This window comes from Xiphias gladius, chromosome 14 (assembly GCF_016859285.1).
Source record: "Xiphias gladius isolate SHS-SW01 ecotype Sanya breed wild chromosome 14, ASM1685928v1, whole genome shotgun sequence".
Lineage (NCBI taxonomy): Eukaryota > Metazoa > Chordata > Actinopteri > Istiophoriformes > Xiphiidae > Xiphias > Xiphias gladius.
In genome coordinates this window covers 3,773,717-3,845,805 of record NC_053413.1, presented here as the reverse complement: position 1 = coordinate 3,845,805, position 72,089 = coordinate 3,773,717, and the positions used below count along the sequence as shown (strand labels likewise).

The window sequence follows — 72,089 nt, the reverse complement described above, 5'->3', positions numbered from 1 at the left end:
CACACACACACACACACACACACACACACACACACACCCATCCCCCCTCATCTTAACCCCAGAGTTCTACTCAACAGTGGTGTGGGGGTGTGATTTTGCATGATATAGGCCAGGCAAGAGGGTAGGGAAGGGGGGCGGGACAACTGTGTAAACACCCCCCCCACAAACACACACAGAGTTACTTCTATCTTTGTGAGGACACTCATTGACATAATGCAATCCCCAGCCCCTTACTGTAACCTTAACCATCACAACTAAATTCCCAAACTGTAATCTGATCCTAACCTGAACACTAAAACCAAGTCTTAACCCTCAAACAGCCCTTTGAAGTTGTGAGGACCGGCCAAAATGTCCTCACTTTCCCCTCACTCCGTAAGGTATATAACTCAAACTGGTCCGCCCGCACGCACGCACGCACGCAGAGTGGTGCCCTTGGCTAGCATGCTGTGCTGTGTAGGATGGGATTATTTATGTGACTGGATAAGTGAGAAAGGGGTCCCTGAGGACAACGGCATGCATTCATTACACACAACACCAGGGGTGTGTCTCTGGGAGAGGTGGAGCAGTGTGCTCCCTGTGCTAGCTGTGGGTCATGATACTAATGTGAAGCTGGCAAGGTTAGGCTCCAGCATGGTGAGCTGCTATGCTACAGGTAAACGGTGAAGTCAACAGGAGGTTTGCTTGAAGTGCGATAGTTCATTCAGAAGGAACATTTAGACTTCATACATACAATGTAGAACATGACACTACAATAGGTAAGATAGTGAAAAAAAAAAATGAAAAAAAAAACAAGCCTGATTTAACTTTTACCAAGTCAAATAAGACCAATGAGAATTTGGTCAGACAAGAGCATATCGACCAACCAGTTGACCAGTTAACTAGTTGAGCGGGAGACTGCAGCCCTATATAATACACAGCCACTATCTAACTTTGTATCCATAACCCTTTTCAATAACGTGCTGAAGACAAAAAACACAATTAAAGCCTCCAGAGGGCTTGGTGATTATAAACACTTCCTGACATTAATCATGGCATATTCAAAGATTTATTATAGACTTCAGTAGATTAATTTTATGGTTGCTAAAGATGTCAGCAGGCAGTACTGATTCCTGTGAAAAAGCAGATAATGTGTGTGAAATTCTGATTTGGCCCTTCTTACAAGATTTATATGTGAGGAAAAAACTGTTAGCATTAGTATTGGCCGGCAAGGAGCAGATTATATTTAAGATTAAGTTTTTCAAACAACTTGTCACTTTCAAGATGTAACCTGAATCAAAGTATAAAGGTTGAAATTATTGTTTGAAAGAGTAAATCTATGTATGAGTGTGTGTGTGTGTGCGCGCAATTACCTCCTCTACATTAGAGGCAGTTTTGGCTGAGGTCTCCATGAATATGAGGCCATGTTCTCTGGCAAATGCCTCACCTTCTTCTTTCTTCACCTCTCTCCTTGACTCCAGGTCACTAAAAAAAAAAAACAAATACAAATACTAAAATATAAATGACCAATTTTCCCTTATGTATTAAACCAGGATACAAGCTTCATGTCATGATGACATATCACTGATAGCACCAGGTAAAGATGACTCGGGCTTTGTTGTTTGACTAAAAACGTATTTTTATTGGAGTCTGCCCTCTGCTGCTAGCTGGCTAACCGCTCCCTGTAAAATTAACGTTGATGCTAATTTATTTATTTAACAAATTCTACATTACAACTATGAAAAAGTTAACTCTAAACACTGCTACATGTATGAATCATTGTAGTACTTTTGATATAAATAGTTTTCAAATAACATAGAATTAATTACAAGGTGTTCGAATCAACAACAGCACTTTATTTCACGTAACTTGTATCATTTTTCTTTCATAACACTGTTATGTAACCTCTGGTACAGCGTGAACTATCAGTTTTGTTGTTGCAGAAGTGAACTTCCTCGTTTAAATGTGACAAGAGAATATATTTACCAAGGCAGGATTACAGTGGCTTCATAAGGTATTCAGACCACTCTACTTTTTGCACACTTTGTGTTATAGACTTAATTTTAAATGGATAAAATTGCCATTTTTGCCCATGAATCTACACTCAATAATGCATAATGACAAAGTGAAGATGTTTTTTTTTTTTATTAAATTTATTAAAAATCAAAAAACTGAAATCTCCACATCTTGGAGATGTGTTTGGAATTATACTGGATTCCACTTGAGGCAAATTGAAACCAATGAAAAATGATTCATTCATTTAAGTTAATTTAAGTTTTTGCTGATATTGACAATTGGTCAGTATGAGATGATAAAAAGTGTCTAACAACTGCAGCTAGCAGTAGTGACAGTGTTTGCTACAGGTCTGAAACTTCACCAAAAGGATTGAACAGCCTTTTGCATCCACAATCACCTGTCATAACAATCCCACTTTTAGTTTGTAGGTGTATGTCTCTCAACATCTAACAATCACATACAAAAACTAACATTACTGCCTCTGGCAGGCAAGAGCAAATATTTGTAAGTATCATAAGTAAATTATAAGTAAATTGAAGACTTTTTTTATACCCTCAAAGGCCTCTTTAGAGGAAACTAAATTAACTTTTTAAAAGACTTTTCATGACCTGGAGATAGCCTGAGAAGACACCAAGCTTTACTATTTATCTATTATAAATAGTAGTTTGATTTCATGAAAATCTTATAGTAGTAGTGACAGTGTTTGCTATAAGTCTGAATGTCCAAAAAGAAAGATTGAATTGAATTCAATTGAGTGGACATAGTTTAGAACGGCACACACCTTTGTATACAATGTCCCAATATTCACACTGCATGTCGCGACAAAAATCAAGCCAAGACGTCCATGCAACTCTCTGTAGACCTGGGTGATCAAATTGTGGTGAAGCATAGATCAGGATAAGGGTATAAAACCATTTCTAAGGCTTTGAATGTTTCCAGGAGCACAGTGGCCTCAATGATTGTAAAATGGAAGAAGTTTGGAACCAGAAGACTCCTCTTAAACTGTGTAAATGGGCAAGAAGGGTCTTGGTCAGGGAGATGACCAAGAATCCAATGATCAGTCTAAGTCAGCTTGAGAAGTCCTCTGCTGAGATGGGAGAACCTGCTGGAGGGAGGACGACCATCTCAGCAACACTCCATCAATGGTGGTAGAATGACTTGACAGAAGCCACTTTGAGTAAAACCTTTCAGCATGACAAGGACCTGAAACATCCAGCCAAGACAACACTGGAGTGGCTCAATGAAGAGTCTCTGACTGTCCTTGAGAGGACCATTCAAATCCAGATATAGATACTTCCAATCCAATCTGATGGAGCTTGAGAGGATCTGCAAGGAAGAATGCGATAAACTGCCCAAATCCAAACGTAGAAAGTTTGTAGAGACTTACCCAAGAAGACTCAAAGCTGTAGTTGCTGCCAAAGGGGCTTCTACAAAGTACTGAAGTTATGGTCTGAATACTTTTATATTTTGGATTTTTAATAAAATTGCAACATTTCTAAAGACATATTTTACCTTTGTCATTATGGGTTATTAAGTTTAAAGCGATGGGCAAAAATAGCAATTTTATCAATTTAAAATTAAATCAACAAAATAAAGTGTGCAAAAAGTGAATGGGTCTGAATACTTTCAGACACCACTGTAGCTTCAAGGTGTCAGCAGCAACAGCACTCTTTTGACATAACTTTCCCTTACATAATATTATGTTGTGTAACCTCAGCTATAGAGTGAGCAAAACGTGCTGTGAATAACAAGTGCAGGTTTGTTGCAGAGCTGAGTTCCTTATTTAAATTTGACAAAAAGATTGTATTACAATTAAATGACTGTGGAACTGTTTTATTTACTTTGAGCACCAGCTACAGTGTGAAGATTAGGTCCAGGCATAACAGCATCTCAGCTTTTTTGGACAAAGTGTTGAACAAAGCATTTCCATGGAAATGCTCTTAAACACCACTGACAGCTGCCGCACAATTACGATGTTTTAATCCTATGTAGAGCAGGGTGCAGCCATCAGTGTGTAATGTATCTTGCAGCAAAAAGGATCTTACCTCTTGTTGCCAATGAGCATGATGACCATATTTGAGTTGGAATGTTGGCGAGCATCCTCTAACCAAGTTGTCAAGTGGTTGAAGGTGTCCCTTCTGTTAAAACAAGCACAGATTTCTGGTTTCAGTCTGAGAGCCATGAAAACATCACAGATAAAGCATATGTCTTCTCACATTACATATGCACGCAAGCAAACACACACGTAGAGATTTTACTTTCCCTTGCAAAATGGAGAATGGATTTGCTTGTTACTTCCTCTTGCAAAATTTACAACAATTTAGTCAGACATATTTGAACAACTAGAAGTTTAATTTTTTTATTTATTTATTTCCATTTTGATTAAAGATTCAACAGTAAAGGTATGACAGGAAATAAGAGAAGGAGAGATGGTGAACAACAAATGCAACAAACATCCCATGCCAGATTCAGTCTCGTGACATTGCTGTTTATGGTTGGGGCTATAAATCTGTAGGCCATCAGGAAACCAGAAACAATTGAATTTTCATTCTTTATATAATCCAATATACTGCAAAATACAATCAGCACAATGACAACTAAAGCAGAACAATTGTGACTTGTGCAGGGATATAAAAATACACCCGGGGGGTTCAAAATAACATGTCAATTATATATAAAAAGAAGTACACTTGGGTGCAGTGCAGCTGGTATGAACACACTCTAGGCTATAAGCTACTGATATCATGAATCTTTGTACCGGTTAGCACAATGTTATTGCAGGTCAGTGAACGTTACAGTTGATGAGAATTTGCACTGGCTTCTTCTCTTTCTAGTCTTACTCCTCTCAAGCTAGAGCCGTAATGTCTGAAGTCCCTCTGGTGGCCCCTAGAGGTTGTAATTTCCCCCTGTGCCCCAGAATACTAAAAATTAATCCCATGCTAGCTGGTCAACTGGCTTTATTTGCAGATTAGGTAAGAGCTAAGAACCCAAGGATTCTTCTTCTGAAGAACATGAATATGTACAGAAAATGTATCAACATCAGGTCATTAGGTTTTTAGCGAAGAGGCTGGTTGAGAGAAAATTTTGACCTAATGGTAGTGCTGGACAAGAAGGTCACAGGGTCATGAAAATCATTAGAATGAACCTCTGGGGACCATTAAGATCAATAACACATTTCTTGTTGATCTGGGCTGTAGTCATCAATATATTTTGCTTTGGACCAGGGTGTTGAATGGATGGAAAAACCGACGTGCTGCAAGGGGAATTAAAGAGAGAAAGTGTCTGAAGCTACATGCTTAGCAAGGGTTCAACGCTTACACGACTCTGCAGATTTTTTTAAATCGGGGTGATTTTTATTAGATATATCCTAGTGAAATGGCTGTAGCGATGGCAATGTCGGTCTGCTGGTTGGTTGGACCACCGCTTTGGTCCAGACCTTTTCCCAGATATTCATGCAGCCCAGATCATGAAGCCTGATAACTAAATAATCATCTGAATTCCTCTACTTCCTCTAGTGCCAACATTAGGTTCATGTCCCTCAGAATGAATGGTAATAACTTTGGTAAGCCGCTCACATTTCATCTAGCTTCACCGTCAAGTCATCTTTGGTTTATGACCAAATACCTGCCACGCTAATGCTATTCCATCACCCTTATTTGTCCTTTGTGTTTATTGTTAATTAGTAAATTTGAACATGCCAACACACTAAACTAAGATAGCAAACATGGTAAACATTGTACCTGTTCAACATCAGCATTTAGCATTGTTATCATCAGCATGCTATTAGCATGCTGTTAGCATTAGCTCAAAGCAACACTGGGCCCAAGTATAGCCTCACTAGCATGGCTGTGAACTCTTAGTCTTGTTCCCATTTGTGCCCCAAAGGAGTTTCATACGTAAGTTTCTGGAACTGCATCTGTGACCTCCTTTAAAGTATAATTTTCATTGGTGCAGCTATATGTGGATTACTAAAATCTCAAAAACACCATGCAATATCTGCAATATTTGTAACCCTATCACAATATGCTTGCAAACTACAAGCAGGAACTTTCCATAGATGCTAGTAACAAAAAATAAAAAGGCTAAACTGGGGGTATTCGTAAGTTTTAAAGATCTTGTCAGTACACAGTTGTATCATAGCATCTCACTTCTCAATGTTCCTAAGCATAGCTTGGCTACAGAGTTTGTAGGGGCCTGTCTTATTGGCTGTTACCTTGTGATGTCATAGACTAGCAGTGCTCCTGCAGCTCCTCTGTAGTAAGACCTGGTTATGGACCGGAATGACTCCTGACCAGCCTGCAGAAACACATACATATATTAATAAATAGAAATTGAAATTTGAATTATTGAAATGACCACAGGCAACTGCTGATACTGTGGTTTTCAACCCTGATCGTGTTGAAGTTTGCTTAACAGGCCTGATCTTTCAGTCCTACAGCACATTCTCCCACCAGGTTATCTATGAGTCCTAAAAATGAAGTCTACTCAGATAAATGTTCTGTACCAGTCCTGATTATCTTGCAGAGTCCAGCTCCAGGTTTTCAGTCAGCTGGAGAGAGGAGAGGACAGGACAGAGCAGAGCCTGTAATTGGATACAATGGAGTTCTCTCTTTCTTTCTCCATCTATCTGTCAAAATTCCCCTCTTTCTCTCTGCTCATGTGTCTACCCTCCAACACTACATTAGCTGTAGTGTTATATGGATAAAACCTGTAGCATCATACATGACAGTCTATCCAGCTCATCAGGTCACCTTGTACGTACATTCCCCCTTCCTCTATTACCCCTTCATTGTTTAGTCCATCATCTCTTCCTTGCATCACTCATCTTTTCATTCTTTCTCTATAAATCCCTGGGCCTCCCCTCTTTCTATCACTCCTTTCACTATCTAGAATTCTTACCACCCCCCTGCCATGTCTATTCATCCTCTGTCTCTAACCGATGTACTGTAACAATGTTGTCTGTGTTTCGTCCAGGCCAGAGTAGAAAACAAAACAGCACTCTATCCTAGCAGCTGCCACCCTGCACTGTTCTGACCTCATCTGAAAAACCAGACAGTCAGTCAGTCAGTCAGTCAGTCAGGCAGAAACAGTCAATCATGAATCACTGAGCAAGTCAGTGGACCAGGCTGCCAGTTTGTCACCCAGGAACCCAGTCAGCTGGTAAGAGAAGCAGTCGGTCACTTAGTCAGACAAATAATCAGTGACTGAGTCAGCCAGCAAGTTAGTTATTCAGCTAATAACCCATTTAAATGGTCAGTTAGTCAGCCAAAGAACCAGTCAGCCAGCAAGCCAGTGAACCAATCACCACAATAAATGGCCACAAATGGAACAGTCAGTCATTCAGGCGGCAGTCAACAAGACAGTAATGCTATTAGTGAATAAATGATAAATATGGGTTGAAAGATGGGGATTGCTGTGTCTGTCTGCCATCTGGCCTACATGTCTGTAAGTAGAAACACACACACATTTATTCATATGGCATTTTCAACCTACACAATTATCTGGTTTCGCTAACCACTTGGTGCTGGTGGTGTATTATAAGTCCAGTAAGCAAATAACAGTCACTGAGCCTTGCTGGTTGTCATTTTAACCATCTAACCATCCAAAGTTTAATACCAGCAGGGTGAAGACGATAATCTAGCTGGTAGGATAAAAAACCTGCAGTTGTTTGAGTTTTGAGAAGCATGACTGACATCACTGTTTAGGACCTTCATCTCTCACACAGCATTTTTTGTGGAGCTGTGGCTCCACCTGGTGGTCAACTATTTAACTAACTGCATGCACAGAACAAAAAGATACACTTTCTCCAAGACCAATCCCATGGACAAAACATTACATCCTATTTCACTTTCTTCACCACTTTTACATGACCTACATGGAAAATGTCATGAGGTCAAAGGAGAACATAAATGAGAATTCATATGAAGTTAGAAAAAGAACATTTTTTTCATCACTGTCTAGACAGGCCTTATGAACTTATGGAGTACCATGACGGAGACCACTTCGCTCTGAATCTCTCCATGATCTGACTGATGTAAGAGCCAGTTCAAAAAAGGTTGGTTCTTCATTACATACACTTACACTTTCATTACATTACACTGACACACTTGCCAACAACAGTATTTCTTATTTGCTGAATTGACTGCTGCCGAAAAACATCCACTGTGAGCTCTGCAATGGATACTCCCACATTCTCTTTACCATATCCAATGTATATGTCTTCTGCGTGATATACGCCACATGGAAATATCAATAAGAAGGATGTCTGGGACGGTTGGAGTGAGGGGGAGGGTTAGTTGGTTGGGGAAAGTCACCGGAGCAGGGGGGGTTATAATAATTTGGGGCACACTGTCAGGTGTGGAGACACAATATAATGTATTGTGCAAATGTTTTAGACACTTAAGATTTTTTAAATTCGTATCCATCGTACAGTACCATCAGAGAGGCTTCTCATTGGTCTCAGATTCATTCTGTAGCATGACCGCATGACAACTACCCCAAACATAGATCCAGAGTCATGAAGAACCATCTTGAGTGACAAGAAAAGCAGGGAGTCCTGACAACCTAAATCCAAAGAGGTAATGTGGCAAGTTCTCAAAGCTGAGAGGAACAACCTACCTGCCAAGTGCCTTGAAAAAACTGTGTACCTAAGAGTTCTTTTAAAGGCATAGTATTATAACACCAAATATTGGTTTGATTAAGTTATTTTTCTGTTTACTCCACCTTTTATAAAGTTAATGGATGGATAAATAAAATCTACTGATGGCATTATTTTTGAAAGCATCCTCACTCTACTTTTAGTACCTAAAACTTTTCCACAGTATGGTATATGTTGATATACAGTATGTATGTGGTTATACTATAATGTCTTGCAGCACCTATACAGTGGGTATGTTTGAATGGTGTAGTGATAGCAATAAAAAAGATAATCATCACATAAAAATGTATACCTACAGCAAAAGACAGATTTTAAGCTATATTAACAGCAACAGAAAAAAAATGTATTGTGTTATCAGCAGTTTAAGGTCCACTTAAGGCCCTTTAGATCCTTTTTCAGGTTTTTTTTTTTTTTTTTTACAGAGACAGGAATATGCTGAGACAATGAGGTATAGATAATAGAAAAAACAAACCAAAGGCCCTCAAAGACGCAGGGTGAAAGATAGGCCAAACCAGATGGCTCACACAGAAACAACAGGAATCAACATGAACAATAAGAAGAACATGCGGATATGTGGGTGCGTGTGGGAAAAGGTGACCACATTCAGGGGACTAAGAATCTACCAGGGAAGAGCGAGATGTGGAAGAAAAGGGCGACCTTACTCTGTAACACCAGATAAGAAAAGAGAGATTAAAAGCCATGTAGTATTTAAAAAAACAAAAAAAAAAAAAAACCCCAAAAAAAACTGTAGACATCAGACCAGTGTTGTACATACTGGTCACCTTGCCTGAACACTTTCCTTTTAGTCTTATCTGAATTAATATAGGCTAGTTATTTTTCAGTGTAACTTAAAACTATGTTAATTTAGTCGTTGCTAAATTAACTCCTCAACAACTCGCCTCAGTCTGACTCTTCCCAGATGGTGGGAGGAGTCAGATTGCCATCAGGGAGAAACCCCCCCTGAGAAGCTACATGGATCATGCTTCTAAACTCCTGCTGACAGCACTATGCACATCTAGGCTGCTGAAAAAGATGGATAAGTTGATGTCCTGGGCAAGAATGAAGATCAAATCCCTTGGTCAGGAATGGGGTCAGGAAAACAATGGCACCATCTTTGTCATGTGTGGTGAGAAAATCCTGCGGCTTCCTGAATAACCCATTAAAAGGCTTGGAAGACAATACATAGCAGAGCTCTCTGACAAGGACACCGGGAAAAGCATGCTGAATCAGCTCTCTGGCGATCTGGCAAGGATCAATCAAAGCTAGCTCCCAGGAAAGTACAAGGTGTGCATTACCACATCACACTATACCAAAAGATAATGTGGACGCTAAAAGTGTGTGAAATCCCCTTATCCGCAGTAAGCAAGATGGATGGGAAGGCCAATTCTTTCATCCAAAAGTCTGGGCCCTGCCGCGATGCCTCTTTGAAAATGTTCTCTTTGGAAAGAATATCCTACAATGGTCACTGCAATCCATCTGCATGGGCTAAAAGCAGGAGAAGGACCAGGCTACTGTTAGAGCTAAGGGAGTCCACTCTCTAGGCAGTGAAGAGTACAGATGTCCAGGTCTGCGCTGGCCGCAAGGAGAAACCCATGCTGAAGTCAACATGGTAATCAGCAGGCTGCAGCACAAGGAGATCAGACAGGACTTCAGACAGGAAGGACAGGTATCTGATGGGGTGAAACTCCACGGGTCAGGTCCAAGGCCAGTAAGAAAGAGAGGTAGAGCTTGTGATATCTGAGGTGAAAAGGATGGAGAATGAACGCTATAAGATCAATGCTGTAGCACAAGGACGACAGGGGAGCTGGGCAACGTGGGAAGACGTTGTTGGTAGAAACATGAGCATGGCAACCTGTGGAAGATCCCACATGCAAATCTCAGTTTCCTTATCAGGGCAACATTTAACACACTCCCCTGCCCACTGAACCTGCAGTAGTGGTTTGGTCAGGAAGCAAGCTGGCCCCTCTGTAGCAGTCCAAATGCAAGCCTTCAGCAAATCTTGTCAGGCTGCAAGACAGCACTCTCCCAAGGACGCTACAGGTGGCAGCACGACCAGTTCCTCAGCAGACAGGACATGAGCAGAGCTCATCCTCCACCAGCGAGTCATCACACTCAGTTTGTCAAAAAAGGTGGAGGCAAAACAGGTGCCACACCAAGGATACAACTCCAGGACTGGAGAATGAGAGTTGACCTAAGCAGGAAGCTCGATTTCCCCAGTGAAATCACCAACACAATCTCTGCCCTGACATAATGATGTGGTCCAGCGGCACCAAGACCGTGATCCTTATTGAGCTGTCCCATGGGAGGAAGAAGTAGAAGTCGACTTTGAGAGGAAGAGGCTGACGTACTCAGATCCCGCCGCTGAGTGCAAACAGGCTGGCTGGGGAACCATCACTTACCCTGTAGAAGTAGAATGCTGTGGCTTTGTTGGTACAACAGCTTTTTGCCTCCTGAGGGATATAGGAGTAACTGCATCAAACCAACAGAGGGCCCCAAAAGACGGGGCCCTCTACAGCTGAAGAGGCTGAGAAGAGCAGCTTTTTGCTCTGGTTGAGGAGAAAGGAGAAGTGTTGGAAGTAAAAACTAACCCGAGATCTAGTTGCAAGTGGTGGCAGGGAGATGTCCCTGCTACTGCTGCGCCACCAGGAGACGTACTGCGACAGGCATTACTGCCATAGCAGGTCAACACCTTCCTATAAAATCAATGTTATATAGTATAATATATACAATAGATATATTACCGTATCCCAGATCTGCAGTTTGATCTGTTTGCCATCTATAGTGATCATCCTCGCTCCAAACTCCACACCTAGACACAAAGACAAACAAAAACAAAAGAATGGGAGTTAGAGAATTGTATTCCAACTGCTGGAATAATATAGCATCATCTATTAATTCATCTAATAAAGTTCTGTAAAGTATGTCCCAACTGAGACTAATTATTGTGTGTCATCAGCTGGTAGGAAGTGGAAACTGACTCCTGTTTGGCCAAATGCACTTGGAGGAACTGCTGTGTGTGTTTTGAAATATATTAATAATTTCTAATGGCTCATCACACACAAAAAGTATTGAGTGGAGTGCCTGAAATCTATTTTTTTATGTGTCTGTAGATAAACTCCTTACCTTGTACCTTATCTGAAAAATGAAACAGGTCTGTTCATAATCCCCAAAACTTCATGACCCTTTACGGTTTTAAGATTTTACTCACCAATGCAACAATATTGAATGTATGCATGAAAAAGTCTGTAGGTTGATAAAGATATCAGTTTTGATTTAAGTTCCAAACAGTAAATTGGTAACTAAATTTACTTCCCAATATTTCCAAACTCTTATAAAAATATAAACTTACTACATATCCTGCATGAACTGGTAGCTATCTCACTAAAATCATTCACTTGGGCCTATAGTAGGAGGGTAGAAAACTGGTGCAACTGGCCGGTAACTGGTAAATGATCCCATTATATTAGGGAATCCCAAAATATGCCTGCGTGAAGCCGTTTCTTTATAGAATATAAGTTGAACAACTAATCGAATCATTGTACCAATATCCACATGCAATGTAAAAGCTGTAGGAGAGTTTTTTCCTTTACTTTTGTGTGTCTAAGTGGCAACAAGACTGTGGTGAACAGAACTGCTGATCTGAAATTATATTATCTTTAGCTGTATCAAATATCAATAGCTTATGGCTTGGATGTGGACAACTCACTACCGTACATTACTACAGTAGTACTACATAAATCCGAAAGGAAAATTACAGGGCTGCAGCGGCCACTTCACATTAATCACAAAACAATGAGTTAGGTAAAATGCTAAATTATCTAAAACTGCTTATAAAGTATAAAAATAAATAGAATTAAAAAAAAAACAAACTTTTAACTGCAGATAAACACTGATGTTTACTGCTTTACAAATAGAAGTTTCTGTGTCTAAAATTATAATGGTCTTTCATTTATTTAAAATTAATACATTTCTAGTCATGGTGTGTCATATATATTGAATGTGTGCTCTTACCAATGGTAAGGTCGTGAACTGGCTGAAACCTCTTGTCTGTGAACTGTAGTAGTAGACATGACTTTCCCACGCCTGAAAAACAAACACACCATATTTAAAGAGTATCTAATGCAGGGCATTATAGAGTCACAAACAAGCATGAACACACTTCAGAATCATTTATAAAGATGTCACATGTGCTGAGGGAAAAAAAAAAAAAAAAACAAAACGAAAAAACACCACACATACCGACATCATTATAAGATTAATTAAATGTCCAAGCTCTGGACTCCCACACAGCACAAAGAGACACTTTGCTGTTTGTAAGTGACAACACTCTGCAGGAAGTTACAAATGCACTACAATAATTACTGCTTTTACATATAATTAACTAAACTTCAATATGGGACTATTGGAGTCATCATCCAGTTCAAACAACCCCAGCTGGGAGATTCCACACTACTTCTCCAGCCTAGTGTGGGTCAGCTCAGTTAACTTGAGCTAACTGTTAGCAAGCTAACTGACCAGGTCGCTTCTTTGCATGTTTGTTGCCACTGTTGTCTTTCCTTTTCTAACTGTTGAATCTGCTCAATATTATCACTACTCAAACTATGATTTCAGTTCTGAATGTTGCGGAGCGCCACAGATCCACAAATACTCAGACGGACTAAGATTACAGTCATGTCATGTGGTGTCAAGATTCCTCTCTTTAACTTTCAATGTTTGGCTTTTATTAGTTTCAGTTATTCAGTTAAAAAATGCAGTGGATCATTGGATTACAAAGTCAGATGATGATGCCTGCAAATTTAATTATAAAGTCAAAACAAATTTTAATAGCATTATGAAATTATGTGGAAATACTACGTTAGTAGAGTCAACAGATTCTTGCAAGTGAATAGAGCAAAGATAGTGAGTCGTTATTTCCTTGCTAAAAAACACACTTAAAACAAACACTCAGAGACATTAGAAACACACTAAACAGGTTTGATGCAGCAGCAGCTCCAGTGCAACTTGTTTCAACCTTAGAGTTCATCCTTAAGCAGTGTATGTGTAATTCTATACTATTAAAACATTTTCATTTTCAGGATGCATAATGTGATTACCAAAAGTCAAACATCAATGTACTTTTATATAATATACTTTTAGACATTAATCATATTGTATCTCTTACATAAAGAATAGGTTCAAATTTTCTATCTATCTTAATAGCATACTTGAATGCCCATATTTATAATGAAATTTGAGTTATTGGTCGGTGTATATATTTTTCCTGTTTGTACTTGCAGATAAAAGTTCTGTCCTGTAAAAAAATGATTTCTAAATCTCACTCAGAAGCAATTTGGCTTCAGCAGTTTAAGTTAGTCTAAACAGGTCAGTATTACTGCGTTTAGTCATTTGTTAAGCAAACATCCAAACATTTTCTGGTTTGTGCTTCTCAAAAGTGATTATCTGCCTTGTTCCTCTGTTGTAAATGGAGTACAGTTATTCGTTACATACATATATATTAAATATATTATTAGCAAATATTGAGTTCTGACTGCTGAACAAAGCAATGCATCTGAAAATACCACCTTGAGCTGTGGGAATTAGTTATGGGCATTTTTCACTATTTTCTCACATTTTATAGACTGAACAACTGATTGATGAATTGGAAAAACAAATGACAGCTTAAATCAATGATTGGTTGCAGCTGTAGTAGGGGGTTGCAAGAAAAGATTATTTTTTATTTATTTTTAACAAATATGACTAACATTTGAAAATGATCAGCAGCTGAAGCTGGTGGAACTTGAATTCATTTTGCACAGAACAAAGGCTTAGGATCATTTTCCTACAAGAAGCATGATTACAGCAAGCAATAACTCTGTTAATGTACATATGGCATTGTGTGTGTTGTCGGATGATAGACTATGGAAGATAGAAATCTGAACCTATTCTTTAATAAACAATAGTTATAGAAGTAAGGATGGTTCAATTTACAAAAGGTGATTTACATCGCCAAAAAGAGGACTTTAACTGAAAAAAAAATCTACAGGCAATGAATTCAGCCTGTCATTGATTCCTGATGTATCAATGTTTCTAAAAATTGTACTGACTGCCCCACATTCACCTGTAAGGCTAATGTGCTGTACTGAGATGCATGTTTTTTGTTTGTAAAAACTGAAGTGAATCATCTTCACCTCAATCTAATATAAAAGAGGTTCAATTTAAAGCTTTCAAAAAAGGTCAAGAGTAGTAGAATAGACACAGAAAATTGTTATTTAATACTTATTTTGCAGATTTGGATTTAGGGAAGGGTGAACATTCAGAGATTTGAGGTTATTTAAGGACAGGTATTTAAGTATGTGTGTGTGTGTGTGTGTGTGTGTGTGTGTGTGTGTGTGTGTGTGTGTGTGTGTGTGAGAGAGAGAGAAGAGTCGTCCTGGTGTCAGTGGGCAGGCCTGAAGAGAAGAGAAGAGAGGAGAAGATGATGCTAATAAGATGGCCAGAAAGAAAGACTGACAGAGATTCAACAAGGTGACAGAGAGGGACATAGTCTTCCTCCTCCACAGTTTCCAAGGGTTACCACTGCCAGGCAATGGCGTTGCTAGGCAGGAATTGCATGTTGATTATCATAAGAGTTGGATGGAAGGATGGAGGGATCATGAGGAGGGTAGTTATATGGAGGTGTTGCAATCATGTCATAGTCACCTCCATCACACTTGTGCGTGCGGTCAACAGGCATCTGCTTACAATACAATTTTCTACTACCAATGCTAAACGGAAAACGCGGTGGAAATATTAAGGACTTTTGATTCCATTTGCTATATTTTTCCAATTAGCTAAATTAGTCACAATAAAATAAACACAGCATTCCAGCATGGCATAATGTCGTATTTCTAGCCATGAGGTAACAGTGTGATGCCTGTGGTAAAGAGCATGAGCAAACCATCTAGAACAGCCCACAATCAAAGCCTGCTGTGCTTCAAATGGTGAGAGTGGCTATAATCGTAGTCATAATTAAAGGCGAGCTATGTGTAATATGTAAACATGTTACGCAAGGTCTTTCCTAGAGTTTCAACTTGAGTTAGTACCATCTCACCATACCAGAAGCTCTTGTCATCCAGAGGTAATTCTAATTGTGGAGAGACCCACTGGGCTATCAGAAAACAAAAAGCCAACCAGGTGACTGGGTGGCTGGTAGGAGAACAGGTGACTAGATGATTTTAAAGGTGGATTAATTTAGCTGCTCTGGCAAAGCAAATATCAGATATATGTTAAGATGCAATTGCTACTTAACTTAGTATCTATAGAACAATGCTGCTGTGCTTACAAATTTCAGGGGAGAACATGTAGCCTGATGAAAAGTTTACAGCTGCAACTAAAGATTTTTTACAGTACCGATTAAGCTTTCAATTATTTTCCTGATTAACTTGTTTGGTCTATAAAATGTCAGAAAGTTTCCCAAAGCCCAACGTAACATCTTGAAATGCCATTTTCTGTCCAACAACAATCCAAAACTGAAAGATATTCAGTTTGTGAACATAAAAGATGAAGGAACCAAGAAAATATTAAGTTTTGAAAAGCTTGAACCAGAGAATTTTTGCTAGTTAGTCTTAATAAATGAGTCGAGATCATTAATCGCTGATCAAAATAGTTGCAGACTAATTTTTTGTCAATCAACTTATCGATTAAGTATTCTAGCTCTCAAAAAAGTTAACACGATCTTTTATATTGGCAAGATAAAGGTTTAGTTGAATGATCATAATTTCATTTTATAAATAAAGTGATAAGTAGCTAACTGGTAGTTTTACCTAATTTACATTCATCAACTACATTCTGTAGGTTGTGCTGCAGAACTGTTTAAGTGTTGAGGCCAATGAGATGCTGCATTGCTCACTTACAGCAGTAACCTGACTCTTAGCCATGTCAGTAAATTGCACCGCAATCCGTACTGAGACATCTAACTGGAAGTCTGTTCAGATTGACTGTCCTCACACAGTAACTACTACTGAGGTGCCTTCAAGCAAGGCAACTGATCTCTAGCTATGGTACTTGAGCTGCCAAATGACAGTCATCCCTTTGGCAAACAGTAGGGAACTCCAAAAATACATCCCTGTGGGGCTTACTGCATATTGGAGGTCTAAAACAGTGGCGATGTAATAATCACAATGTCCCCAGTTCCAGTCTGACAGGGAACCTTTGTTGCATTTCATCCCCCCTCCATCACTCTGACACCATTAGCCTTCTTTAAATGTACAGTAACATAGTCTTGACCCTGAAACAGCAATTCATAATACATTAAATGACAATATTACCTTGTCTATATGGCAGTTAGCATTGTTGATATGTGTAAGTCACGTCATATGACAACAACAAAGCCACACATACCACACTAGAGGCTTAGTTAACATTCCTATTGGTTATTGCTAGTGTAGTATGCTCAACGAACCACATAAACTACTCATAGTGCTGACTTGTTCCACACATATTTACCTTGACAACAGTTTTAACAAGTGGTTGGTGAAGTGATACCACTATGTAAGCAGATAGTAGCTAGAGACATTAAAATAAAAGAAAGAAAGAAAGAAAGAAATAGTAATGTCCAAGAAATGTGTAACTTTCTAGACTTACTCACCATACCACCACTGGAGTGTAGGCAAGTGAAGGTTCCTGTGTGAATCTTCGGATTTCTAATGCAATAGTTTTAATGCTGAATATTTAATTTAAAGAAGTTGAAATATTGTCGTTATAGTTGCATTAACCTTTACATTTTTAGTTAAACATTTCCCAATGAACACTATCCTCCTCAGAGAAATGTCTGCGCTTCTCCTAGTTACCAATAATCCAAAATGTACTTCAAAATTCTTAAAAATGGGGTCAAAGCAGAAAGACTAGAAATTTGCAGTCCGTGCAGGCAGTGTTTCATAGAACAGTCTATTTTGGGAGGTTTAAGCATGTACAGAGACTATAATTTTCTGTTCTGATAGCCAGCCTTTCCACAGACTGGCTTTAGAGAAAATCCAACCTAATAATTACCCAATAATTATTTCCTGAAATATTTAAGTATCACTTTGGGCCAGTTGCCAGGGGGTAGGTGGAAAATTGTTAAGTACCTCACGTATTTTCGCAAAAAACAAAAAACAAACAAACATATCTGAAGTGCCTATAATTATGATCAATTAAAAGAGATACAACACATTTATGTTTAAATGCGAAATTGCATAGTTGGAATATAAAAATTGAGTATAGTATAGGGTATTTATTGTCACAATAACTTGTAAGCCCACATAGCCCACCGACGTCAGGACACAATCACTTTCCTAGTGACATGAATCTGCTGTAACACCTTAAAACCCAATTGTCTGGGGTTGACAATGCACTGTGCCCAAAGAAGTTAGCATGTTAGCAAAAAATTCAAAATGGATGGCTAAAGGTAACGGATAAACGGTTAAAACATCCTGACTCTCCTACTTCAAGTAGCATGAATATGAATGGAAACTTGACCAAACCCACTGAAAAAAAGAAAAAAAGAAAAAAAAAAAAGAGACTAAAGAAAACAACTGACAATTCCAGAAAAACTCTTTCTTGTGTGGATTGACGTGACACTATGGATCCACCGCAGCCACTGCGGAGAAATATTGTCAAACAACTCCATGAAGCCAGCCAATTTAGAGAGACACCGGACCACCAAGCTGCATTGGTAAGAGTGATGCATTTTATCAATGAAAAGGGATAGACTTCAAATCAAACCAAAATCCTTCAATATTGTAGAGTCACATATGTATGTAGATGCGTATGTATGGAGCAGTAACGATGACAGGAGAGTGCATGGCTTGCTCAGACGTTTGAAAAAGGTAAACCCTGACATAGCATCCAGTGGACATATTGCATTATTCACTGCAAAGCTCTGGCTCCTAAGAGAATGAGTCCAGAGTTAAGTACTGTTTTGAACAGTGCAATTAAACTGATAAACGTTATCCAGTCCAGACCACCGAATCTCAGACTATTTTAGAGTCACGACACTGGATCACACCATGATAAGCTACTGCTTCCCACTGACGTCCAGTGCTGTCACAAGGCAAAATCCTTAAGAGGCTGTCTGAACTTTGTGCTGAAGTGTGTACTTTTTTTGAAGGAGCACCTGCACCCCAAGGCTACACAAATTGAGGACCCAGGGAAGGTGGCTCATCATGCACATCTTGCAGATTTGTTCACCAAAATGAACAAACTCAAGTTATCCCTACAGGGCAAAGACATGTACTGAAAATGTATGAAAAAAGTGAGGGGATATATAATGGTCTGGATTTATAACTGTGGGAGAGGGCATTTGAAGATGGAGATGTGAACTGTTGCCCTCTCCTTGATGCCCATTTTACCACAATTTACACAGTGAGAGCTTCTACTGAACTTCTACTTCAGTGACACTGCAACTAAGGCTGCAAAACTGCACTGGGTGAGGATCCCTTTCTGTGTGACTGAGACCAACAACGGCCTTCCTACAAGGCTGCAGGAACGACTGATGGATTTGTCCTTAGGTTAATAAGTGCTGAACATGACACATGCAGAAAAGACACTAATACAATTCTGGTTTGATGTGGAAAAGGAATATTCTGGATTGGGCCAATATGCACTCAAGGAACCTTTACCCTTTGGATTTACCAACTTGTGTGCAGGGACTTTCTCAGACTGACCCAAATCAAAACCAAGCAGAGGAACAGGTTTAATGAGGAAAACAGCCTGATTACAAGTGTGGGCAGAGTGCCTCCAGACCTGTCAAGACTTTTGAGAGACAGGCAGGCTCAGGTGTCTCATTAAAAGAAAAAGCAGTGGCTAGCTGGTGAGTGTACTCAGGATCTTTTTTTTTTTTTGGTTGCAAATGAATTATTATAACAATATTCACTTTTTTATGATAGTGTCTAATAAAAACAAAGTTTGTATGAACAAATCTGGAAGATAATTGGTTGGTGCAAATCAACGGGCACTTGAGCCCATTTAATGTGGCTGTGGGGGTACACTGGACAAAAAAGGTTGGAAAACACTGTAGTAGAAAGCGGGAATTTTATATGGCCAGCGTCTTAAACCCCCTGACTGCCAGGATGCCCCAGTCAGTGCTGCTTTTTAAACAAATCTCTCATTTCAGAAAGCACTGATGACAGATGGTTAATCATGGTTACCATTATAAAAAACTGTTTCACTATAGACTACTTCTGTTTTAAAGGAATATGTATGTTTTTAGAATTAGCAGAAATCAGTGAATAGAAAAAGAATATGCTGGATTATAACTATCCAGTTATAAATCACTTTTCACACACACTCACCTACTCAGTGTAAGAACCTACTAAATATCTGACTGAAGTGATGTTCTCAGGTAAAGCAGTACAAGAACTGGTTGAAGAAGGGCAACTGGGAACAAAATTGTATGCAATTAGTGGCTTCCAGTTAAAAAAAAAAAAAAAAGCCAGATACAAATAAATAAAAAAAAAAAAAAAAAAAAAAAACACAGCTGGAAAGGGGTGTTAGCCAAGAAATTTCTTCCTCTGTCACAAAATGTTGCCTGTGCATTAAAACTTTCATCAACATAACTAACCGACTGACTGGCATTGCCATGTCTTCCTTATTTTCTGAGTGCAGTGGTAATGAATAGATGTAAACCAAGTGGACGAGCCAAATTATGGAACTTTCCTCTGAACTTCCAACTAGTCCTGTTGGACAACTAGCCAACCAAAATCAAAACAGCATATCTTTGCACCATATCATACAGACAACTGGTGTGGACTACACTGGCTTGGGTGCAGGTAAGGGTTAGACTGTGACCTTGAGGGCAATTGAGGGAACACCAAGGGCTTTACGGTGAGTTTGTGTAATGATGCATCAGTTGCCATTCAGCGGGAGACCAGAAGTTTTTCTGGAAAAGGCTTCTGGTTTTGTAAAATGGGGATATACAATTATTTGCTTTGGTGTACCATGACTCAACATTGCAGTTGCTAGGGTACAAACAGACACACCCAACTGAAATACGTAAAACTACTGTAGGCCATGACAAGCCTCAGATACTGAAGGACAGATAACACCTGGCTGTACAAAGTATTAACCAGTGAATCTCCATTGGTCTGCAGGATAAGGACCTGACCTGATATTATTATGTAGGGGTGCAAAATAGCAAAATAAAATCAAAAGTAGATACAAAATAAAATGAATGAGTTAAAAATACATAAATACTAAAATACTAAAAGTTGGCAGGAGGCTATTTTGTTACCAAATGTGACCAAGTCTTTTTATTTTGTCATTAATCTTTTCCTCATAAAAAGGGACTTTCGATTCAAATTACATTCCAAGTATCAACGATGATGTACTATATGGAGAGGGTCAATGCTGAAACAACTATTTTTTAGTAAATTATTAGTGAACTGTAATTACTATTAGCATTTATAAACTATTAGTCAAAAATCATAAATTCTAATTTTTTAATTAGGTTAAGATTTTAGTCAAATATGACGGAAAATTCAAAAGATTCGTTGGTTATATTTCATGGACTAAACAGCCTTAAATTAAAGAATTAGCCCAGTGTTTAACAGAACCTGACTTACTGTTTGTTCAGTTTTAAATTACCCTTAGCAAACATTAGACATATATCACTTAACACAATTCATCATCAGAACCAGCTTGCATAATACACAGTTATATCATAACACAGAATAATGCTCATATGTACACTCTATAGGCTAGTTTCCTGCCTAATATGATCTGTATATTTTTCTTCTATACATACGTAATTTCAACCAGTGTAACTATTCATCTCTTTGTCGACAGAAATCATATCAGCCAGTACAAGCAAACATCCTCCAACACAACTGACTCCTTCAGAGTCATTTTAAAAGTTGCAGCATTTGCCAGCCTTATACCTTTATTATTAACATTTAAAAACTGGAACTTGGACAAGTCCCCTTTATTCAAAATATGGATCCAGAAATGATATATTATTGCAACTCAAGAAAATAAGATTTTTTTCAAATTTGTTGAGACATGGACTTTGTTGTTCATGTAAAATCATCTGACAATATGATCTAGAAGTGTATCTGCAAAGATTCAGCTACAGCTGTGTCTCGTTTGTGCTTTCTTAAAGATTTAAAGATTTACTCTTCAATTATATCTCAGTGTATCTCTTGGTCCAATCTGATTCATGGCCAGACGGAACACAGCCTAACTGTGTGGGATTAGGTTGAATAGTATCAAAAACTACCTCCTCTATGCAGGAAATAAAATATTCATTGTACTACAACTTTATTATAACCATGTTTTTACTGAGATATACAGTTATATCCATTATCGCCCCATCCCTGATCTTAACCTCAAACCTTTTCAGGAAGATTTACATTGAGAACAACAAATAAGCGAGCCAAGTGGGTTTGTGCTTGACAAAGTAAGGTTAGGGAGCTTCCAGGGATCTCTGACAGGGTCCCAAATACTCTACACCAAAATTACTGATATCCCAATGCGACGACAGAGAAGTGCCTGTTTTGATCAACAGCTGTATATCAACAACAGCTTTCCTTCTTTCCTTCCTTCCATTCTTTCTTTCCAATCAACAAACATAATAGGAACTATGATGTCAAAGGTTAAGAACTGTATACATTGTCATTACAGCTATAAAAAAAATACTAGATACATGTATGTAATGTCTGATTAAGAAGCCTAAGTGGTACTGTTGCTTGTGGAAGGGCTTCAGTACAACAGAGGAGGGTACAGGATTTTCCAGCAATCTAGAATGACATTTAGGAGCAGTTGTAATGCTTCTGGTCACATACTGACCACAGTGTCACAGCACCACAGTGTATGTTAGGTAGTTGATAACTGACACTGAAACATGTTAATGCAATGATCATTTCTACATTCTGCTAAGGATCCCTTGAACCCCCTCAAGAAGCTCAGTTCATACTTGATAAAATTAGACAAATACACACTGCTTAGATGCACATGGAACTATACTGAATATTTCTGGTGTAGGCATACATGTAATCAAGCTAGGTCCTTGGTTGCAGCTCTCTTCAGCAGACACTACTAGAGATAAACAGCGACAGCAGGCAAAACATGAACCTCTTTCGCAATAACACTGAAGTAAACATGCAACTCACCAGTGATCATCTAAAACAATTCAGCAGATATCCATATTTTGAATCCTTTCCCAACATGTTCATTAACTTTTGCTATGTTTTTTCTTGCTTTAGTCTTCTGTACTAACAATGTAAAAAACTGCATGTGAAAATGTTTATATTTAATATTTTAAATGATTGCTTCCTTAACTAGAAACACCTGTTTGTTCACCTGTTCTGTTTCTGACTATGTATTTGGCCCGTTTTTTGTTTCGCTACTTATAACATTCTGACACATATCTCACTTTACCTCAGATGACTGTAGTTAAGCCTGTCTGTTTTGTTTTTTTGTTTTTTTAACGCTAATGCTACATCATTATAATACAGCAGCATTTGAATGCACCTGCTGCCACACTGCAAGTTAACAGAGCAGGCCCCTCATCAGGACACCTAGCTGACATTAAACAGATGACAACATTAACTACTGCTCCACTGGTTTTCAACATAATGGCTTTTACTAAAGCAAGTCCTACAATCTTGTAAAAAAAAAAAACAACAACTAATAGAATAGTCAACTGACAGTCCAATTCGTGCAACAGAAATCTGGTCAGAAATAACAACTGCTTCTACGCCATTTCAAGGAACATTGGAGGCTTTAGCTTGACGTTCTGGCCTTTTCTGACAAGAAGCTTACTTAGTATAAACTGTGTTATTTGATTATGCAACCACAACAAAAGAAATGGATGTAATGATTATCTGTCTCATGTATCAAGATGTAATGGGCCGTTAATCTGCAGTCGTGACAGCTGTTTGCTAAATATTTAGTGGAACAGAAAATGCTAGCTTGGGAGCTAGCTGGGCATGTTAGCTGTGGCTAACACCCCCACCCTCGACGCAAACGGACAAAAGGCCCAACATATATCTGCCTAACAACAACTGCTACACAAAAGTAGTATAAGAAAAGCTTGTGTCATGGTGCCTGTAGATAATTTTCTGTCACTGACAGGGCACCTTAAACATTATCCAAATGTGTTAACGGTGAAGAATTGGAGCTGTCATCCCACTTCTTGCGTCTCTGCTTTTACCACGTCATTGGACCAACCAACACTGCGGAAATGCTCCGCTAGCTAATAGCTAGTTGAATGCTAACTGGCAGTGAAGCTGGCACTTGCTGCAGCTTACCCGTGTCTCCGATGATGATGTATTTGAAAAGGTACGCATACGCCATGGCCCCTGTTTTGTACAGTCAGTTGTCTCGACCGTTACACCTTCGTTAAACCGACCGTGAACCGTGTGAAAAAGGTAGCAGGCAGCTTGTTAGCCCGTTTTTCTCTGTCCGTGCTGGGGAAGGAACAATAAACAGCCAAAGCCTCCGCTCTACGTCACACGGTCCGCCCTCGCCACGCTACAGTATGATGTCTTCAGGGTATCCTCGGAAACTTCACGATGTGTTTGGATACTACTCGCTTCGCCAAAATAAATAAATAGGCGTCAGTTGTTGTGACATTTTTCATAAGTAAGCTAAACAGCTAAGCCCAAATCCGACAATATAATTTCGTATTGTTCTAATTGACGGAAAACACTAAGCAAAGATTGTCATAAAATTATTGGGAAATTGTTCCAGGACAATTCTAAAGTCGATCTGGCGGCCCAGCGCGGATGCAATGTCCATTACACTCCACGATTCAAACGCGATCCCAATTCAAAAGCAATCCCTGTTTGCTCATTCTTTTTTTGAGTTTTGTCATAGGTTACGATTTGGCAGGTGGTGTCACTGTTAGCCTACACGTGTTACGTAGTTTATGCAAATAAAGTTTAGATTGGTTACTGATTTCTTTCTCAAATGAGACATAGTGGATTACATGTAATTTACTGAGCAGATCTGCGTCCACAAACACGCCCGTAGAATTAAGTTGGACTTTGTTTTGTAGCGTTGTTTGTCCACTAGTTTTACCAAGTCTTCCACCCACTCGGAGACAATTGGCAACTACAGGGTCTTTGCCAGCACATTTCCCATTGGTCAACATCACGGCTGGCGTCAGATCATGCATCTATAAGCGAATAATAAGTCTCATGAATCCTATAGTCATGTTAATGGAGGTCCTTATCGGGTTAAACTGAGCTCTGCCTCCTGACATCCAAATCGAACCTCGTCGGACTCTTGTCAGTATACCAGCGGTACCACAGTCACACTTTTGTCTTGACAGATTATCTTTCAGACACCGTTTCATGCTGACCAAGCGTGGGCTCCTGCCGGGACATTATTAAACAGCCGTGGCCATCACACAGCAGCAAGGTCAATACTTTGTTTCTCGAAACTGAGAGAGGGGCTGTGCAAAATGTCTTCACGTGGCACAGCAGCACTCACTTCCTTTATTATTGAAGTCTCCTGATGTGGCATTGTGATCCTGTAGAAGCCTCATCAACCTAAATGCCTTTCTGCACAGAAAACAGCTGAGCTGTTGCACGCAGATTCCAAGTTTACACAGTGAAATCGTTGGGAACAAAGCGGCCATGCTCATAGAGTCCAGCACCATCAAAGCTGATGCTACATTTTTATATTCAGCTAAAGTCCCCACATAATTTTTATCAGTTGGACTACCGTGTTTTTTTTCTGGTGTATCAAGTGGCTAATTAAAGGGAGTTTGCAGTTGTGCTTCTTAAATGCAATATTAGAGGTAGAAGCATTACTGCAAGCATGCAACATCAAATCCCCTTAGTAAATAAAAATATGGCAAGAGACAGTAAGCCTAATAATAAAAAAAATATTTATTGTACTAAGCCCACGCATAAGGTCCTTTTGATACTGTAGTTGCTTCGTTGCAAAAATATGTCTATTTTTATGCATGACCATCAATTGAATGCAAAAAGAATGTCTGCCTGTTTATCTGAGGAGAAATGCTGTAAGTATGACTCAACTCCTGCACAGAAGAGTTGTGGCTCTGAAAACAATCTTAATATAGGTGGATTCAGTGTCTCAGAGAGCTGCAGAGCTGCTGATAGACTTTGAGGTTGTGGTCCTAGTAAGGTGAGTATTAAGGGGACCTGGTGGTTTGACAGCTTTGTCATCACAGACATCAGATGATATATGATAAGAAAGACTTTTATTTTCCCAAAGGAAATGTGTGTTAGAAACATAAAGTATCTGCTCTTAAAAAAATATGTATATAAATATAAATTTACACAGGCTGTCGGCCATACACATGCACACACACAATACTTACAGCACATATATAGAATGCCATCAACCGACAAATTGCACACTGTTGTCATAGAGTCATCATAAAATGTACATATGTACAAAGCATACATGTGCACTGTACATGTGTACGGTAAAAAATAATTTAAAACGGCATTACAGGGGGTGGCCTTTGGCTATTTTGTCATTCAGGGCTTTTGATAGATGGGGGGACAAAGGAGTTCTTGAAGGGGTTGCGCCTGCACTGGGGGACTCTTAAGCATCTGCCCGAGGGAAGGAAGGAGTCCTCGGGGTGGACGACATGGGTGGGATCTGAAATAATTGTTTGGGCCTGTCTGTTTGATCAAAGACAACCTGGAGTGTGGGATGTTGCCTGACTCCCATGATTTTCATGGCTATCTGATTTAGTCGGGTATTCTGGGCTTTCAGGTTAAGACTGAGGTTGCCAAACCAGGCGGTGATGCCATACCGCAGGATATTCTGAATTATGGCATGGTAGAAGAGGAGGAACACTTTCTGGCTGACACCAAAGATTCAGCCTAAGGAGGAAGTGTAGCCGTTGTTGGACCCTGGTGCAGATATTTTCTACCTGGGCACTTGATGTCAATTTATTGTCGAAGCGTATGCCCAGGTATCTGTATAAGTCAACCTGAGCTATGTTTTGGTTATGGATAACCACTGGTGAGTGGCCTCCGATGGATTTGGGGTCGAACACCTTCTCCGTAGTTTTCTTGGCGTTGCTGGTGAGGAACTGTTTGTTGCACCACTGGAAAAAGTTCTGAATTTCATTTTTATATTCAGCTGTAGCTAATGTATTGGACATGAGTCCCACGATAGCTGTGTCATCAGAAAACATTATCATGTAGCACTGCTGCATGTGCATTCATTGGTTTACAGGGTGAATAGAACCAGGGAACTAATGCGCCCCTGGGGGGGCACCAGTGCTGATGGTCAGGGGGTCAGACGGTCGAGTACGCCCTGAACTGCTGGGTGTGGTTGGCTAGAAATGAGTGATACCATTTGATAGATTGACATTCATCTGCTTCAATGTTTTCAGGAAAACATGAGGCTGTAGGTTATTAAAAGCTGAGCTGAAGTCTAACAATAAAATTCTAGCATAGGCCCTAAGGTTCTCAAGATGTTTAGTCACTAAGTGCTCTATACTATTGGTTGCATCGTCAGTGCCTCTCTGTTGTACGTATGCAAACTGGTAGGAATGTAGCTGTGGGTCTTCATCCAGCTTTGATTTGTTCACCATGAGCTCCTCCATAAAAGATGTTAGAGCAATAGGTCTAAAGTAATTATTCTTTTGTGGACAGGGTTTCTTTGGGACAGGTGTGATGATAGCCTTTTTCACAGTGTGAGAGTCTAGAAAACTGTGGAAAATGGGACCCGAGGTGGGTGTTTATTCATCTGCACATGTTCTTAATAGAGAAGCAGAGATTCCATCTGGACCTGTGGCTTTGTTGACATTGATCTGTTTAAGGGCCTTGTTGACAGATTTAGGGTCAGTCTCTAGCCTGTCAACATGATCAACAGCAATACCATCTTGCACCATGTCACATTCAGCAGAGTAATCATAGTTGTGAAACCATTCATTTAATTTGCTTTAGCCTATTCATCTACAGCTTGCAAAGATTTTTTGGTAGTTTCCATGTTGGTGGCTGTTTTCATCGAGTCCCATCATTTTCGGGAGTTTATAGTCTGGAGGTTTTCCTCTTTTCCCTCCCTGTGGTGCTCCCTTGCATCTTTGAGCCTTTGGGTCAACTCCTTTTGAACAGTTTTTAGTTGTAGTTGGTCATTAGTCTTGAATGTCTGCTTTTTTCAGTTAATACGGTCTTTCACCTCCCTTATGATGTAAGGTTTGTTGTTAGGGTAGACTTTTATTGTCCATTTCAGGATTACATTGTCAACACAAAATTTTTTGTAGTCTGTAGTATTATCTGTGGCATTGCCTAGGTTGAGCTCTCTGGAGAAGGTGCATCGAAAGCAACCTTTCAGTACTTCTATACTGTCATCTATCCATGCATTTATAGATTTAGCCAGGGGGTTTACTGCTCTATGAAGATCAGGGTATTTGGGGTGCGCTGTAGTTGTCCAACACAGTCTGCCACCTGTGTTGCAGCCCTCAAAGCACTGCCATAGGGAGGTACATGAACAGAGCCGATGTGAATATTACCAAACTCTCGGGGTATGTAGAATTGTCTGAGATACACACATAACAGTTCCACATCAGGGTTACAGATTTTCTCCTGGACTGTTTGCTGTCTGCAGTACTTGTCATTTATATACATCTCCCTTTAAGTGGTTTAATTCAGGCTGGCTTAATTCTCCCTTCACTGCCAAATAATGCGTTTTTTCTCTATCCTGTGTCAAATTATTCTATCCCCATCAACTATTCCGTCTACTACTGACAAAACTTCAAAACACCATCTCTTTTTTTAGTTGAAGTTCAAAGGATGAAGCTGGCATTATTGTACCATACCTTTATTGCCAACAATACCCTTAGGGAGACCAAAACCAACAATGACCTTATCCTTCTGATAAGTATTGTCTGTGTTCCATCAGAGGTGAAATGCTGGCCAACAATAGGTGACTGAAAGCAGAACAAGCTTCTCTTGCTGATATTCCCATAATGGACCTTCATCTTCTCTGGCCAGTTGCCATGGTTACAGCAAGGCACAAACTGGACACTTTCGAGTCATTTCATGTATTGATCTCTCATCCAAACTGCTTCAGTAATGAAGACACTGTTTGTGTATGACATACAACTAGAATTAATGTCCCTAAACCAACTATTAACTGACATCTTGTTCGGTATAGAGTAACATATGACATTAGAGGATGGATTTAAATAATGAATGTGTACTGTGAAATTACAAATTGGCAGTAGGTGACAATAGGTAAACATAGTTCCCTACAATATATAATTTTACTAAATTCATTGTACTTTAAAATTATTTAAGGTGTGGGTCAGAGGTTTTAAATTATTAGAAGTAACCTTTTTAGTATGTGTAAATACAGAGTAAACACAGCGTTTTACACAAATCTTTTTGCCAGAAACTGAAAAAAAGAAAAAAACTACATTTTATGGTTGCTCAAAAAATGAAAAAATCTGTGTGTGTGGAGTGTGTCTTTACTTTGTAAACAACAAGTAAGTATTTCTTCAATGCCGCTCGGCAGCAAGTAGAAAGTATTATTGCAAAAATAAGTAGTACATGGGAAAATAATTTCCCAAGTGGATAATTATTGGCCAGTGAATCCCTATAGTTGATATGTAGAGTCTGAACAGTCAAAAATAAGTAATCATTAAACTGTTGATGGAGCTGAGCTGTAGTGGCTAATTATTTCCTGTAGGGAGAGGCAAAGTGTTATATGTTGAAAGTGAAATGTCACTGTGTGTTTGTGTGTTGCGTGTGGTGACAGTGGTCCACTCCCATGTCACCACCCATTCTAATGCAAAAGGATTTAAAAAAAATCTATCTAGACATTCTGTATGTCTCAAACTATAGAATGTAGTGCATGTAGATGATGAAAAATATGTATTTAATCTTTTAACTAAATCTAATACTTCTCAGATAAGACCAAGGCCAATTGCCCCATCCACTAATTCTTAACAGTCATAGAATCATAGAAGTAAAAATCAATATATATATTTTTAATATTTTTTGTATATAAAATATTTAAAATATGTATATATTAATTGAACATGATATCCATCAATCCATTAGCTAACCACTTATCCTCCTGGGTGGAGCAAATCCCAGCTGACATACGGTGAGTGGTGGGGTACAACCTGAATGGGTCACCAGTCTATCACAAGGCTAAACATCTTACCCAGCGTCAGTAAATTTATGACTAAACGTGATATCATCAGTCTCTGGTGTAATTACTCGACCCAGCCTTCATGGAATATAAATACACGGATGGCTCTGTGGATTGGTCAGTTGGTCTGTCCAACTTTTGGTCCAGAGTGAAACTTCAGCTATTAAATAGAATGCAAAAAAGACTCTTAGTCTTGTAATTAAACCACAGTAGTTACAAAAGCAAAAGAAAATCACATTTCAAAATATATAATTTCTGCTAAATTGTCATTTCTTCCTGTTGTATCTCAAAAATACAGTCTTTTATAGGTAGACAGGACTGTAGGTTTGTTTCTTTCCCTGTATTCATCAAACTCCTAGAAGTATTTTGCACCTAAGTGAAAGATAAAAGTAAAAATCCTTCACTTTTACTCCTACTCGAAAACTTATATAATAAATAATAATAATAATAAAATATAATTATAAAAACTATTTATCTATTTATTAAAAAACAGATTAGATGTTCAATTTCATATGTTAATTATTTAAATTGAAAGATTTGACACAAATAAAATGTATTTATACATAATATATGTGAATCGTTAGGGCCGTATAAGTCATGGTGTGAACGGGTATAGTAAGTAAGTGGCTGTAAGTGGCGGATAAGTGGTGTCGTAAACCACCTCCTCTGTTTAGTGGAGGCCAATCCTGTTTTACCTAGATGGCTTCTTTCACTTCCCTTTCAAACCATGCTGAGTCCTGACCTGAAGATTTGGCTCTCCTTTTTTTCACACAATGGCTCGTGTGGTTCTGATAACTGACATGATGGCTGGGTGGGTCGACAATTCACATGTGATTTCAACAACTCTCGAGGCGACAACAACCCCATAAGAGGTTATATGCCTGGGACTCCCCACCAGTCAATTAGAACTGAAGAAGCCCTTTGAATGAGAGGTGAAACGTGTTCAAGAACCTCAAGCAAGTCCAGCTGCCTTCGTATAGCACTTAGAAATACCAGTGAATAAACTGTATCGATTTTTTTAAAAGAATGTACAATGTGGCAGATGAAGGGTCAGTCTATATCTCCGACTTACAGTTCCTTCTCTGAGCATACATGCGATCACTTGTGATCACTTGAGAGATAAAAGTTACTTCTACATTTTGCTGTGAGTATGAGGAAGTCACTCGATAAATATGTCTTATTGCTCACACTCAGTCAAAAACTCTTCAGTTTGTACTTTAGAGCATTCCTCAGTGTCATTGTTAGAGGTTTGAGTGGCTTCAGCATGTTCAGATGTGGATCACGACAGAGAAACTGCAGTCCATATTCTGCTTTCAGAGTCACAGTGTGGAAGCAGGGGAGCTCACCTGAATTTAGATGGCTCAGAGGACAGTTTCCTGATAAGGAATGTAGGGCAATTAACATCAGCTGCCTGGAGGATATGGATTAACAAAGAAAGAAATTTAAAAAGGAAGAACAACAGGGAATATAAACTATTTTTCCTCTTGACTTTTTGCCGCTCATGCTTTCGTACAAATAACCCAAATAACATCTCATCTTGTCTAATTCAAACTGATGGAATTTGAAGAACTCTTTTTAAGTATAACAGGGCCTACATTTTACAGTCCCTATGAAATTCATTTGGGTGTGAACACTGAACTTCATGAGAACGTGTGCCAAAAGTGAGTGTAAGTGTTTTTAGTGTTTCTCTGTCCATCTTGAAGCCATTAAGTTTGGGGAACAGCCTCGCCTTTTACTCTCCTTGTCCTGCTGTTTTCTGCCTGCTTTCTCAACCGCTGCTGTTTCCTTCACCCAAGGGTGGATCTGTGGCCTTCAACAGAAACACCAGCATGACCTTCCAGCCAGCATTCCAGCACATACACATACACAACACCGACAGGGTATCCAAAACAGCAGAAGGCTAACAGTAAGTAACATACAAATCAAAGTATAATCAAGAAACAATAACGATATAACAGAAAGAAAAAATAATTATAGCAGACTCACTTAAAAGTTTACTTTCTTTCAGGAATAGAGAGAGCATAGAGGAAAGGCAAATTAAAAAGAAATACTGATCTGTCATTATTTGGAACTACGCCAGGGTGAGCAAGCACACCTGCAGTCTGCGGAGAAAGAGAGTGACAAAGAAAGGAAGACAGAGAGGAAGAGAGAGAGGAGGAGAAAGATAACAGTAGAGCAAAGTGGAGAGAGAGAAGGAGGAGCAACCGAGAGAAAAGAGCAATACAGAGAGGCAGAGATCTCCACACACAGCAGTGAATAGCGGTAAGAAGACAAAGCAAGAGAGGACATAAGCAGACGAAAAGAAACGGGGAGAAAGAGAGAGAGAGAAAAAGAAGACAGTAAAGAAAAGAAAAACTTAAAAAGAAAACTGAAAGTTGTTTCTTGGCTGGGAAGCCATCCAGCAGGCAGCAGTGACTTCAGTTTGTGGCAAAGTGAATGGACAGAACCAGCGTGACTGGGAGTCTACTGGGAGTACAGACTGGTTTTCTACCCACAGTGAGAAAACTGCCAAACACCATGGCTGACAACATGAATGAGGAGTTAGATTATAACCCGGGGAAAGATGAGCTGGACTGGGGCTACGAAGAAGGTAGGTTGGTCTTCATCAACATGTGAAGGGATGCTAGGAAAAATGTTAGCTGGTATAAAAAGTTGAGGGTTCAGATGGGTTTTAATGGTGTCTGAACCCAAAACGTTGAACAGTCTGAGTGGTCTTTATTTACTGTGTCAGCCTGTTCATTCTGTAAGTGGAGTTTTACAGTGTTGACACATGCTAAAGATCCTGGTTATGTGTAAGTACACTGTAAGAAATGTCTGCTAAAGGAAGACTTGAGTTGTACACTGAAATTGTCTATTTTGCTCCCCTAATGCAGAGTACTGCAATAGGTGGAACTTTTTTATTCATGAAAATTTATAAATGTGCTGTTTCAAACAGCTATGAGGGTGTCACTCGTTCCCTTGCTATGCAGGAAAAGAGGCATTTTCTATCAAAGTAACAATGATTTGTTTGGAATAAATATAATGAGGTAAAATGTAAGATTTCCAATACGATAGGACACCGAGTGCCTCAACATTATGTGGAGAGCACTCGTTGCAAGGCATCGGAAGAATGATGAAATATCAGCAAAGGCTGGCCAAAAATCAAGACAAACAAAAATGTGAAGGATAATCACATTAATAATCCATTTGATGTTGACTTTGAAGAACTTGATATGTTATGGAATTAAAGGAATAGTCCAGCAATTTAGTACTTTACTTTCATAAAGTTGGGGGACTCCCAACACAAATCTCCCAGATAATTTAAGAATCCTAAAGGGGGATGTTATGACTACCAGTGTTAATTATTTCATCTTAGTTTCTGAATCAGAGTAATGCAGTTTGGCATAATTGGCGGAGTCTTCTCTATAAACTGTAATTCTCATGAGCCTCGGCCACTGTTGCTGTTTTGCACACTTCATCACTGTAGTTGTGAACAAAACATGGTGCCATAGTTACTGAATTCATCCACAATGTAATCCAAAATTGACTGATTTATGCTGCAGGTTTCAGAGAATTCTCAGGAGTGTAATATGTAGCTTCCATCCGCCAGTATCGGAACCTGTTGTAGACATTTTCCAAGCTAGCCAAATTAAATGACAAATACATCGTTTGTCCAAGTGTTTTCTGATCTGATGCCTTTTCAACAGGACAACATCATTTGTCTGTGCTTTTCAAAACCTTACAAATAACTGTTGAAAATAAATCAGTTTTATGGGACAATAGCCACCATGAGGTGGCTATTGTTTCGTTATGTTTAGATACAAAAAAGACTCAGTTAGGTTTAGGTAAAGATTATGGTCAGGGTTAAAATAAGTACTTAGTTAAGGTTAATGTTCCTTCATGGTCAGGGTTACAATGATACCACATGGTTAAGGTTATGGAACAATTGTGGCCATATTTAAAAAGAAACCAACATTTGTGATTGTAGTGATTATTTAGTCCAAGCCCTGGAAATGCTCCAACTGTGAGTCACGTCACATTGTATGTAAAGAAAATGAATGGGACTTTTACTTCTGGAACCAGGGGTGCCCGAAATAGCTATTTCCACCTGACTACTCTATTAGACCCATCCTGCAATGTCTTCCAAACTCCACACTCCCACTTTATAGTGCAGGCTTTCTGTTATAAATGTTATAAATTTCAAGCCCAGGGGGAGGTAACCCTGATAACATCATCAGGGTAATTTTCTCAGACTTGACAACGCTCCTCCAGAACCACAGACAACATTATAAAACTGTGTTCACAGACTGAATAGTACTCTAGATGGAAGGTAAGCTAATCTTTGTGAGTAAATTTTGGTGGACTGCCCCTTTAAGTCACTATTGAGTCAGTCAGCACATGTTTGGGTTAAACAAGATCATAGTGAAAAGGGACACCATCCAGCAGTTGTGGGAAGACTTACCTGGAGCTGGCTGGTTATTAGTGCCAATTAAAGTTTTCCACAGAAGAAAAGCTCTTTCTCATAATAGTTTCTACTACTTTTTGGATTGTCCAAGACATTCACAGACATAAAAACAGTATAAGAATGTTAAATTAACTGTACCAGTTATGTCATGTATTTATGATGTGATAAGCTCATTTAGTTTGTGTTATCTCACTCTGTCTTCCTTTTATTGCTGCCTTTACTGAGCACTGAGGGATGTACTGTGATACAGAACTGTAAAATCCTTGCTGTAAGTATACTTAATGATGTGTGACAGTTTGTAAGCATAAATTAAACACTAATGTATGGCTTCCAAATACCACCAGTGTCCTGTGGAAACCTTGTGCCTGAACAGTAAATTTTCCATAGGCTAAGCAGATGAAAAAGTGCTTGGTGTTACAAATATACACATAGTATATTTAAACGTTTAAAGTGTTTTTTATTGGTCAATCTTGTCACAGCTACAGGAAAGATTTTTTGGCATGTGAGATTAGACTTTCAGCGGGACACTTGTGATATTAGAAATTGATAAGGTCTTCATTAAAATGGATTTTAATTGAGGAACTAATGCAGTAGTCATACAAACATTAAAGCTCTGGGGTGGAATTTAAGTGGATCAGACACATGAACACTGACTGACGTACTGTATCTGACCATACGTGTTGGACTAAGGAATGCAGGAAAAACACACTTTTAACTCTTCCCCAGACAGGTAAGGACTCTTGAGCAGAAATGTAAAAATAGTTAAAATGATCTCCTGCTGGCATTGTTATGTATAACAAAACATTCCTGAGATATACTGCTGACCATCAGACAAACAAGCAGGACCATGGTAACAATCTCAGCTTTTCAAAAAAAGCGACAAAAATAACATTAAAAACCAGATGCTAACCAAATGTGGGTTGGGGCCATGTCTCAAGAACCTGAGAAGCTAAATACCAGCTGTGAGTTCATTCGCTAAACGCAGCATTAAATCATGGTTTTCTGTGATGCAGTTATGTCCTTACAACATGATGGCAAACACATTGACTGACTGCAATCAGTCAGTTAACCAGATAGTCAGTTGGTCAGTAGAATTATAGAGGATTTAGCTATCTGATCCAGTGCCGTGCCACGCAAAACTCATTTCTACAGCCCTACAAACACACACAGAATGTTGAACAGCCTCTTATGTGTATTGTAGTTGCAGTGAAACACTCGCTGCCTTTAGTAAATTGTTGTCAAGGCTTTAGTTGCTGGGGAAAGAGGGAATGTAATGGGTCCCCCCCAGCGCTCTTTGCTGGTCCACCATTGCGTTGTGTCTGTCTGTGTTGTACAGTAGTTGCCGTTGCCCTGTTAGGAATTAAGCCGATTTTCTTAAAGGAATGTGGTTACACTGGGCTTTCCTGAACATGATACTTGCAAAATGTGTTTGTTTCCTCCTTTTAAGGACACATTGGGTTCCGCACATCTTACAATGTTCTCATTGTACCGATAAGAGTGTGGTCTGAAAAAAGCTGACTTTTGCTACACTTGTGCCACTGTAAAAAAGCTTCTCTTTTAAGCTTAGACCATTTTCAGCTCCGGTTGTTTGGTCAAAAATTAAGATATTGGTCTCTTACAAATACACCTGCTTACACAATAATTCTTCAAGTCGTCTGTCCCAGTTAGGCTGAAAGACTGACCCTCTTTCAGCAACCACAACCTACTTAAATTTGTTTTTAAGCATCGTATACGCTTCCTTTCCCTTCTCCCTTTCTCCTTCTGTCTCTCTCCCCAAAATGCAGCAATACGCTCATTGTCACAATCACAGCAAGAAGTTCTGTTCACACACTGTACAGTGAGAGGAAGCAGGCAGGGGATGAATGGAGGGTTGGAGGGAGGGAAAGGGCCATCTCAATCTAGACTTTAGAGAGTGGTTTGTGTTTGAAACAGCTCTTGTAAGAAAACCAATGTTTTCTTACAATGTCGCACACATACACACATAAACACATAAACACACAAACACATACACACACACACACACACACACACACACACACACACACACACACTGGCTGCGATATAAATTTGTTCCTTAAGAGGGACAAATAGTACTTCACAAGAATTTTAAATGCACAAATGCCTAGATTTTTTAGCCAATCTAAATTTCAGTTTTACTGTTGTTATCATATCTCTCTCTTACTTAGATAAGGAAAATATAATCAATTTCATCTGTGTGTGTTTAGTACAGCATATAGCTGTGTGAAGTGTCTAGACTAGCTCAGTCACAGACACGCGGAAAAAGGTAGCTTAGCTTTGTCACAACAAAAGTATCTTTCTGAATTTAGACAATTAATGTGTGTATTTAATGTGTATGTAGAGATACAAAATGAGATATTGTGATTTAACAAGAATGTTACAGATCAAGCGGTAAGGCTGAAGGACACCAGGTGTGGAAGGCAAAAAAAAAACAACAACAAATTATTTCCAAGTTGTAAATAATAAAAGTCACAAAGGATTGAAAATGCAAAAATAGAAAAAACTGGGGAAAAAAAATTCAAACTAGGGCTCTTTACCTTAAACTGAGGTCAACTAAACGAGTAACAACTTAAGACTGAACTAAACATAATGGACCCAACTACTGAGACAAAAGGACGGGTTTACATAGACAAAGGTTAGCCTTGGTGGACAGACAGGGGGCAGGAAGACAAATTTAATTTAACTCTTCAAATTTACCTTAATACAATTGAAGAATTAAATAAAGAAAGTATTTACAAAACTAATCTGTCAAACAAATCCAACAACAAAACTTAGAGTCCCAAAAAATGTTGAACTTAAATCCCAACTGGCAGACTCCCCTCCTGTGCACCCAGTCTATAAGAGGCCTGCTCAACAGGTGCCCCATCTTTTCGGGCCAGGGGGAGGACTCGTCGATGACTCGTCGGGAGTTCAAGCAGACCTAACGGAATGTAAGACAGAATGTTAACTAAAATGTGTGCACTCAAATTAGATAACAAACTGTCAAAAAAGTGTGTGCTGTATGAAAACAAAGGACCATGTGTGGTCATTACTTGAAATGTATGATTGCTAACTGTACTAAAAAGAAAGGAAAGTATTCTAACACAGTAAAACGCTATTAATTGTAGCAACAGCTGGGCCTGCTGACCACATAGAGCATCTCACAAGTCCTGTAACTGGTTATTTTTCTTTAGGAACTGTCTTTATTAACTTTTGTAAGTGGCTGCCTGTTTCCACATGCTTTCAGTTTTCTTGTTAACAACCGTCAGAGCTAATGCTATTTCTCTATTAAACACAGAAATTAAAATGACCTTGACCTTTTTCATTGCAGACATTTTGACACATCATAGAAGGAAAGCACAAGTTTAATTACTAACATTAAGATTATTCAGTTTATGCCAGCCAGGTCCAATACCATAGTATTGTTCATTTTGGCTAATTGTCACTTAAATTGAACAGAACAATAATTAATTTTATGAATTACACCTATGCATTTTCTGTTATAGCAAGTCACAGGGTTTGCTGTGAAGAAGGCTTATTTCTGGTAAGACAGAAACAACTGAATTTCCTAAAATAATGGTTTTACTTTTAAAGTATTATTTAAAGTTTAGTTTTAAACAAAATCCTGAATACAGCTATTGCAGAATTAACAGTTGTTAAAATAACTTAACTGTAAGACCATGTAGAAGATTCTTTTAGTGATAAAAAAAAATCACAGCACAATACTATATTATGTGGAGGGTAAAATTTCTAGTCGTATATAGTTTATACAGGAATGAAAAACAGTAAAAAATATTTTTTACTTTTCTAGATCTTTTTCTCTTTACCTAAGTGCACCCTATCCTGACTTCTTGGATTCGACATTTAAAAAGGTTATTGCCAATTTAGGAGTGCAGCAGACCAATCTGTTGCGTCTGTTTGTTTTATAAGAAACGCGAATATCTGTGAGTGACTGACTGACTGATTTGCATTGGTCAGCTTACACGTGACTAAGTGCTGATGTTATACTATTGGCTGTTGTCGTTTTTTAAATGAATTGATGCAAACTATTTCTATTGCTTCATTAGGGGGGCGCTTACAGGTACTGTTGCCAACGTAGCACCTTTGTCGCTAGATTTACTAACCTTTCAGGGCCCTTTAGCGACTTTTCTTCACAAAAGCACCCGGCGATAAATCTAGCTACTTTCTGGACAAACCTTAAACACTTTCCATAGAAGAGGGGCACCAGCTTTGCCCTGCAAGTGTGAGGTCAGGCTTCCCCTCCACAGGCCCACCTCTCTATGCGTCTTTCTCATCAATTGACTGCACAGCAGCTGACACACATTAATGTGCTTCTAACTTTCTCTCTGAGTGATCATTTTACAAGTAAATGTAACTGAAATCACAACACAGCCATTGTCTTTAACTTATGTGTAAGGTGACTTCTTTAAACGTCGTCTCAGTCATAAGATCTTAATGGGCCGCATTTCAGTCACTATTTCAAACTTGTTTCGTTGTCTGACAACAGAAACAAACAAACATATAAATTACTGTATTGAAATACTGTATATGTAAGCAAAGACAGTAGCAGAGAAGCAAACAGATAAAGGGTGGTCCAGCCACATACTAGCTTTTGACCTAGACTTGTTTAATGTTTTCCACAGAGGAGTGTCAGTTTGTTAAATAGTGCTAACCCCCAGAGTTGTGTCTGTTTTCACAGACAAAAGTTTGGAGGGGCAGAACCTTTTGGAACCTATATTGGTGCCTTTATTGTACAGTATAGTTAGACTGTGGATCTAAATGACTCACCTAGGAGAGCCAACTTAGTCAATGTACTGTATTTTTCATGACTCCATCATCCTTGTTTATAGTTGAACTACTCTACAGATGAGCTCGGAGGCTGGTTAAGTTACAGGTACAACTGATTGATAGCATGAGGTAACAGATGAATAGTCCAGTGTTTAATTTAAAAAACTCTAAAAGTTACTTGTATGTATACATGTAAGTCTGGCCTGTCAGAAAGTGTTTGCTACACACAAAGGTATCTGTTCCCTGAACAGAAAGTTTGGCTAGGACATAAAGCTGATCAGGTCTTTTCAGTAATGCACTGGAGGAGTTGCACTGTTGAGCCCTTGTACCCTGGTAATGTGCATGCTGGCTCACTTGCATACAGTGGTGAAAGGTATTCTGTAATATGAGGTATCTGTACTTGACATTTCCCATTTCATGACAGATAATTCTTCTTCAGTACATTTCAGAGGGAAATATTGTAGTTTTTAATCCACTACATTCATCTGACAGCCATAGTTAACTGTTATAAATCTTTTAATACTTTGAAATTTTGATAACCTTTATTATGACTACCCAATGGTATATAAAAATTTGAGCTTAAACAATTAGTTGCATTCATCAAGTTGTTGATTACTAATTTATCAAAACATTATTCAGTGACTGTTTTGATAACTCTTATATATATATATATATATGTTCATATGTATATATATATATATTTATAAAAGTCTGAGAAAACTTTCCCATTCACTGATGTATATATCTCAGACTTTTGGACCTCACTGTATATGCATGTATATAGTATATCAATCAGTGTTAAACTATATCTCACAGGGACCTTTTTTTTCTGTTTTGAATACTTTTACTTTTCATACTTTAAGGATATTTTTTTGATAATACTTACATACGTTTACTTCTGTAACCATTATCAATCCAGGACTTTTCCCTTGTAATGGAGTGTTTTTACAATGTGGTATTGGAGGTTAGAGTATTATTTTTAGAAATATTGTTAAAGGCATTGACATGTACAGTACATTTATAGTATGTTTTGTGTGTGTGCTTGTGCCTGTTTTCACTCATAGGTGTAGAGTGGGGACTCCATTTCCCTGCAGCCAACGGCGAGTACCAGTCCCCAATTAACTTAAACTCCAGAGAGGCCCAGTATGATCCGTCCCTCCTAGATGTCGGTTTATCACCAAACTACGTGGTTTGTCGAGACTGTGAGGTAATCAACGATGGACACACCGTCCGCATCATTCTCAAGTCCAAGTCAGGTGACTCCCAGGAGACATGACAACATGTCAAAACACACTACCTGTTGATTTAAGAAGTGCTGTGAAAGCAGGATGCATGTTTAGTTTTTGCTGTTAGTCCCTGAGGTTTAGTGGTGAGTGATGCATGCATTTTTTAAGAACGTGAAAACAAAAATCATTTGAACTAACTATAAATGATTCCTTTCTCTCACTTTCACTTTTACCCTGACTTCTTTAATCTGTCCTCCACTTCTTGTGTGTGCTTGCCCATAATGCCCCCGGTTTCCTGTGCTGTTGCCAGTGGTTACTGGGGGTCCATTGCCTAGTGATCATGAATATGAACTTCATGAGGTTCGATTCCACTGGGGTAAAGAGAACCAGAGAGGATCAGAGCACACTGTCAACTTCAAGGCTTTCCCCATGGAGGTAGAGAGTGCAAGCACACACACACATACACACACACACCAAAAAGACCATGACCATGACCATGTAGTGAGGTGCACTTAAAAACCAGACCAACAGCCTCTACAAGACTAAAGAAATACAGTGTTCCTAAGCATAGACTTCTGGTATTGTCAAAGGCTTCTTGAGTTTCTTTCGGGTGAGAGGTGAAACGTCTTGTAGAACTTCAAGCAAGTCCAGTTACCTTCGCATAGCACTTACAGAATACCAGGACCTGGATGACTGAGAATCGTCACAGACCTACAGAAGTACAGCAGTTCAACATTTTGGGAAATAAGGGTATTCTTTTTTCAGAGAGCTAGATGAGAAGATTGATACCACTTTCCTGTCTTTGCATTTAGTAGAGCTGGAGCCCAGGAGGCAATTAGGGCAGCCTAGCATAAAGACTGGAAACAGGGCAAAACAGGCAGCCTGGCTCTGTCAAAAGTTCAGAAATGAATATTGTCATCTGGAACCAACTCAGCTCCCTCTGAAACCACAAATTGTTGTTTATACATTTGTGTTTGTGTACGGATTGAACATTGCGGCTATATATGACAACCTTTTGTTGTTTCTAACATTCTCTGTGGTCTCTAATTTTAAATGTGCACAGCTGCTACCATTAATCTGTATAGACATACAGGTTAATGGTAGAGTGAGCAGGTGATTTTGTCTGGAATTGTGATCAGAAAATAATGAATTTATCTGCAACTCAATAGCTTCGTAATTACCTTCTGCTCAAATTTCATACTTGTTTCGTTGTCTAACATCAGTCACAGAAAAATATCTAAATGAATGTGTGGTGAATTTTGCTGCATTAAAACAAGATTTTCATGATCACAGATAGCAGAAGGGGGTTGACATCTTCCTATCTCATTCCTCCCTTGCTTTTCTCTCTTCTCTTTCTCTCTCTCATTAACTACAAACATGAAAAACTACTTTTGCTGTCTATGTCTTAAGGCAGTCAGTAGAAAATGAAGTGCACCATCAAATAATAATTTTATGTCAATTGCCAAAATATAGTCATAAACAGGTTTAGGTTTTAACCTGTGCTTCCAATGTTTATGCTAAGCAAGGCTAGTTGCTTCATACCCCCAGCGCTGTACTGAAAGTACAGCCATGAGAATGGTATCAATCTTCTCATCTATCTCCCTTTCTCAGAGGGAAATTGAATGAGTGTATTTTCTGAAACGTTGAACTAATTCTTTAATGTCGGAATTCTGAACTCAGGTGCAGTCTTTCAAACGGCATGTTCTGACACTAACATCTGGCATTTAGTTGGAATTTAAGGTTAAAACACAAACCTTGGAAATGCCAAAACTGCTTACACTGGCACACTGACTTTGATATTAATCAAACGCATCTTTTTATTGCTTCATTCTTCATTGCTTGCAATGCACCAATGTGTTAAGGTCTTCAGTTTGTTTTGTGCAGTTACCGCTTAAATATTTTTTAGGGCTGTAACTTACAGAAGGGTGACAAATTAAATGAAAACCCTGAAAAACGAGTGGAGAAACAGGATGACAACGCATCCATCCATAGGGCACGAGGGGTCACTGAATGGTTTGATGAGTAGGAAAATGAAGTGAATCATATTCTGTGGCCTTCACAGTCACCAGATCTCAACCCAATTAAATATCTGTGGGAGATTTTGGACTGACTAGACAGCACTCTCCACTACCATCATCAAAACACCAAATGAAGGAATATCTACGGTCTTACTTAGGCTGGTATGACCACTAGGTTATGGTGGCTATCAAAAATCAATGCCCAGTTGGAAGTCTCAGCTAAAACTATTGACAACGAGGCTGACAGCTCAGAGATCACTGAGATTTTATATAATTATTTCCCACTGTTTCTATATTACAGTAAGATAAGTACCGTGGCAGTTTTTATCTTATTAAGTACAGATCTGTGGTCTGGTCTGATATTACTGGTTTCAGGGTAGAGATTTTGCACTCTTCTCTCTATGCTCACAATAACTTGACGTAAGAGACTGTAAAGAAAACCTTCACCATAAGCTGGTGGTTTCTCACACTCTTTCTTACTACTGTTTACACACCTGTTTACAACAATGGTCTTTCAAATACAAGTTGTGTTCTTTTGTCTCTCCATGTAGCTCCACCTGATTCACTGGAACAGCACTCTGTTTAACACTTTGGAGGACGCTCTGGGAAAGAAGAATGGAGTCCTCATCATAGCTCTTTTTGTGCAGGTAAACATTCACCATGTCAAGACAAAATAGCAAGGCTTCATGAAGGGATGCATGGGAGATTTATTCCGATCATGGTTCCCAGGCTGGCGTGGTGGCCAGATAAGAGGTTGCATTTTCTCACATTTTCCCATTCTCAATTCAAACGGGAATTGATTTACCCATCAAACTTGGTATAGTCAGATTTGACCAAATGAAAATAGTCATTTACCACAAAGATCATATTTATTTGAGCTTTATATCAGCTAGATCAGCTTTATTTTAATTAGTAGTGAATTGAAAATGGCACTGTAGTGTTTCAACAAGGAGAGAGTTTGGATTACATTTTTTCAAAAAAAGTAGACAAAGTCACCACTTAAAGGTTCCTTGTGGGGTTTTTTCCGTGAGTGGGTCCCCGTTTTGTTTATCTCGTGGACACGCGTACAAACTCTTATGCGCGGGTGAAGTAACACGCTGTTCCAACAATGCTGTCACACTAATCCACTGATCAACAGGTTGTAGTGACACGCCAACATATGCACTAATGCGCCAGCAAAGGCAGGAAAGAGGAAGACAATGAATGTAAACAATGCTGGATTTAAAATCTGGATTGCAAATGTTTTATGAGGGAGCACGGGCACAGGTTTGTTAGACCTCAGGGAAACACAGTGCATTTTGGTGAACACTGAATGTAAACATAACTTTTGTTTGTTTACAAGAAAAATCCATGGGGCAGCTTTAATGTTTCTGCTGGACCTTCATGGAAGAAAATATACACTTCACAAGGTTCAAAATATTTTTGATGCAATGACGATGTGAGATGTGTTATATACAAAAAAAATGGCTAATGCTGATGACATTCATTCAAAATATACACTCAGTGATAAAATCCTACTAATATTTTCTAATATACCAATAGTCCACCCAATGTTTTTATCAGTGAGGGTAGACTAAATATAAACCACTCTCAGTATAATGCAATATAATTCAATAGCACTCTGTAAATTGTCAATAAAGCTGAATTAACACCTTTCTAAAACAATTAAAATTGAACATTATAACCTTGATGAAAGTAGAATGAATTGCAGGGTTGTTGTATTAGACTGCATTAGTTTTAGCTAGGTGGTCCTAATAAACTTGTAATTGAGTGGGATATTTTGCAGCAGAGCTATTCATGTGTGCTTGACAACAATTTCTGGATAAGGATTATAAAAACATATCCATTTGAGTGTGTGTGAGAGTGTGTGTATGTGTTTTCCTCTTCATGGTTTGCATTTTTAAAAACATTGACTATTTCAGCATGTCATTGGCCTTAAAAGTGTTTTTCCTTCCTATGATTGTAGTAGTTGGAATTCTAAATGAGTAAATAGGTCCATTCTAGATTAGCTTGAACCATCCTGTGCAATAGCGTAAATGTGACACGTACCTGTGAAATTCCCTGATTCCTCTACTTCCCCAGAGAAATGATCATCACATCATCCCTGTCGGGAAAACTCTAAAATTGTGGGCGCCTTTGATTCATGTCAGCTGAATGAAACCAATAAAACAAAAAGAGAATAACACTGCTCTGAGATATGAGTCATGCCAGCTAAGGAGAACACACCCAATGAAAAAACATTTGCTAACGGTCTCATTCTAGTTTTACCCCAGGCAGCTCTGACCTCCTGGGAACTTCAGTCTTAACAAGCTCACACATCCTTGAATTTTAGAGCCTTTTTAGTTTTTAATTCCTGTTTACTCCCTATTAGGATACAGCAGATATAAACTAAGACTCCTCTGACCATCAACTGACCACCCATTGACTCTCAAAATTATTTTTATCAGATTGGTAAGGAGCATCTGGGTCTGAAGGCCATCACTGAAGTTCTGCAGGACCTACAATACAAGGTGAGGCCAAAACTGAAAAGATAAGGCAGATTAGATGATAATTTATCACATCAGATGAAGATGAGCATCAAATGTTAGATGAATAATCACATTATTAAAGTGGATACAAGATGACAATAATTATTGCTGGGTTGCTGTATTTCCATCAGGGGAAGAGCAAAATAATCCCATGCTTCAACCCGAACACTCTGTTACCTGGTGAGTAGAAAACAATTTGATTTCAAATACATAAATAGACTGGATCTCAGTAGAGCGCATACCTCTGCCAAGGCGAAAAATGCCCCACATCGCAGTGGTAAGGAAAGAGATGAAAAATTCCTGGATCCGCCCCTTAAACCAGATCCGCACCAGAATGTATTGGGTTCTTCCCTGGCCCATGCCCAATCCCTCCACCAATTTAGGTGCAAATTGGTTTAGTACTTTTGGCATAATCCTGCTGAACAAAGTAAACAAACCAACAAACAAATAAACCAACAAACACAGTTGAAAACATAACCTCCTTGGCAGAGGTAATGAATATCAAGCCTGTTGCTGTCGGAGATAAAAGATGGTTGGAGACGTGCACCTACATTCTGAGGGCCAATGCTAATTTCAATAAATAGGGCTTATGAATCTCTTCACTTCATTTCCGAGGGGATAAAACAAAGTAATGCATTTCTATACTTCTGTAATAATGTTTTGTTCATATTTGGTTGTCTTTCCCTCTGATGATCACTGACTGGTGCATCTAATTTATCCAAAGCTTAATTTTTCCTATTATATCAGTGATGAATATCTTTCCTCAGACCCATTATTGAGAGACTACTGGGTGTATGAAGGATCTCTGACCACCCCACCTTGTAGTGAAAATGTGACCTGGATCCTCTACCGCTACCCTCTCACCATCTCACAATTGCAGGTAAAACATATATATAAAACAAAACCTACAGCGTGTTAAGTCCTTTCTTCAAAGTTAGGAATGTTTTAACCAGTTTGCTTTTTAACCATCGAAAGGGTTACTTGTGCTCTGTTACTATGTTATCAAGATATTTATATTAACAATGAATGAAATGACTAAATGCAAAGTGACAGGGGTTGCTCATAGTGACAGACGAACAGAGAGTTATCTCAGAACTCAGAACTCACCTCACCCTAACAGAGCGTTATAGCATCTTAAACTTGTCCACCATGACCTGGGTTCTGTTCAAGGTTTTTACCTGTTAAAAGGGAGTTATTCCTTGCCGCTGTTGCCAAGTGCTTGCTCAGGGGGGAATGTTGGGTCTCTGTAAATATAACTTAGAGAGTACGGTCTAGACCTGCTCTATATGAAAAGTGCCCTGAGATAACCTCTGTTATGATTTGGCGCTATGTAAATAAAATTGAACTGAATTGAATTGAACTCATTGTTTTGGCTTTTCTAGCCTGCAGAGTCTCCAGGCAGCTGTTTTCAGTGAAAATAATTTGAAAAACTGACTGTACAAAACCTGTCCAGCAACAAATGTGAGAAAAGGTTAGTGACTAGCAGTTGAACATAGTGGAGTATTTAGTGGCTGAAGAGCAAGGCTGTTTTCTTTGGTGATTGTGAGGCCAAAACAGGAACAGAAAAGGAGAGTGAAAATCAGGTGGACAGAAAACACGACTCCAACTGAATGCGAATAAGCAACTGTTTGCTAATTTGTTCACCATATCAACTTTATAAGGGGGTAGTATGTCAGTGTTTTGTACAGTTTGTTTCACTGTTCCCAAGCAGCCAAAAAATTGACCCTGTAAGAATGGTGTGGTTTATCGGTGATAAGCATTCAAAGAGTTTGGAAAGGAAAGTGACTCAAACAACACTGAAAATCACTGAAATGCCCAAACAATAGAAAAGCTGAAAGCTTTATTTACATAGCACTGAAACCACAGGCATTATCAAAAAAATGAGTGATGGCTGCATCCCATTCAGGTGTCTATCAGTTTCAGTGCCCTGGTATTGTGCATGCTGGCTCATTTTCTCTTGTAGGACTCTTGTAGGAGTAATTGAAGTAGTGAGCAGTAAAAGTGTTTGATCGAGGATCATAAATGCTAATCACTAACCACACCAACAGTGAGGTAATCAATTAAACTGGAAAATGCATTTCCTGCAGAAAATATGTGTGAATGCTGACAGCTGAGATAAACTGCCCAGCAGTGCTGGAAATGGCAAAATCTGAGATGCATTGCCTTAAAAAGCTGAATGTTCAAGCACATTGCTTTAAACATCTGGAAGCTGAAATGAAAGTTTAATTGTTTAAGCTAAAAAAGCTGAGAATGGAAAAATATTCCTAAAATAAACTATGGCCAAAATTGAAAGTAGACATGAAATGCCTTAAAAAAAAAAAGCTTTGCATCTATGTCAGAGAGATGAACTGCATCACTAAACACTTTGGAACCTAAAATGCATTGCCCTGAAGAACTGAGTGCTGAAACATATTGCCTGAGAAGAAGGGAGCTGAACAGCATAGCATTGGAAAAGCTTAAGACAAAATGCACTGATTAGGAGCATGTTCACATATGAAAGTAGAAAACAATCAAACACTGTCAGCCCTGGAAGGTGCAGATGGTTAGTAAGTTTGTATATTACCTGAAGTTTACTGAAAGTTCTTGAAGTATCAATTGAAGTGTAAGCTCTGAAAAGAGAGTGTTACTGGGTAAAATCATTTAAATCACTGTCAAGAGTTCAGTGTCTTACAGGTGGAAACCTGTAACAGATGGAATCCTGTAAGAGGTGAAAATAGTTGGAGTCTGACATCTAAGCACTAAGGAAGGAATTGTAAATACAATTAACTAAAGTGTCCAAAAGGCGTTGAAGTTTCATTTTAAAGTGCACGAGCTTAAACAAATTGAAGTGTAAAGTTTTCTAGGAGCTATATATAGGTTTTTACCATTGCTTCATAGCAAACATTAGCATTAACAGCTGTTTAGTTACCAGTCTAGGAAAAACATTTCAACTTCAGCATCAAACTTTTTCTTTTACCCGCCAAGGGCTGCCTCCAGCGGTGGAGAGCAACGCCAATGTTAACTCTCGTTATTTCTATCACTTCTTTTCTTCTACTAAAGTTAGCATGCTAACCAGGTAGCCCCGACCCATCCCATCTTGTAATGGAACTTGTGAGTCACTGTAGCGTCCAGTCTGCCCTCAGTCCAACATGAGAGGATGAAGAAGTAGCACTGCCAAGAGGACGTATCATAACCTCTTGTCTTGTAAACTAAACGATGGCTGAAGCTCTTGCTAAGCAACCAATTATCACCACCACCATCACCACCTCCTAGTAAGAAACCACGTTCGGCAGCAGAGAAAACTTACATATAGCCCCTTTAAAGGTGCAAAAAATAAAATGAAACAAAGTTATAAAGAGAGGAGAGGAGGGAAGGTGACATGGTGACCAGGGGAGGGGAACAGTGGAGAAGAGGGAGAGAAGACGCAACAAGGAGAGGAGGTTTATGTACATTTTTATTTTAAAACTCTTCAGCACTCCAGAGACCTTCTTGCACCTCCTGTTACCCTCTTCTATTTTGAAAATCCAGCATACAACAGAGCCCCCTGGTAAGCTCCTGTTACCATTGGGGGGCTTTAACTTTGAAAATCCAGGCCACTCCAGAGTAAACTGCTGTTACTTGGTTGGAACTCTTATTTTGAAGGTGAACCCCCAGGCCCCACCTAGAACCCACTCCACTTATGGAGTGAGGAGATGTTGGGAAAGTAAGGACATTTTGGCCGGTCCTCACTGTCAGACACAACTTCAAAGGGCTGTTTGAAGGTTAAGACTTGGTTTTGGGGTTGAGGTTGGTATTAGGTTCACGTTAAGGTTAAGGTAAGGGGCTAGGGTATGCATCATGTCAATTAGTGTCCTCACAAAGCTAGAAGTACAACTTTGTGTGTGTGTGTTTGAGTGTGTGTGAGGGGGAGAGAGACAGAGACAGAAAGAGAAAGAGAGAAGTAGCTTTGAATAGTGAATTAAACCTGAAACAGTTTGAATTTTTTGACAGTTAAAAATAGAAGAAGAGGTCCCACCTGCCAAAAAGACATTCACAGTATTCCAGCAATCATAAACAAGCAAAAACTGCTGCGGTTGTAATTAGCCAATAAGAATAATCTGTGTGTAAACTGTTTTTATTATATGAAATATTGGTTACTTATTGTGTCTGCAGATTCTATGAGTACAGAAGTAGCCCTCTAAGAGCTGTCACTATTGGCTTTTTAATTTATCCCTGCATGCATGTGTAGTCATGAAGATTTCCTTTCAGGCTCAGTGTCCAGCACTGGGCCACCCTCAGGTCTGCACCCAGGGTAAATAACAACAGCATGACTTGAGCTCTGCTCCCAATAAGCCATCTTTTTCTTCAGGTGACATAGGTGGTGCCAGTGGGGCCCACAGCTTAGAGGGGTGTACCTATACTCATAGATTCTGGGGTTACAATGTATAACCGATGTTCTATTTCGTATAGGCTTCACCCTCTGAGGGCTGTTGCTTTTGGGATAAGGTCGTAGCTGGATGTTGTCAATGCCTCACTGGACCACCAGAGTCCACAGCACTAAACATGCCCATTCATAGCACCATACCCATAATAAAAGTAAAACGAGTGAGTGAAGCCACAGCCCTCTGCTGCACCCAGCCCATCTGTAAAGGGCAACAACACACTCCACTCACATAACAAGACTGCCGTGAGAGAGCAGGCATGAGTATTACGGAGAGCAGAAACGAGAGGGCAGAACACTCGCAGGAAATATCACATGGCGAGTGTGTGCGAACAGTGAGACTCACACTCACAGCAAACATATGTTGGGAGAGTGGACAGAGACGATTGTTACTCACTCTGGCAGTCCAGAAGCTTGTACAAATGAGTTATGTGATGTGCCCCAAGCTGACAGTGTTCCGCTGGTCATTAGGCACGCTCATCACCGACTGAGTTAAGGAAAACTCGGATGATGTACGTAGGTAGAAACAGATAAAAGGACACAGGGAAGCCCATGGTGCCGCTGCACAGTTGTCCCACACTGTCATTCCACTGAAAAGAGCTATGGAGGAGACAGGAGGCTCTCTTAGAACGAGCACGAATGCCATGTGGGGGGTCCTTCCCTGCTGACACGGCAGCTTGTGTGATGCCCTCACACAGCCAGTGAGACAGCTGCTGTTTTGTCAGAGCTTTCCCCTGGGAATGCTCTCTATAATGCACAAACAGCTGTTGGGTCTGCTTGAAGGCTGTGGTGTACGCCACATGATGTGACAGCGTGTGCACCAGACAGAGGCTATGAGACTCTTCCTCATTTCTGTGAGGAGGAGGAAAAAACTCCTTCAAGGAAATAACTGGGTTTAAAGGTGGATGTTATTATTTTAGGCATAAACAAAAGATTTGGCCTCAGAAAAGGCAGAGCTCTGGGCCATGGGTGGTGAGAGAACACATCCACTCCCAGTGGAGGTTTGTCCTTGTGCTCATGGAGAACCATAGTGCGCACTGTGCTTTTACATGACACCAAAACAGATCCTGCTCTTGCGCCACCTTGCTCTGATGAGGACCTTAGGTTTGCCTGGAATATCGGCTGCTCAGATGGAGCACGGATTCGTGTGAACCCATAGCAGGAGCTAATTCTGCCATCCAGTTGTTCACGGAAAGCAGACTTAGCCACACTGAATAAGGCTCTCGGAGTAAGTGAGCACACATCTGAGACCCCACCAAAAAAACCTCTGAATCGGAATGAGACGTCAGAATAATAATAAAGAGCAAAAATAACAATAGTGTGAATGCTTCTGAATTAGCATTCACACTATTACAATTTTACATGCATGCAGTCCTCAGGCAAAAGAACCTGGAAAATATATTTCTGTCAACACCTGTACAGACCATGTTTCAGCTCTGTTCTCTCTTTTTCTACATCCCTTTCTAGCTCTACATACCTATAGTATGTCAGGCCCATTTCTGGCTTCCATACCACACAGGACCACTAGCCTATGGCTCTCTGGCATTCACTGCAGTGCAGGAACTGTTTACACCCACTGCCAATCAATGAGCCTGTTACATCGCCTTTAATAGATTTAAACTTTAATTCAACCTTTGCCTGACTCATGGCTCTCTTTAAGCAGGCTGTGGTAAAGGATGATGATAGTAATCCTCTGGCATTTATTTCGGTCTTTCATCTGTGCCGTCCACTGGCCTGCTGACCCTTTGAAATGCTAACAGAAAAAAGGACTGTCTGGCTGTCCTCCTGCATCAGGCCATGCCCATACACTGTTAACCCGGACAAGTTGACTGTAGTTTAAAAAAGTGAGGCAACCGATTGCCTTAAAAATGTAAAAAAGGAATTGGTCATTAATTTAATTTGTTTGAGTGAAACTTAATTAAATGCTGAAAAGATTGGAAATAACATTTTTAAGTTCAATACATTAAAAGCCAAATTTTTTGTACTTAAATTATTAAGTTGAGAAAACTCAAAATGTGTCGTTTACTAATAAACACATAATATAATACATTTATCAAAATGTATTGAAAAAGACATAACAGCAATAAAACACGTCCACATATATGTATACAAAACATTTGATATACCATTTCCTTCCACTAAAAAAAAAACCCAAATTTTTATTCTTTATGTCAGAGCAGGCTAGTCCCGACGTTGTAGATTTTGAATTTTGGTTTTCAGCTCACCTCCACCCAGGTTCGACAGCATCTCTTGAATAAAGTTAAAATGTTTTTGATGCCCTTTGGGTTCTGCACTAAGGTGCCGTTTATTGGGACAGACAGGAAGCACATTGCCCTAAGTACACCCCTGACAACACTGCCTTCCAAGTTGATCCCTGCTTTTAATGGTTTCAGGCGAGGAGAAACCAAGTTTTGGGCCACATCCTCCTGTAGGGGACAGGAACGTCTTTGAAGGCAATCTCAACACCAATATTCTAACATAGTGTGAGAGACAAGAAAGACATTACATAATATTGCCAGTTTACATTTGTAAGTAGTAAATTCATTTTACTAGTTAGCCAATGATTTGTTTGCATGATCTGACTGGAATCACTGAACGTTAATAGCTTGAAATGTAAAGTAGAAGTTGAAAGTGGCTAACATTAATAACATTGCTTAAAAATGTTTTTATTAATTGTGGGATATCAATTAGTCACGTACTAATTCAAACTGAAGTTATTCTGAAGCAATTACTCAATTAAGCCTAAATGTATCAAATTTCATGATATGAAAAAAAAGACAAAGGGAGAGTCAGTGGTCAAACTGGTCTACATTCATCCAATGAAGATGAAAAATGTCAAACAGAGAAAATGGTGTTGTATTTGACTGCGGATAACTTGGTTAGTCCAGACAATGGATCCACTGCTGAGGAGAAGTTGCCCTCAGTGGGATACGGACTGATGAAAAACAGTGAAGAGAACATGGTTGTGGTTTTCTTTTTGTCATGGAACAAGCCCTGATCATTCCCAGACAAGTTGAGGGACTTACCCAATTAGAAACTGGAAAAATACTGCAGTGCTGATGACAGGATGTGAGTGTTTCCAACTCAAAGATGAACGGAAAACATCAATCCCTTCATAATAATACAATATACAAAGATTGGTAAACTATAAAATTTCAGCTAAATTATTTTTACAAACACAGCTGGGTATTCTGCTTGGCCTTAGTGTAGGGTAAAACTGTGCACACTAATCAGCATCGCTGTAAATGTGCCAGTGTTAGTCAAAATGATCATTTTTTGGCTGTCAATTCTTTGCCAGATGTCAGGTTAGCCATTGAAGCAAGAAGAAAACAGACAAAATATAAATTCAGAACAGATGAAAGAAGGCAAAACACAAACCAACTGAACAGAAGCGAAAAAGAGTGAAACAAGAGACATGGAACACAAGATGTCATCACTTAAGTTTTAATATGGCCGAGCTGCAGCAGTATCCACTGACATATTATTGATCTAGTATATAAACGTAACCAAGGCTAATCCTAGGCTGCTGCATTGAGATCAGATTTTGTACTTGTGTAATTAAGAAGCAGAAACATAAAACTGACATCATCATTGTTGGGCTCTCTATACTGAAACACAAAGTAAGTGACCTTTGAGACAATGGAGGCTATATCAACTTTATAACAACAACTTTTTTAATGTCATAGCTTTATGTTGAGAGCTGGAATCCCAGCACATATGCCAATTTTTTTTTTTTTTTAACTTATCCGTTTATTATAATTTTGTATACAGCGGGGAAGTTTTTCAAATCAGACGCTTTTCTGGGTTCTAAAAACACCAGTATAAACATTTATGTAGATGTTACATTAGAACAGTGGCTCCCAACCTTGTGATCCTTAAATAAGAAGCAATATACTTTTGGGCCCTGGCCACAGCTTACATGCCCATGATTTTTCAGCAGTTCAACTGAAGAGTGATTTTCCCATCTTTTTAATTTATATAGAGTTAAAATAACAGAATTGTTTAATTCAAACCAGAGGCCTAAAGAGGTAAATGTATCAAGTATATAACAAGAAGGAACCAAAAAATATAGAAGTCTGACAAATCTTAAAAATACAGATTTCATATTCCCTACCTCAGTAACACCCCCCTGTCTACTCCCTCCTTAACCTGGGGGGTTTGGGGGATGTAAACAGGAGTTATAATGCTGCCATGGATTCAGTGAATTGTTACAGCCTGAGCCCCATTTTTTACCCTTGTTTTGTTACATTTTGTTACATTTTTGCAAACTGGCACCATTAAAAGTAGGCTTCATTAGCTGTTAGCAGTTCCTGTTTGCGATGTACCCATAGTTAAGACAACTATCACTGAATTACTTTGATACTGAAGGAAACCTAAAAAACATGATGATTCTCAGGCAAGTTCCTGAGTTATAAGAAGCATCTCTTTCCCCATGATTTCTGTTTGTGTTTTGGATATTTATTTGCAATGGGTGTTGGAGATAATGATATTCTCAGGAGGTATAACAACTACTTTGGGCAGAAGCAAGCCCAGAAAATTACAAGAACTTTGACACAGGCACTATTTCACATTTTCCACACAGTTTAATACAGGCGGCATACCTGTTCTCCTCAACTTGCCAGTTATGCTGCTCCATTTCCCGTTTGTATGCGCTGTCAGTTTGGGTAGCTCTGGTTGGCAACCCCGGTTTTACTGCATTGTCTAGATGACTCCTGCTGCTGTCATGTTTGGTAATCCTCTCAGAAAGCTGCCTGAGATCCTGAGAGCCTGTTCTTGACCACCAAATAACACACCACGCACCGCACGGAGTCCGCAATATTACCTGGCCGTCACCTAGACGTCCCCCCTGGGTGTTCCAGCGAGGTCGAAATTGTCATCAACAGGATGTTGATTTGTAACCAGACATCCTATACATCTAGATTAACAGCTTCATATAGTGCAAGTTCTAAAGTGTAAAAAAAAACCAAAACCTATGTCCTGGTTCACCCTGGACCTCTGTGAGACGTTTTAACAATATATCATCAAGATAATCCGGATAAATGATAAATAAACAAACATTAACATTAATACAAGACATATACAATCACCCTTGTAGAAACCACAAAAAGCTACTTATTGATTATCTAACAAAAAGAAATCACTGAATTTTAATTTCATATGATGCACTCTGCTCCAGTTTCCAATCAGGCACTGCACTCAACCCCTGACAATCCACACTGGAGCTCTTTGAGGAGAACAGAGGCTCTAAATCCCTGAACCCTTCATCAGCAGGAATGTTATAGAACATGCATGCTAACATAAAAGTAAAATCTATAAGAAAACTTACCCAACTTACCCAGTTATTTCTGGACCGTCTCACACAGCGCATGCACCGTCTAACCAGTGTTTTCTGGGTATGGCTTCTCCAACCAGGAGCAATGATCTTAAATTACAGAATAATGATAAATAACAGCATAACTGAGGATTTTTATGCCATGAATTTATCCAGAATTACATCCATTTCTAAGCTACTCAGTACCACTAAAACCCCCACTTTTTTGCTCCACATGCCCCTAATGACCAACCGCTGCTAATCCGTGTGTTGTTGTCAAGTGTGAGTTACTGTTTGTTGTGTTAATTTTTTTTTGCTCCTCAATGAGCTGTATGTCACGGCCACTACTACGCCTATAACTGCTGGCTGTGTTGATAAGTGGGCCAAATCAGCAGCCACACTACAACGATTAACTTCCTGTTGTTTTGTAGATCAGTGGCATGCACCATTCCCTTTAACCTCAAGCAGTATCTTTGCCTTGGGCCTCCCGGTCCTCCATCTTCCTTCAGAGTAGAAAATTTGAATTTTGGAAAAGTGAGTAACAGAAAATGAATTACAACGCAATAACTACAATACACTGAACATCATAGACAATATTATATACTGTATAAATGACCTTAAACTTATTTGTGAGTATATTAAGAGCCTGTTTTCTGTATCATGTTTCAGCCATGGACCCACTGCTGAATGAACACAGCAGAAGTGCTTTAAAACAGCAGGTTCTGCTTACCTAGAATCCGTACCTCAAACATCCGGCTATTATTGACTGCTAAATGACCAAGTGTGTATGTGCACAGTGAATGTCTGCATGCAACTATTCAAGTGTGTGTGTCATACAACAGTTTCTATGCCTACAAGGTTTGCACTTGGACAGTGGGCTATAAATCTTCCATCACTAAGCCATAGCATGACAGACGGCACAGGAACTACTGTCATGTTTGTTTTGGCTGAGGTAACCAGCCGCTGTACAGTACATATGTGTAAAAGTGGTAGTACCCGCAGTGGCCAAATTAAAAGAAAAAAAAATGAACAGGAAGTCAGATTTTGGATCTTTTCTGTTTTGAACTTAACATTGAAGCAAGAAAACAGAGAGGTTGTTTCTTTCAGACGACCAGATCTGTCAAAACCTGATTTATTCACCTATCTGCTATGTTTGCTTTGGGGAAAAGTTGTGCTTGTTGACAATAGAAATCATCGGAAATGAAAGCTAAAAATACTCTTACAATATTGCTGTATTTCCATAGCTATGAAACTTTTCATCTGTCTTCAGCGTATCATATTTCATTCCCAATCTGTCATTATGTAATTATCAGGCCTTTCTCTGTCTCAGTTCTCCTACTATTCTCCAACCAGGTTCTTCTTCTTCATCACCTGAGCATCTGACAGCCCAAGGAAACCCTGAGTGTAGAACAAATATTTAAAGTCATATGGAGTACTTGAAATTTGTATCTATAGAAAGCCAGAGGTCAAAAGCAATGTGTTTAAACAACCATGGTGTCTTCGTATGAAAGGACCAGACAGTATAAAAGCACTGTAAAAATTTCAGACATTTTATCACTCACAGCACATGATGGTTTAATTTTTTGGGTCCTTTTGTCCCGCAAACTAAGATAATGAATATCAGTATTGGCCTTTTTAAAAGTCTATCCATATTGGTCAAACTTTTCATGTCTGCAGCCTTGAGATATGGAGCTGTGACCCAATTCAGCCTCTTAAAATGAAATTTTTCCACTTCTGTCTCTGCAGATTGAGGAGTTTCGGAGGCTGCGGTCCCATGTTAAAGGGGCCGAGCTGCCAGAAGGGAATGATGGGATGCTGGGGGACAACTTCCGTCCCACCCAGCCACTCAGTGACCGTACGGTTCGTGCTGCCTTCCAGTGACTCTCACTTGCCACTTCCAACTCAGAAAAACAATGGGACCTACAGATACAAGTGTTGAAGGTAACGCTGTTACAGTGAGCTCTGCCATCTCCTGTTTTGACATGCAGTACATTAGCTGGGGTAGCCGCAGCCCACTTTCATGAAAGAGTATCGTCCTGAAGTATAAGGTCAAACCTATTGCTGGTACATATCCAACCTGTTCTGCATCAATAAAACATCAAATTACATCACATTAGACAGTAAACACTTCTGTGTATATGTCTGTATGTGATTATGGAGCTTTAACGCAGCAGTAGTTGATTTTTTTTGTTTGCAAACAGTTAGAGATACAGGGCAAATTAGCATTTATTTTGGGTGGTTTTGTATCCACCTGAAGAATATAGGTCCAGTATTCACTCTCTTTTAGCTTTTTTTGGGTCTTCACTAACTACTGTGAAAAGTATCTGGCTCTTTAGCTGCTAAATGATCGACTTTGTTCATTACGTAGTTGCAGACCTTGTCTGTCTGCTGTTTGGTGCCGAGCAGGTAGCCTACAGTATGTCCATCAGCTTTTTAACTGGAAACGGCTATCTGCAGCTGGAAACAACAATGATGAGAGCAATGAGAGTGAACCAAAGCATTTAATTTGCAGCTGTAAAGCCAAAACAATGACCTGAAAGATGATAAAGTGCTCCGTGAAGCTGAGGGAAACTGCAGGTGTCATTAGTAGTGACAACCTCATATTACACGTAGCCATTTAATCCATTGTTGATATAAAAATACTGATTAGTGCAGCTTTAATTTAGAATCTACAGCAACGAAAAAAAAGGAACTTAAGGTAATTCCGCCAGTGCAATTGTGCAAACACATAAATGAATTAAAAAAAACTGATCTGCACATCTTTATATATCACCAAACACTGTTCTCTGTATTTTTAGTTAGTTCAGCACATTTCCTCTCAAGGGACAGACTTTTAATGGAAGCAGGCTTTCCCTGAGGTATTTGGGTTGCAGAATGGATCAAGCCCAGCCCCAATGAACTAACCCAGTTCAGTTATGAATCTGGGACTAGCCTATATACAGTATGTAGTGTATGGAGGGATGCTGGATTTAGCTCTTCATCAGGAAGACAGGATGGAACTTTTTGAGCTCAAAAGGGACAAGGAAGTCAAAAAAAGACAAATGAGACTATTATACTCAAAGTCGTGGCCTTGAACTAATGAGGGCACAAGACCCAAGAGAAGTTCGGAATTTTGGGGAAATTACATGTTTTTGGTTTATTTTTACATGCCAGCATGTTAAGATTTACAAAAACAGTTGAGCAAAGACCTGCAAAGAATCTTAGTGCAACACTATCTTCTTAATAGCCTATTCTTCTCACTGTCTGAAAAGTCAGGGCAAATTTAGTCAGGCCAGAGTCACATCACTATCAGCTTTAGTACACAACATAAGTTTAGGGTAGAGAGGAACTCCGCATCTCCTGTGCAAAAAAAATGCTGGATCCCACATTTCCCAAAATGCAGTTCAGTAGCATCTTTTGGGTTACCTTTCATGACCGGTGAAAGCGCTCGGTTTCACGTTCCGTGCCCTACTCTGTCGCACAGGCTTTCGATTAAAAAAAAGTTGTCTCAAAGCCCGAGGCAAGATGACCCTGTTGGCTTCATCACGGCTTTTGTTTCTCAATCTGTCTCTAGAACTACAGAAGAAATTACACAACTGCACTCCTCACGATGAGTAAGCTGAACTTCATAGGAAAAAGCAGGAGGGCGCCTTCGAGCAAATGTACTCTTTGTTGACAAGATTGGCAAAATTAGCCTTCTGCAGATTTTACAATGACAACTGTAGAGGCAAAATCTTGTAAGGGGGCTTTTCCATACACGTAAAACAATCACGTAAAAACGAATGCAGTTGTTTAGTTTGCTGGTTTCATTTGAAATGAATGAACGCGGCAGTTTTTATAGTCTAAACACAAAACCGTGAACTCACAAACAGTGGGGGGGGGGCCAAGTGTTATCGGAGTTGTTCGTGAAGTGCAGGCTAGTATAGTTTCCATAACTCTGTGATACCACTGATTGAAAAGAAGATCTGAACAGACTTTAATATAGTTCACATTAAAGGGACAGAGAGACGAGAGTAACAGGAAAACTAGACTGAAGTGGAAAATATAGGGGGGCACTGTGGTGACGGGAGGTGAAAGTGCCAAAGGGATGAAAAAGGAGGAGACAGAGGAACGGCAGGGAACAGAGGAAAAACAGAAAAACAGAGGACTATTGTTTATAGTGTAAATGGATACTGATCTAGTGCCACCGGCACAAACCTGTCTGAGTGTGAATAAGACACACGGTAGAAGAGAAGTAGTGAGGAGAGGGAGATGGGCAGAGTTCAGACAGAAAACAAGCATGAAAGAGGTGTAAGGGCGACACTTAGTATTAGGTAAAAGGTCTACTGGTGCCAGAACATTCTCGCTTTTTTCACACCGCAAGTGCTTTTCCCAATATTCAGTTTAAACTGGATCCGATTCAAAGTCGACAGAAAGATGACATGGAATTGAAAAATCTATAACTACATGAAAAAAGATGGAGGAGGGTTTCATACTAAGTAGGCAACTGTTTTACTTCTAAACGTCAGAGCTCAGTCTTGCAAGATCATGTTTTGCAAGCTTCTTTGTCCATCTTACAAAGAAAAAAACTTACAAAATAAATAGTAGACATCCTCTAAGAGAGCTGGTCCCTCGTCTTCATATGAAGCGAATTCTTTAGCTCTTTGAAACTGGCTTCACCTCTAATCTATTTTAAAAATGATTAACTTTACCTAACTTAACTTAACTTTTTTGATTTTTTACTTTTCTAATTTTCATGTCCACATTGGACACCATGACTGACACTGTGTTAAATGCCCTAAAAATAATAGTTCAAATGCAAACACACAGGCAGGCGAGTGCAGAGAAGTGGCTTTAATGAAGACAAAGATGACCAAGGCTTACAGGCAGGCAGGTACAGGAAACCGGAACAGGCAACAGGTCAAGGAACAAAAACAGAACAGGTAACAGGCAGGGTACAAGAACTGGAACTAAGTAACTAATTACTGGAAATTTCCAGAAATTAGGGAAGTGAGAATGTGGGGGGAGGCGGAGATATTGGGGGGGGGTAAGAGTTTGAGGGTAAGAGTTACATTAGCAGCTGGCTATTAAGGTGCAACAAGGTGTTTGTTCTACCACTGACTGTGAATGGAGGACTGGTAGCTTATTCCACACAGTGGCGTGGATTGTAAAGCACAGAGGGTTGACTTGTACAGTCATTACTGTCTGCAGGACTCTGTCTCTGGAGAGAGTTGAATTGGCCAAGGTGTAATCACTTTGAGGTTTTACAGCATTATATTTCATCATCTCTAGCACAGTGTTTAGGTCTTCACTATACTCTGGGCCTCAGACGGATGGAAAGCCATATTACTGGGGCCCCTACACTGGGAAAGGATGACTGTATATTTACTGACTATATGTCAGCTCATTTTCAGCCCAGTTCGTCTCATTTAAGCTTTTACAGAGTAGCTTGAACACCTTTCTCTTGAGTAAGTCTGTTGCGATTGAATTTTTTCCAGTCTGAGGTAAGTTGAAAAGTTGTACAACTACAACGACTCCTCTCCATGTTCCCCTCTTTCTGAACTTTCACTCAGCTGTGGAGCACATCTGGCCTCTCTTTTTCTCTCTTTTTACTCTGATCCATATGCCTGTCTTCACAGGAGAGAAGAAAGATGAGGTGTGAAGAGAGGAACGGAAAGAGAAGGAGAGAGGGGGAAACTTGATGTGGTTGTAGATCCGCTGCGGCCTGAAGGTGGACAAAGAATCTATAGCATGCATACCTTCACCATGTGTTTTTGTTTGTGTATGTGTGTGTGCGTGTCCGTCTATGTGTGTGTAGGTGTGTTGCTGTGTTTTTTCTGTGTGTGTGAGTGTATCATCTTCCCTGTACTGCCATGTTTATCTGCTCTGTGTGTGTACTATATGTGAGATGGTAGATGGTAGGAGGCTTTATAACCAGACTGTCTCTACTGACAAAACAAGAGGAAACATGAACCACAGATATACCTGTACACACACACAAACACACACACACACACACACACACACACACACACACACACACACACACACACACACACGCACACACGCACACACACACACACTGATGAATGAGATACAGTGTGAAAGAGTGTGACAGAAACACTGAAAGGCACCCACACAGCTTCACACACGTAGCACTCAACATGTGCTGTATACACATTATGTGCGTACACCTGAGGCTGGTCATTATGCATTACAGACTGACCGGATCAGACCTGACTGACCGGTTGGACAAGTTAAACACACAGTTTACTAACTCTACTAACTAAATGTTTCGTTTTGAATCAGATAAATCAGAAAAGGAAGTCAACCTGAAACTTTACATTATAAAGCTTTATGTCAGCCTATCAGGGAATGTAAACATGAGAGTTTCTGAAAGCATGAGAAGAACCACAGACCACTAAACCTGTAGGAAAATAGCTGCAAAGCCACCATCACACATTTTCTGTCATCTCTCTTCTGCCTATTATATTTCCATGCGTTGCTCGTGATTTTCATCACTGTCATTGTTGACGGTCAGAAACAGCCTGTCTTGGAAACTTTTGACATTTAATTTCTTGTGTTCATTCAGCAAAAGCTCTCCTGACATTTTTCAGTTCAAACTGAGTAAAGATACAAAGTCAAACTTTGGTTGGAAGCATTTGTATCACTGTCCACATTCTCTGTCTTCATTCTTTGAAACAGGTTTAGTGTCCTTCCATTGATAAAAGAATACTGTCAAGAATTCTTTTTTTTGGATTGAAAATTGCCACATGTAAATGACAGTCAATGTTATGTTGACTGTTAGCAGCTTTAATACAGAACGGTCAGCTTTGCTGTTAGCCTTCAGAGCCTCCAACACCACCAGTGTACCACCAGTGGGACTCTACTCTCATCACTCCCTTCATATTGTTTTAGGGTGCGGGGAGGAGTACAAGCCCTGCTATGGTGTGTGTGAGTGTGTGTGTATGTGTGTGTGTGTGTGTGTGTCTTTAGTCTCTTCAAGGTACTGTGTCTGACAAGCTGAGCTGAAATAAACGGTGAGAACTGATGACTGTTACTGTAAAGCACCAATAAACTACAACACTGACTTATTAAACACTGAACTAAAATGGTGTTTTTGTTTCTACGTTAAACCAAAGGTCAGAGGGATCTGGCTTTCATGAACACTAATCAGTAGTGGTATTAAAGGGCAAAGCTGTTCTGTGTATCCAAAGCCTGATATATCTTATTCCAAAGCTACAGAGCACCATTGTTGTCCAAAAACTAATACAAACATTAATCAGTGGGCCACATTGTTGCACTGGGTTGACATGTTCCTTCATTACCGTGAACACACACACACACACACACACACACACACACACACACACACATTGTAGTTTATTTTGATTCGGTCTCACGGAGGATTAGCCGATTTGAAAACATCTTCTGTTCAGCAATGTCTGGCTGTGTAAATCAAATGCACCTTAGGCTTGTTCAAATATTTGAAAGCCAAATTCTGGTAGATTTATCAAGGTGTGGTTGTTTGACGTCAGGATGACACAGGCTGATGCCTACTCTGTTTAATCGAAGGGGACCAAATGGGTTTCGGTATCAGATATCCTCTGGCCATAGACAGCTTGATTCAGGGGTTATACCGACAGACACGGGTCTGAGGACTTCACACACAGTTTTGCAGTTTATTGTGCACATTCTAATGTATGATAACGTAGTTTGAGGCAGAGCCCATGCTTTTGAATATTTAGGCTCTCCTTGCATCGAGACCCCACCAGGATAAAACACTAAGGTGCAGCATTTTTAACTACACTATATACACTGTATGTCTGTGTCCATCTAGCTCTTTAATTTGTATAACTACTGAAAACAAATGATTGTTAGTTTGGGACCACATATCCCACAAGCCTTGTTTCCTTCTCATTTGATCCCATATAACTCCCATCTACCATCTTTCTCTTTTGTACTGTAGAACAATTCTGGCTAATTTCCTTCCTAAACCCCCCAAAACTTCAAATCTTCTAAGCTACCATGTCATTGGTTTGAAGTAATAGTACTTTTTCTCAAAGTCAAAATTATAGTGTTTTATTGACACTACTAAATTTGATCTGATTGGTTTAAAGAAATGAAATTTTCGGTAGTTATCCCTAAACAAACGTTTAACAGAATATATTTGAATTCATTTTATTTTATTAAAAATTGTGTAACTTTATTGTTTGCTGTGTGTTTTTTCAATTCGGAAAATTATTCAAAATAATTGCATACTTTCTTTATATCAGCTATTTTCTTTCTTTTCACAATTTTATAAAAAACACTGCTACAAGTTGTGCATTCTTCTGTTAGGATGATACGCTCGCAGTTGTTCCAGGTGCATTGATGCTTATATTAAGAATTTACTTTGAAATCACTGTCAGAATATTGACACATCACGGTAAGTATCAAGAAAGTGTCACTGATGTCAAGAAAACTCCTGAAACATGTGGAAGTGGTATTAGCACAGTGAGCACAGAGAAAATGAAATCACGTTTACCAAACAGTTCTAACAAATGAGTGCTAATATTGTATAGTGAATTAAGTGATGGCCTCATCAGGCATGGCTGGATGCAAGTAAGTCATTTTCTACGCATATCTGGAGATGGGTTTTGAAGGGAAAATGGCCTCAGGATGATGTAAAAACCCCCAAAATGACAGCAATCATCAAGTGCAGATAATTATCAGTTCCTGTTCCGCCACGGGCTCACCACGTTCCAACCATGCCAATAAGTATTTATCTCTATGTTTTTATTAAACCGACCTCCTATACCAAAACTCCTCTCTCGTCCTACATTTCCATCCCTTCCACTGTGATGTCGTAGTCAACTTGTGAAGACACAAGTGATGGATAAACTAATGAACATTGTGACTATGCTGCCCTCAGCTGTTAGATACTGGGCATTACACAGATTGAATGGCTACGCTCTCCTGTCACTGATAACTAGTCTTATAAACACCAGTTGAAATTCAGCTTGAAAGAGTTTAAATTTAGAAATCTTTACCTAAAAGGTCTCGACTTTTTAAAACATAAAGATATAAAAAACATGTCTCTGTCCCATAAATACAAAGCTGGTCAAACAAAGTCGTAGGAAGTAACACCACTATATTCCCAGTACTATTATTATTTTGTCACTGGCCAGTGAAAACCACATTTCCACAAAACATTTCAGACAATACAAGTTTTTTTTTTTGTTTTTTGTTTTTTTTTCAAATGGGTTATTTATTTAGAAGTAGAGAAAACATCACTAAAGTCTCAAGTGTTGGTATTAAAAGATACAAGGAAAGATACACTGGACTGTGATATAGTTGCATCACACAGAACCAGTCTGAGTCTGACCACCGAACACTGTTGGAACTGGGAGCTCTGGCGTGACAACAGTAAGTACATTCTGGAAATAAACTCTCATGGAATAAGCTTGGGGCTGTAAAAGAGGCACATTTTTATCGTTACTCCAATACCTCAATATATTACTGTAAAGGGTCACTCGGCTGATTTTATGTTTCGCATATACAGTATATTTCACCTATCAAGCTTCTCGTCATAGGGAGTACTACTTAGCCTGTGACAACATCTGTGTAATGGCTTCTGTGTCACCACCTAACTGCCCCCACTACCTGACGACTATTTGGACAATTTGCATGAACTGGTCATTCGGTTCTTATGGAAGGGAGGCCATGCACGAATTAAATCTACATTGCTGAGCTGGAAAATGATAGCGGCTTAACAGTAACCAATTTTATATTTCACTTTTGGTCATATCTGTTACATCCAGTGTCTGTCTGGCTCAGTCCTTATGTCTTGGTGACATTCAGAGAACAACCTGGCTCTCGTGGATTCTGCATTACCTCTAAAAAAAGCTAGAAAGCAATTAGGTCCTATATCATTTGCATTATCTGTATGGGATACTGTTGGGAAAACAACAGCAAGTACCAGTCTTCTTAAAGACTGGACTTTAAGAAGTCATGACATTCGTAATAAAGGAATAAGAATGTTGTGTGATTTGTGTATGGCGTTCAGCCTGCCAGGAACTTCTTTTTCATTTAAAAAAAAAATCTCCATCTAAACAAGCTTTGTGTATGTATGGAGTATTATGGGTTATTTCACTTCTATGTACAAAAGAGCAGGTTTCTAAATGATACTATTGTTAAAAGAAAATGCAAATCAGCTTGTGGTACTCATGATATTTACCAGTTATGGAGTAGTGACTTTGGCTGTGCCAACAGAAATACTGTTTAACTTTTTATTAAACTCACTTCTCTCCACTTTGTGATTTTTGTGCGAACAACTACAATGGTACTTTCTTACATAAGTACTTAGTATCCTCTTCTCTGTCACATCTTCTTAACATAGAAATACATCATGCAGCCCACTACACAACTTTCTCAGCTATTGTTTATAAAAAAAAGTTAATAACCTCCATTCCCACTATCTGATGGGATACATATATATGGACATGTACCTGTGCACATTTGCTGCAGCCCCCACCCCGACCTTCCTTGGATTAATGATGGGGCCACACCCCAGGCATGGAGGTGGTGGAGAAGAGTGGGCGTCCACAGAGCTCATTTTATTTGGCAAGCTTCTGAACACATCTGCCAGGCCCTGATGAACAGGTTCTCCCCTTGGTTCTGAGGGCGGTTCAGACAGGGAGCAGTCGTCTGATAGTCCAGCTCCCTCCTAAGCATCTGGGCCCAAAGCTAATTTAAGACCAGATGTAGATGAGGTTGATAATAAAAATATAAATGGTTGCCCACAACTTGCCCTTCCAAACTGAGCAGTTTGTTGAAGACCATAGGTCTGTTGTTTTTCACGTGTGGCATCATGGTGAGGAGCGCAGTCTATGAAGACCGGCTACTGCTCTTACCCCTCATTCCCCAACCCCCCCCCCCCCCCCCCCCCCCATTCCCCCTTTTTTTTTTTTTTTTTTTTCTCTTTCTCTCTCATCACACACACTACACACACACACACACTACACACACACCACACACACTTGTAAAAAAAAAAAAAAACAGTAGTATCACATCAACCTCAATTCAGATCACATTGATATCAACCGGCACATTTTGTTACAACACTGAAATTATTTATAGATATGTTTAAAGCAACTGTTTATTGTCGTCTGTCTTTCATCTATCGTGTAATTTGTATCTTCAGTTTGCTCCTTGTCTGTTGAGTACCTGTTTTATTTGAAAAAACACCCCCATAGTAATACTTTGTATCCCCAAATTATTACTAGTGATTGATGATTCTTCCTTGTCATTAGCAACCCAATGGGAGTTGTTGGTTGGACAACGTTGCCAGGGCAGAGATGGAGTTGGAAAGTATGGACAGTATGTCGATATTCGTTATGTAGGTGGCTATACTATATCATCTTGCTGCCTCTATACAGTGTGTATGTTTGAAGGATGAAATAAAAGCAACAAAAATCTGATCACGTTTGTCTCTGGAGGGCTTGGAGTTTGACAGATGTGGGCATTAGCCCGACAGGAAGACTGTAATAAAGCAAACTTCAGCCTGGTAGTGATGTAAACATAGGATGTATAATAGAACTGGGAATTTCATTGGTTGTTACTGCTTATTTAGAGAACATGATGCAATTGATAAGCCTGTTTTGTTTTGGAGAGGTCAGGCGCCAGAGGTGAGGGTCAGCTACATAAAGCAGCCTTTGAACTCTGCTCGGGATTAAGTTTCTTGATCAGGGACATGTCAGCATCTCTGGTCCTCTGCCCCATCAGGGCAGTGTTACATGAATCGTGCGGACATTTGTCAGGCTCCACTGTACGATCTGTGCTTCGGTGATCGGTTTGACGTGCGTTTCGAGTTTCAGTGTGGGATTTATCTAGACTGATGGCTGCATCATGTTTGGATGTTACAATTTTTCAGAGAAAATAGGTTTACAGAGTCTCTTATCGTGATATCGCATGCCTGTTTACATTGCAGTCATCTAATATGAATTTTTGCACGAAGATGACAAGGCTAGCATGTACTTTCTCTAGCAGCTGGTATATTTAGGGGAAACAGCAATATTTTCATGCATTTCTTAAAACAATTCTCACAATGCTTACTGTGTACACTGAATTAGATTTTCCTTGCTCTAATCATTCCTCCCATTCATACTTGCCCTTGAGGGATTCCTTCCTATGCTTCCAATGTACATTTACTGTATGGGAAGGCGGACAAAATCCACAGTCCCTGTTCAGCCATAAAAACACAGCTCCATAGCGCTACCGGAGGTCAAAGTTCCGCAGGGAACCTTTGAAGGTAATCTAAACAATGACTGTGGTGGGCGTGACCTCCTGGCTACGTGTTGGTCACGGGACATTGGGGGGGACCACTAAGTGTAGCATGGACAGAGACATAACTGGTAGTCAGCGCTGACCAGCCATGAGAAGGTATTGTCAGACTCTCTGGAAAGACAGGGAGTCTTTGAGAGAGTTACTGTTTGGGTAGTGGTGTTGTAACAGAACTTGCAGCCCTACTAGAGCTGCATCAGAAGATTTCAATAATAAAGGAAGTGAGCGCTGCTGTGCTAAATTTGTAAAATGCGCACAGCCCCTCTCTTTCAGTTTTGAGACACCTGCTTCTGTGTGATGACCACTCATATTTAATGAAGTCAAATAAAAGGTGCCTACATTCTACATCTGTTTAGTCAGCATGTGCCAGTGTCTGGAAGGTTATTGTAAGAGTTGTGTGAGAGTTGGTAACGCTGTGATGCTGAAGGAGACGTAGCTGAGCCCTGACAGGTTTCTGTTTGGATGTCAGGAATTCAATTTTCAATTCAATTCAGTTTTATTTATAGAGCGCCAAATCATAATAGCGGTTATCTCAGGGCACTTTTCATATAGAGCAGGTCTAGACCGTACTCTTTATAGTTATATTTACAGAGACCCAACATTCCCCCAAGAGCGAGCACTTGCTGACAGCAGGAAGGAAAAAATCCCTTTTAACAGGTAGAAACCTTGAACCATCCCTGGTCGAGCAAGATGTAATCAGTCTTTACAGACCAAGTAAAAAGTGAATACAACCATAGTATCAATGCAGTTGACACTGAGTTGAAAAGAAAAGTTGTAGTCGGAAATTGTGAAGGTAACTTTAATTTGAATCGGTATTAAAACATTTGCTATTGTAAATATTTTTTACCTACTTGCAAGCTAGTGAGACACATGTGCCTGTCGGTGCTGGCAAATTTTTAAAATCCTTGGTGGTAGGGAGAGAGGGCTTCTCGCAAGTCCTGTTAAACAGAGAGGCGTGACCTCCTGTTGCTCTTCATGTAAACCAGAGAAACTCACACAGGTAGGTAGCGGGGAAAAAAAGAAGTTGCCCAATAGCGTGGCAGGCTTTGGTTGGGTACTCTGAATTTGTGTCACTGTGTGGTCCATACAGAGGCCTGCGCATTCCACTCCTCTCCCTCTAAACCCGCTTTTCTGTTGAGGATTCCTGATTGAATGGGTCTCGACTCCAGTCATAATTCTCCACATTGGCCACATGTAGAAATAATGTTCAAACCTCTCTTTTAATTTCTGAAGGTGTTTGGCAAATACAGCGCGCTCCCTGGCTGCCTGTGGTGCAGCTGATGCCAGTGGGAACATGTCCATGGAGCCCGGTCCCGAAGCCTAGTGCCACAGAGTAAGCTCGCCCACAAATTTGCAGCATCTGGACCTAGCATAACAGCTGCAAGGAAGGATGATATACTGTTAACTGCTGTTGTGTGAGGTTACCTCTGCTTTGCAATAAGCATATAACTTGTCTTTTCCACTGCAGGAATTAAGCAACTTATAGCTGAAATTGTATCCATTGTCCTGGGTTCTGCTTTTGTTTCCACTGTCCTCTGCCCACTTCAGGATCAAGTTCAGGAAGCTAAATTTCGGCACCACTCAGGGAGAGGTACCAAATCAAATTCCCGGGCTGTTGCTGATGATTGGTCAAGCAGATGTCACTTGTGATTGGTCATTGACATGTGTCGTCACATCTTTTTGACATAACAGTAACCACCTCTTTTTAATGTGTGCATCAACGAGGACTTTAAAAAAAAACAACAACAACAGTGGAGAGCACATTGTGGACAAATGATGAAGTCCAGGCCCTCATCAGTATCTGAGGAGATGAGGCCACACAGAGAGAATAGGAATCTGCTGTTAGAAATTCAACACAGGAATTCAACACACAGTAAAACAGTGCAGGGAGAAAATAAATCCTTCATGACTGGCCTTTGTTGTGTCTGCGCCATTTCCTGAGCGCAATACAACACTTTATTGTGAAACGTCTGCTGATGTGTGATGTAGAGAGAAATTGTCTTGCTTGAGCTAGAGCTTTACTTTTTACACTTCCCTGTTGTTGACCAACAGCAGCTCAGGACAGCTTGGAGACAGCCCAGCGGACCGCCAGCAGCCCCATGCCATCAATGAGCTTGGCCCACACAGTGTCGGTCAGCTCGGGCAGCACCGAGAAGACAGACATGGATAATGAAGAACCAACATGCCAACAGAATTGCCTTAAAGGTCGGATGTGTGCTTTAACTCATTTTTAGCTGACCGCTGTACTATATATGTGCCCTCTAGGTTGGTTTTGCTGCTACTGCAGGGAACACGTGTCTTTTGTTAACTGAGAAGAATACTAAAAGTATGCAGTGCTAATTCTGCCTAAATCTATTTCTCCAGGGAATAGAAAGAGGGATGCTGTCCTGTGTGACACCTTGAGAGCTACATGAGGGGAGCAGGGAGGTGCAGAAGGAGCACCTCCAGAAAATACTGGATAAGATGGACAGGGTGGCGGAGGCTGAGGGAGCAGCCAGACACAAGGAGATGGAGCAGTGCCAGGAAGAGGCTGCAGCTATGGACAGTTATAACAGGGGCTTACTGTCTGTGCTTAGCCAGTTGGTCAGTATATTATAATAATAATAAATAAACCTGAATCTAAAGTACTCCAAGTACTTTGTACAAGCACTTCACAATATATACCTTATTGTGAAGTAAGTGTGGTTCCTTAAAGGGTTTCATTAATACTGTTTACTGTTGTAATAAGGCACCAACATACTGTGAAGATGAAGTTCCTGAGCTTCAAAACACAAGGTACTTGTTAATGTTATGTTACCTTAAGGAAGTGTTTACTACCATTTGTGCTATGTTTAGTTTACACTGAGCTAAAAGGATTTCCTCGGGTGAAGGGGGAGATGTTGTGTTTACAGACACAAAGGCCCTTGACATGGACTGCCACTGACGCTATGGTCCTTCACCAGTAGGTGTCGCTGTAGGACTGTGAATAGTAACGACAAACTGCAGAAATGAGCTATGAAGAAGGGGTGTCAAACAGGTAGTGTGGAAGTGAGTTCAGTGAGCTTAGCAAAGCCTGACTCGGTCCAAAGGTAAAATCCACGTAACCGCACCGCTAAAGCTCATTCACTGACACATTATGTGTTGGTTGTTTAATCTGTTTAGTCTACAAAATGTGTGGTTCTACTGGCAGGTGCAGGAGGACTATCTGTTGACCTGGTGCGGTGACTACCTAGAGTTTCCAGTTGATGCCTCACAACCACACCAATGGAGACTTGGGAGACTTCATTAACCAGGAAGTCTTGACAGGATTCCAGGAATAGTTGTCTTGAGAGTTTTTTTTTTTTTTTCGGATGTCAACAACATCATGCTACTTCTGCTCCTGACAGAAAACCGTCATTATTTAAATTAAAGAGGCCCTTGTCAGGTAATGTAAATGTAGTCATTTTAGTCATTCGATCAAATGACCAGTACCGTCATTTTTCCATTAAGGACAGACTCACCTTGTGTAGAATGTTTGTATGGCAGAGTTTTGTACAAGTTAACTGAAACATGCTTGCGTACCTGACGATAACCAGGAACTTTACATATCTACGTATTTAACCATCCCTCCACCTGGAGCCTATCCCATCATGCGCTGGGTGAGAAGAAGACATACATCCCGGTCAGGTCACCAATCCATCAGAGGTCTGCAGAACCTTTTAGAACCTAGTTCTTGTGTAGAAGGGGCTGTTTAATTGTGATTTTGGAGCCAGACATTGAGTATGTGACCTAGATGTGACTTCAGCTCAAAAAATATCTGAATTACATCTGGTTGTTTAGGTTGTATGGATGAAAATTATCTGTATTTTTCCATTGCAGCATTTTTATCAAGTTTCATTTAGTCTTTTTCTGATTTATTTAGTTGAACCTGGTACAAAGATTGCTATTTTAATTTACTTTTTAATCTACTTTCAGTCTAATGAATGACAGAATTAAATAAACATCAAATAGTAAATATCAAATGTCTGGCAAACAGGGAGAGTGACTCTATAGTGTGTGTGTGTGTGTGTGTGTGTGTGTGTGTGTGTGTGTGTGTGTGTGTGTGTGTGTGTGTGTGTGTGTCTTTGTCTGTGTCTGTGTCTGTGTCTGTGTCTGTGTCTGTGTGTGTGTTTGTGTGTCCATCCATTCCTAGGGTGCAGTGGAACATCCAGGGAGCTGATAGGAGCTGAAGTGTAATTGTGTCAGAGCAAAGACCCAGAAAGACAGAGAGAGAGAGAGAGAGAGAGAGAGAGAGAGAGAGAGAGAGAATTGAACTAAGTTAAATGTCATCCATCAAGACATTTTGCTATTTTGTAGTTCAGAAAGAATACTGCAGAATACTTCTGTTTGACTCTCCTGCCTCCCACCTGCTTCACATGTACCATTTGCAAGGCAGCAGCTGATGCTGAGCAGAGACTAATAACATGTATTCATTATCATTCATACATTTATTTGATTAAAAGATAAATAATAATATAAGTGTAATACTGAAATCAAAACTGTCTACATTCACTCCCCCACAATGATTTGTTGTTGCTAGTCTTTGGATTGAACTGCCGACCTTCTGATCACAAGCCTGATTCAAAGGTGAGAGACCTTTTTGCTACACCCACTTACCTCTTGTGGTATCTAGCCATGCAGATACTTATGGTTTTATTTAAGCAGGTTTTGCCACCCCAATACAGGGGAGACAAATGGTTACTCTGGATAATCCACAGACCTCACTGTCAGCCCTTTTTGTTGGAACTACTTTCTACACAAAATACAGCCCCTATAAAAACAGTTGACAGACAGTTCAGTGGGTTATTCAGAGTAACGGCGACACTGTCTCTGGACAGAGATGAATGAATGAATGAACTTTTTAAATTTAATTTCTAATTCCAAACAAACTTCTTTCACCTCACTTGTATCATGCTGGAGGCAGATGTCTCAGAGACAGACATCTCAAAACCCAGATAAATAAAACCAAAATCAATGACCAATAACCTGGTCCTTTAATATTTAGCAGCATAATACAAGGAAACAGTGTTCATCATGAATTACACAAGAACAATAACAGCAATATTCCCTCTCCCACACTCTCATTGATCCATACTTCCACAAATCTGATCTAGATTCTTGGCCTCAACAACCTCACAGATTTTCTAAACTGCGTGCGAATGTCCTGATTTTAAATAACACACACACAAATATTGCTCGATCTCCTAATGTTGGAGAAAAAATTAAATACTAGCTATAAACAAAGAAGGTTGAAAAGAGACCACGGGGCAAAGAGAACAAAGCATTTTTTTCCCTTCATTTCTTTCAGCACTTGTGTAGTGGAGTAATATTGAGTCTGAATATGGCCTTTGTGCATTTTAACACA

The 72,089-nt window shown here is 39.5% G+C and overlaps 2 protein-coding genes across 2 annotated transcripts in view; one reads left to right on the top strand and one right to left on the bottom strand.

The window, feature by feature from the left end:
* Positions 1 to 24,172, bottom strand: part of rab2a (RAB2A, member RAS oncogene family) — a 34,443-nt gene extending 10,271 nt beyond the window's left edge. The window contains exons 1-6 of the mRNA XM_040143715.1: positions 23,893 to 24,172; positions 12,662 to 12,733; positions 11,392 to 11,459; positions 6,206 to 6,288; positions 4,038 to 4,130; positions 1,350 to 1,461 (exon numbers count right to left, since the gene is read on the bottom strand). Coding sequence (XP_039999649.1) covers positions 1,350 to 1,461; positions 4,038 to 4,130; positions 6,206 to 6,288; positions 11,392 to 11,459; positions 12,662 to 12,733; positions 23,893 to 23,938 — 474 coding nt within the window. The 5' untranslated portion in view covers positions 23,939 to 24,172. The remainder of the gene's footprint in view (positions 1 to 1,349; positions 1,462 to 4,037; positions 4,131 to 6,205; positions 6,289 to 11,391; positions 11,460 to 12,661; positions 12,734 to 23,892) is intronic.
* Positions 24,173 to 31,982: 7,810 nt separating this feature from the next.
* ca8 (carbonic anhydrase VIII) lies at positions 31,983 to 61,772 on the top strand. The gene is made up of 9 exons (XM_040142732.1): positions 31,983 to 32,324; positions 40,028 to 40,219; positions 40,500 to 40,624; positions 42,759 to 42,854; positions 44,655 to 44,717; positions 44,867 to 44,915; positions 45,503 to 45,615; positions 56,192 to 56,386; positions 60,043 to 61,772. The coding sequence occupies exons 1-8, from the start codon at positions 32,171 to 32,173 to the stop codon at positions 56,324 to 56,326; spliced, it is 927 nt and encodes a 308-aa protein (XP_039998666.1). The 5' UTR covers positions 31,983 to 32,170; the 3' UTR covers positions 56,327 to 56,386; positions 60,043 to 61,772.
* The last annotated feature ends 10,317 nt before the right edge of the window (positions 61,773 to 72,089 follow it).

Coding starts and splice junctions, on each gene's coding strand:
- ca8 (XM_040142732.1), top strand. CDS start 32,171: ATGGACAGAACCAGCGTGACTGGGAGTCTACTGGGAGTACAGACTGGT. Junction 40,625..42,758: donor TCAAGGCTTTCCCCATGGAG/GTAGAGAGTGCA, acceptor CTCTCCATGTAG/CTCCACCTGATTCACTGGAA. Junction 42,855..44,654: donor TCATAGCTCTTTTTGTGCAG/GTAAACATTCAC, acceptor TATTTTTATCAG/ATTGGTAAGGAGCATCTGGG.